Source organism: Strix aluco, chromosome 34 (genome assembly GCF_031877795.1).
Source record: "Strix aluco isolate bStrAlu1 chromosome 34, bStrAlu1.hap1, whole genome shotgun sequence".
NCBI classification, from domain to species: Eukaryota; Metazoa; Chordata; class Aves; order Strigiformes; family Strigidae; genus Strix; species Strix aluco.
Window position 1 is genome coordinate 465,164 of NC_133964.1, and position 70,271 is coordinate 535,434.

At 50.8% G+C, this 70,271-nt stretch overlaps 4 protein-coding genes and 1 pseudogene across 4 annotated transcripts; all 5 read right to left on the reverse strand.

The window, feature by feature from the left end:
- Nucleotides 1–9,756: 9,756 nt before the first annotated feature.
- On the reverse strand, nt 9,757–10,826 carry LOC141917144 (olfactory receptor 14A16-like). Its single transcript, XM_074810234.1, has one exon. It carries the CDS (start codon nt 10,809–10,811, stop codon nt 9,891–9,893), a length of 921 nt encoding a protein of 306 aa, XP_074666335.1. The 5' UTR covers nt 10,812–10,826; the 3' UTR covers nt 9,757–9,890.
- Nucleotides 10,827–24,443: 13,617 nt separating this feature from the next.
- LOC141917113 (olfactory receptor 14A16-like) lies at nt 24,444–26,498 on the reverse strand. Its single transcript, XM_074810205.1, has 2 exons — nt 25,526–26,498; nt 24,444–24,691 (listed from the first exon to the last, which is right to left on the reverse strand). Exons 1-2 carry the CDS (start codon nt 26,484–26,486, stop codon nt 24,444–24,446), a joined length of 1,209 nt encoding a protein of 402 aa, XP_074666306.1. The 5' UTR covers nt 26,487–26,498.
- Nucleotides 26,499–40,484: 13,986 nt separating this feature from the next.
- On the reverse strand, nt 40,485–41,462 carry LOC141917114 (olfactory receptor 14C36-like). Its single transcript, XM_074810206.1, has one exon. The coding sequence runs from the start codon at nt 41,448–41,450 to the stop codon at nt 40,485–40,487; it is 966 nt and encodes a 321-aa protein (XP_074666307.1). The 5' UTR covers nt 41,451–41,462.
- Nucleotides 41,463–51,075: 9,613 nt separating this feature from the next.
- LOC141917141 (olfactory receptor 14A16-like) lies at nt 51,076–57,993 on the reverse strand (annotated as a pseudogene).
- A 6,900-nt stretch (nt 57,994–64,893) lies between these two features.
- On the reverse strand, nt 64,894–65,918 carry LOC141917115 (olfactory receptor 6E1-like). Its single transcript, XM_074810207.1, is given in 4 exon segments — nt 64,894–65,206; nt 65,208–65,394; nt 65,397–65,571; nt 65,847–65,918. Coding segments are annotated over 4 exon segments (747 nt in total).
- Nucleotides 65,919–70,271: the final 4,353 nt, after the last annotated feature.

Genomic DNA, 70,271 nt, shown 5'->3' on the forward strand with positions numbered 1-70,271 from the left:
TTGTCAATAATATCATAATATCATAATGTCATAACTTGGAGAATGATGCAACGGGTAACATATCTGATGTCTGTCACCCGTCCAATACTCATTAAAGCCAAAACCGACTAATTAGATGACGACTTTAAATTGAAAAAAAACAAAACAAAACAAAACAACAAAAAAACAACTCTCCTGTTAAGTCAACAAGAATTGCAACGATTTGATGAACAAAATGATAAAAAGAAAAAGGGGGGATTGTGATAGACAGTAAACTGTTTGTTCATCAAATTCCATTAAAGATACTGGGAGCTCGTGACATGTTATTCCATAAACTATGTAGGCCTAAGCTTAATCTTAACTATTACACTGTGTAACGACTAACTGACTGCAAGTGCTTATCTAAGTTGAAATGCTGAAGCAAGGACTCCTACTATGCAAAAGACTGAAAAGAGGGAGAAAGGGAAGAAGGACAAAGGGGAGAAAGACGAAGGGGAGAAGAAGAAGAAAAAAGGGGGTAGTGTCTATATTCTGTAAGATATAAACAAAAGCTTTGTGAGCCACTCTCAGGAAAGCAGGAAATACAAGGAGTTGGTGACGCGAGGAAGACCCGGATGGAGCGACCCCCTAACTGCAAAGTGCGCAGATGCAGAGTACGCCCCTCAGAGAGACCCGATACCGGAAGGCGGAGGATATAAAAAAGACGGACCCTCGGGAAGTGAGCGCGCGCCGTTGGTGGAGCAAGGACTCCCCGGCCGCCCAGCGCTGTTTTGCTTGTTGCCGCTTGCTAAATAAACAATTGAAATTTTGATTGGCTCTAACTCACATCAATTTGAGAAAACTACTTATAACATACGGGACCCTCCTGGGCAGCAGAGCTTGTGTCCACATGGCAGCAGCTGCCTGGGGTACTGGGTTTCTCTGGGCTGTGCTGCACACGGCCAACACATTTTCACTACCACTCTGTCAAGACAATGCCCTGGACCAGTTCTTCTGTGAAATCCCCCAGATACTCAAGCTCTCCTGCTCACGCTCCTACCTCAGGGAAGTTGGGCTTATTATTTTTGGAGTCTCTTTAGCATTTGGGAGTTTTGTTTTCATTGTGGTGTCGTATGTGCAGATCTTCAGGGCCGTGCTGAGGATCCCCTCTGAGCAGGGACAGCACAAAGCCTTTTCTACATGCCTCCCTTACCTGGCTGTGGTCTCCCTCTTTATCAGCGCTGTCATGTTTGCTTACCTGAAGCCCCCCTCCATCTCCTCCCCACCTCTGAACTTAGTGGTTTCATTTCTGTACTCAGTGGTGTCTCCAACTGCGAACCCCCTCATCTACAGCATGAGGAACCAGGAACTCAAGGATGCCCTGAAGAAACTGATTGGACATTTTTCAGCAGCCAGAGATTGTCAAACTTTCTCTGCAAATAACTCCCAGTGTATGTCACGACAACCTAAGCATTTTTTTCCTTTGTTATATGGTTATTTTTTCCTTTATACATTCTTGATGATGATCTATAAAGAAATTAGATTATTTATTCCCTCCTACATCAGTATCCACCCATCTTGTGTGCACCAGGGCCATTGTCTAAAGGAGAAGACAGGTTCTCTGTGTATTTAAACAAAATAAATGAACCCACGACTTCTTTGTCTTACATCCATCCTCACCACAGCAGGAGTGTATGTGAAATGAAAATAACTTTCTGGCTGCAGCAGCTCTGGGCTCTTGTGCTGGTCTGGGGAGAGGGGATGGAATGGAGGAGTGCCAAACCACTCAGGATTTGTTGGAGAGGAGAGCAGGGCATGCAGGGTGCCCCTGACTTCCTTCTCCTTGTGCCATGGGTATCTCCCATCTCTGGGGCTGACCCTCCCTGCCCCCGAGGAGCTGCTGTGCCCTTCAGAGGGGCTGAGGTTGTGGGGTGAGTGCCCAGAGCACCCTGCAGCGGGCATTGCCTTGGGACCAGCCCAGACTGGGCTTTGCTGGGGAGAGAGGTGGACAGGGGCAGGGGAGATGGGAGAGCTTGAAGGGAGCTGGACTGGGATGGAAAGCACCGATGAGAGAACACCGTCAGCATGTAACTCGCACTGTGTGACCACGCGGGGTGAGGACTCACACCAGGACATTTGGGGTGCAAAGCCAGTGCTTGTGAAAGAGATTGAAGACATTCAAGTGCAGGAGAGAAGAGGCTGGTCTGTGTCCTTAGTAGCATGGACAGACCAGGAAGGTGGCCCAGGGCCTTCATCACCACCCTACATCTCTCATTGGGCATTTCCTGCACTGGCTGCTCACTCCAGGGTTATGTTTGAGTCTTTCTTTCTCCATCCTCCTGTTGGTCTCAGTTCCTGGATGGGGAAATTGCCAGTCCTGCCCAGCGTCTCTCCTGGCCCAAACCCTGGCAGACCCTGGAGCAAGGCTGTCTGCAAAGACCAGCATGGGACACAGCTGGGTCTGGGCATGCTGTTATATGGTGTATCAAATTTCTTTATTCTTTCATGTATTTTCACCTGTCCCAATAGAATGACCATTTCTGAAGTCATCTTTTCAGATGCAAACTCTCTAGAAAAAGGGTCTTTCCATTATTCTTTAGTTTTCTCCTCCCCTTACTTTTGTTCATTCAGATTCCTCTCAGCTGTGCCCGTGTGCAGCCAGTTCTCTAAGGACAACAGGTGGGAGATTGTGCAAAGGAGCTGTAACCTCCAGCTGCAGAGATCAGTGGAGAATCTGATGTAAGGAGAAATGATGCAAGTCCCAGGTGGCTGATGAGAGAAATGCTGAGATGGGGGTGGTGAGGACAAAGGTTGTCCATACTGTGTTGGACCCTAAGGGACTCTCCAGGAGACCTCCTGAGGAGATGCTCTGCATCAATATCAATCAGAGAATGCTGCTATCACCTCTGCTCTATACTGTAAAGTAAAATAATGTGCTCTTTAAAATAAAGATTGATTTTTATTAGGTGCACTTTGAAATCTTCCTTCTCAACTACACTCTGAAATTAATTCGATTAGCTGTACAAGTCCTGAAGACTTGAAGAAAACTAAAGGAAGAGAAATAGCTCGTTAGGGTTTTCTTTATTTTAATGAGCCCCATGGTGTATTTGGCCCTGGGGCCATGAACCTCAGATACTGAGAGGAGACTGAGCAAAGTACTCAAGAAGTCAAAGTCAGCAGCAAAGCTCAAAGTACCTTGAAGCACTGATTGGCCCCACTGAGGGCCACTACTGACAAAGCCTCCCCAGGGACTCGTTAGAGCAGATAATTGAGGCTGGGATTGCAGGTAGGCAAAGGCACCCTGCAGGTGGCTGTAATGCTGAGAAACCCCTTGGTTTGTTTTATGAAGCAGAAAGGCCAAGCCCTGACCCTCAGGCCCTGGGAAGGAGATGCTGCCCCTCATGTGTGGCTCAGGGCTCTTCCTGAGGGCAGTGGGGTGTGAGGGTGAGCAATGCCAAGTGTAGGAAAACTGCACAACACATCCTGGCCTCTCCAAGAAGGGGCAAGGAAGAAAACATAGTCCAGAGCCTCAAAATAAAGTTTATACTGGTAGGATCCCATGGCAGAGGCAGCTGCCATGACCAAGGGGGCAAAGAGCTTTGTCTTGTGTGGCCTTTCAGCCTTTCCAGAGCCCTCAGCCATCTCTGCTGCAGGTTTGCTTCTACTGTCCCCTTCATGCACCTTTTCCCTTTCAGGCTGTTGACATCCATCTTTCTTTCCTACCTAGCTCTCACCCCGGCATTTCCACACTCACTGGCTGTTCCTTGAAACACAAAGCCACAGGCTGATCCAGACTCCCTCTGGGTGACCTCTTACACCGCAATGCCACCCTTTGATTGAGATTCCTTTTTCCTCAACTCCAATCTGAACCTTCCAAGCTGCACTTTGTTGAGGTTTCCTTCTCTTCCCACTATCAAGAAAAGGTCCATTATCTCGGAAACTCTCCTTCAAGCAGGTGCAAGCAACTGCTGTAGTGCCCTGAGCCTCCACTTCACCAGGCTAAAGCAGACCAGGTCCTTCAGCCTCTCCACAAAGGCCCCAAACCCCATCCTGACAGATCTCCTTTGGAGCTTCTCCGTTTCCTCTCCATTCCTCCAGAACAGGGAGCCTCTCCCCCAGTCACACCAGTCTAGAGGTGGCCTCACCAGTGCTGAGTCAAGGGGGATGATAACGCCCTGGTTAGGTTTGCCATGCTCCTCCTAATGCAGCCTTGTAGGCAGTTGTCCTTGTTCATGGTGACCGTACACCACTGACTCATATGGAATCCCTCTTAATGCCCAGTCCCTTCATCTCCTGAGGGTCAGTCCCAAGCTGTTCAGGTCCCAGCCTGCCCTCATATATGGGGTTATTCTGTCCCCAGTGAAGGGCTGGCATCTTCTCCTTGTAAAACTTCATGAGGCTTTTATTGCCAAATCCCAGAGTTTCTCAAGGTCCCCCGGGGGTGAAGCTCTCTTTTACCAGCGGCTAATGTGTGTGCACAGGTGTGGTGCCTCTGATGAGATAATAGTATCAGGAATTACAGTCACTGCAGATAACAGAAGGAGGTTCTGGTGTAATGGAACTGCTGACCAAGCTAGGAATCCCCATGGAGAAAACCTCAGAAACACCAAATGCAGGTACAAAGGAAGCCAAATTAGGGCCAGGGAGGATTTCTTGCTGATATCCAGGAAGGTATGGGAAGGCTGTTGTTATGTCTCCCCAAAGCCTTGTCCTCTCCTGGCTTCACACCTTTGAAGCAAAGGTGGACAACGGCATCCTGGGCTGCCTTAGGAGGAGTGTAGCCAACCAGACAAGGGAGTTCTCATCCCCCTTGACTCAGCACTGCCAGCAGGTTGGTGGAGGTGATCCTTCCTCTCTGCTCAGCACTGCTACAATTTGTCTTACGTCCTTCAGGGTTTTCTACCCCAGCACCACACTCGCACTGCTGTCAAAGCCGCCCTCCACATCTTCCACCAGTTCAGCCCTGTCTTCTTGTGAAAAACTTATCCAGGAGAGCATTCCCCCATGTTGGGTCAGGGATTACCTTCTACCTTCCCTTCAACCAAGGCCTTGTAGCAGAGGTCCATGGGCTTCAAAGTCCCCAGGGATTACCAGGGCCTAAAATTGTGGTGCTTCCTCTTGCTATCTAGAGCAGATCTCATCCTTTTCCTAACCTTCATCACAGGGTTCAGTGATTCTGACCAGAAGACCATTGTACATCGAGGAGTTAGAAATCCACATAACAGGAAATCTGAGTAGACCCAGGGCTGTGCTCTGCTGTGCTCCATGTACAGTTAGGCCTTCAGGCTGTCTTGTGCTGAGCAGATCCCTGGGTTGCAGAATAAACTGGATTGCAAGAGAGAAGTTTACAAGAAGCTCCCACAGGCACCAGAGCCAACTACAGGTCCTTACCTTTATCTAAAACTGCCACAAGAAATTCCTGTGTGAACAGCCTCTGCTGGTGGCAGTAGAAATGATGATTTGGGTTTTTTTTCTTTGTGAGAAAATACTGAAAGTGATCACAGGAGCAAAGTGGGATAACTCTTCTACAGACGGGATCTGCAAGACTCGCTGCACCAGCTGACCAGTTAAAAGTAACCCCACTGTGACCTTCCAAGCCACATGCCTGCTGCTGGCCTATAAGAGGTCCTGGCGAATGTGAGCCTAAAAGCACAGAATCACAGAATCATCTGAGTTGGAAAAGACCTTGAAGATCCTCCAGTCCAATCATTAACCTCACACTGACTCTTCCCAACTCCACCAGATCCCTCAGCGCTGGGTCAACCCGACTCTTCAACCCCTCCAGGGATGGGGACTCCCCCCCTGCCCTGGGCAGCCCATTCCAACGCCCAACAACCCCTTCTGCAAAGAAATCCTTCCTAAGAGCCAGTCTGACCCTGCCCTGGCACAGCTTGAGGCCATTCCCTCTTGTCCTGGCGCTGGTTCCTTGGCTCAAGAGACTCCTCCCCCCTCTCTGCACCCTCCTTTCAGGGAGTTGTAGAGGGCCAGGAGGTCTCCCCTCAGCCTCCTCTTCTCCAGACTAAACCTCCCCAGTTCCCTCAGCCGCTCCCCATCAGACCTGTACTCCAGACCCTGCACCAGCTCCGTTGCCCTTCTCTGGACACGCTCGAGTCATTCAATATCTTTTTTGTAGTGAGGGGCCCAAAACTAAACCCAGTCATCAAGGGGCGGCCTCACCAATGCCGAGTACATACCCCAGCCATGACTCCAGGGTCTGACCTATCAGCTACTTCACAAAGAAGGTGATCTCACAGGCCCATGTTCCTGCTGTTGTCCAATCAGCTCCAGAGACAGCAGTGACCTCACAGCCACCTTCACAGCCTTGTGCTTCTGTCTGCCCCATGAGATCCTGAGGCACAGGTGACCTCAGCAGAGCGTCCCCACCCATCTCCTCCTTGTTGCCTGTGAGCTCATTATCTGCATGTAACCTCCCACTCCTCCTCCAACACCAAGTGATGCGTCTGACACCTCATGATCCCTGCCCCACCCCCAATGGCCAAACAGCCTAAGTTAGGGTTAGGAAAGATGTTGAAGGTGAGGGGATTAAAACACAAGAAAGAAGAGCTTTGGAGGTTAGGCCTTCAGGTTAAAGTTTAAGGAATAAATCTCACCTTTCAGGGTTAAGTATTAGGCAAAGACTTATGGGGAGGGTTTCGTGCTCTGTCAAGGGTGTCTGTTTAGTGTTTAGGTATGGGCTGGCTTTGTGGGTTAGGGCTTTGTTGACGGCTGGGCTAAGGGCTAGGTTTAAGGCTGGCATTTTGATGCTAGGGGTATGGGCTAGGGATTAGGGTGAGTGATAGGGTAAGGGTAAGAGTAAGGAGGTGTGAGTTTGCACTTTAGAGGTAAAGATTCAGGTTAGGGCATAGAGTAGTGGACTCTTGTCAGGGTGAAGGGTGTCATTTAGGGGTAGGATTAGAATTTAAGGTTAGTGGTTGGGAAAAGGGTAAGGTCCTAACATGGAAGTTTTCACAGTAAGGGTTGCAGTGGCATCAAAATTACCGGAGCACGTTTTTCCTCTTCAAAATCTTTCATCTCTGTTGGACAAACGCCTCTTCCCTCCCCCAAATCTCCCATCTCTCTTGTCCCAGATTTCCCTGACCTCCCCAAATCTTTCACCTTGATGAGAGCAGCTTTGTAATGGCTTTGAAGACCTCCAAGTGCCTGTCTCCCCACTGCTGGCCAGGCAGAAGTGACCTCACAGCCAGCATCCAATGGGACACAACGTGCTGCTATGCTGGAGACGCCCCTGCTCAGCCACCCCAGCAGTGCTGGAGGCAGATGATGCCCTCCACCACCCCTCAGGTACTCTGCCCAAGTTGGCCCAAGTGCTGGTCACTGAGGGATGTCGCTAGTGACTGGTTGCCGGGAAGACTCCTTACCACTGATGACATCTGGGTCTGATCACCCAGCTAAACTCCCACCCACCTCATCGTCCACTTCTTCAGTCCAGGTATCACAAATATGGGTATAAGGAGACCATGGGAGGCCATGTCTAAAGCCTTGTTAAAGTCCAGGTGCACAACATTGCCTACTTTCCCCTCCCATACACATTCAGCAATCTTCTTTTCCTTCAAATGCCTGGAGTTGGCTGCAGGAGGACTTTCCCCAGCACCTTCCCAGGGACTGAGGTGAAGGTGGCCAGACTGTAATTCTCACAAAGTCTTTTCTTGCCCTTCTTAGGTGAGGTTTGGTATTTGCCTTTTCTGAGTACCATGGAACTTCCCTGATTGCTCTGGCTTTTCTGAGATGTTTGAGAGAGGAGGTCTCACAGTAATACCAGCCAGCTCCCCCCCACCTTCTGCCTTTTCCCACTCCCAAAGCCTTCTAAATATTGCACACTTCCAGAGGAATGCCCACAAAACAGCACACACTTGCCCTGGTCCTCTGGGCCTGTTCACAAGATAACCAGAAAAGATTGCTTCTACAGGCCCACAACTCTGATGGAGTTTCTGTGCAGCTCATAGCTTTCCTGAGAATTTTTGTCAGTGCCCTGCTTTGCCCCCACAAAATTTCTGGTCCACAGGCAGTAGATGAGGGTATTGAGCCGTGGCCTGAGGATGGTGTAGAAAAAGGGTTTGTCAGACTATCTCTGGAGGGCTATTCTGGGCATCACACAGACAAGGATGAGGGTGTCATAGAAACAGTGACACTAGTGAGGTGAGAGGAGCAGCTGGAGAAGACCTTCTGTCTGCCCACGTTGGATGGCAGAGCTGCCCCAGGCTGGCAACTCTGACGCACAGACAGGATGCCCATGTGAACAGGAAGGGCAGACTGGATCTAAGAAGAAGGTGACGGAAGCAAACACCACAAATGTCACGGTTTCACTTTAGGAGAGCTCCACTGAAATCACAGAAGAGGTGGCCCACTCCACTGGGGCCACAGAACTCGATCTGTGACAAGAATGAAGTGATTGCTGTAGATGACATAAATACCCCTAGCTAAGGTACAGCTGCCTTCTCAGGACAGACCTTCCAGTTTGGGAATCTTGCAGAGAGAAGCGGGTGGCACACAGCCCAGTACTGATCTTTGTACATGGTCACCAGTGGGAAACACTCACACATGCAAAACGTGCCCCAAATAGCACTAACACTGCTGTGAGCAGAGGTGATTCCAGTGAGGAAGGACATTTGTTTCTTTGTTAGTTGCTTATATAAATCGGAAAGAAGTTGAGAGAGGTGAAAGACAAAGGTATGTGCAGTGCAGGAGTCATAGTGCCTCTCTGATCTCCTGCTGCCACCCCCAGAGGCTGGGACACACCTCAGCCCTGCAGTGGTCTCCCTGCTCTGTACCTGTCTGAGATGCCTCAAGGCACGAAGAATGGACACAGGGACATTGGTTCAAGGAAGTACATCCCAGTGCTGCGTTCAGGTGTTCTCCCAGGGGACGTTGCTCTCAATGAAAATTGATCTCATGACACTGTCAGTCCCACAGGCCTTCATGTCAGCCCCAGGAATAACTGATGGCATTTGTGCTCACTCGGGTTCATCTCACCATGCTGACACCTGCTCCCTACAATGCAAACATGGGCTTCTGACCTAGCCCTTCGGTGTCCCTCTGTGGAGGCACAAAGAACCTCTCCAAGTGGGGGTGAGAGGCCAGTGGGGGTTGTGAGGGGCTAGTCCAGCCAACACGGGCATAGCCCACCCCTGCTCTGCTGGTCCTTCAGGGCTCTCGGAGGAGGCCTGGCTGTGCAAGGACACTGCAGTGTGCCCCCACCCTGCACACTCACACTGTTCAGCTGCTCACTGGTGTTTTCATCTGCAGGCCACTTCCTTGGGCATCTTCTTGAGAGCAGTTTTGGAACAAGACCTACGCCTTCAGGCAGTGCCCTGAGAAGATCACCTTGCTTTAGGGAAATGCTGTTGTGGAGGCCGTCTCTGTCACAGAAGTGCCCATTGCCTGTCCCTGCCTGTGGTAACAGAACTCCCATGCAGCAGGACTGTGACCAAGATGCCAGAGCCCTCAGACCTTACACCAATGCAAGGGTGGTAGAAGAAGAGAGTGGAAACGGAGAGCAAGCAGCTCGGGAAAAACCAAGCACTGGTTCTCACTGGCAGTGCTGCTGTAGCTGACACTTTTCCTCTCCACTTTTGCACACAGGCACTGCCACTGTAGCTCCAGAGAAGGTCTCAAAGGAAGGATCTCAGGCAAGTCACTGAAACATTCTTTGTTTTGTTTAAACATACAAAAGGCACAGGTCCTTATTTACACAGACTCTGGGTAACATAAAATTTGGATAGACAGATAATTAAAAATGGCACAAACAATGAAATTTCATTATGGACAACATTATGTAAAATAAAACAAAGTAAATAAACCCCAAACCCACAATCAAAACCAACAAAACCAGAAAAAAATATGGGTTTGGCCTCTAAGGAGTTACATTATGAGTGATTCCCAGAACATGCCAAGCAGTTTATTGCTTTTGAAAATCATCCAGACATCAGTTTCCCCAAGGCATATTTGAGCTGCTGGTTCCTCATGCTGTAGATGAGGGGGTTCACTGCTGGAGGCACCACCGAGTACAGAAATGACACCACCAGGTTCAGGGATGGGGAGGAGATGGAGGGGGGCTTCAGGTAGGCAAACATGGCAGTGCTGATAAACAGGGAGACCACGGCCAGGTGAGGGAGGCACATGGAAAAGGCTTTGTGCCGTCCCTGCTCAGAGGGGATCCTCAGCACAGCCCTGAAGATCTGCACATAGGACACCACAATGAAAACAAAACAAAGAAAAGAAAAAAAGACAGCAAATACAAGAAGGCCAGTTTCCCTGAGGTAGTCTAAATCAAAGCAGGAGAGCTTGAGTATCTGGGGGATTTCACAGAAGAACTGGTCCACGGTGTTACCTTGGCAGAGTGGTAGTGAAAATGTGTTGGCCGTGTGTAGCACAGCCCAGAGGAACCCAGTGCCCCAGGCAGCTGCTGCCATGTGGACACAAGCTCTGCTGCCCAGGAGGGTCCCGTAGTGCAGGGGTTTGCAGATGGCAACGTAGCGGTCATAAGACATGACAGTGAGGAGATAAAGCTCTGCTGTAGCAAAGAAAAAGAAAAAAAAGACCTGGGCAGCACAGCCTGAGTAGTAGATGTGCCTTGTGTCCCAGAGGGAATTGGCCATGGCTTTGGGGAGAGTGGTGGAGATGGAGCCCAGGTCGAGGAGGGAGAGGTTGAGGAGGAAGAAGTACATGGGGGTGTGCAGGTGGTGGTCACAGGCAATGGTGGTGATGATGAGGCCGTTGCCCAGGAGGGCAGCCAGGTAGATGCCCAGGAAGAGCCAGAAGTGCAAGAGCTGCAGCTCCCGTGTGTCTGCAAATGCCAGGAGGAGGAACTCAGTGATGGAGCTGCTGTTGGACATTTGCTGCCTCTGGACATGGGGGACTGTACATGGAGGAAAAGCAGTGAGCAGTTAGAGTAGACTTCTCTGAACAAAACTTGCTCCACTTCTCACAGAACCCCACTAAACTCCTTTGCCTCTTTCAGGAGACCATTGGCAGGTTGTCGCAGATGAAAGTATTAACACTGTAATGATTTCACAGCTAAGTGAGCTGTATTCGTGACTAGCAGCACTTAATCATTAACCAATTTAAGGATTTACAAAGTCATTCAGTAAAATATGTTATAATTAAAATAAAGACTTAACTACAGATTCAAAGATGACAAGATTCACACTAACTTACCATACGGTACCTTAAATCAATACATATATACATGCTCATGCACAAAGACAAGACATACAGACACTCAGACAGACAAAAATATTTGGATCCAGTGAAATAACTATGTACCCACACTCATGGAAATAACTGTGTATACCTAAACACATCGGTAGGAAGAGAGAATGAGTGGGTGAAATAGAAGCCAGCTTCCAATTAAAATTTCCCTCTTGTCGAGTTTGGAGTAAATACTCACAGTGCATCGACATTCCTCAATGGGCGATAATTGAGATTCGAGAGGGTTAACTTCGACCTGGTCTCCCGTCAGTTCTAACGGCAGACCATACCTCAAGGATTCTGGTACCTGAGAGGCATCCCAGCTCAGGGAAGATGCTGGTCACAGGCTCACTGCGATCCAGGAGAGCTCAGAGGGTCTCACTTGGGGTCCCTATTTATAGGGCCCAAGGTAACTGACTTTTCTCAGGTACTTTTTAGCTCCAGCCCAGCTCAAATAATGGCGCATTCTGGTATCTTCCACCACTTTGCACAAGAACATGATGGGTGTGCAATTCTGTTATTGTTTTCCCTGGACCATGTCCCAGGTACAGGTGTACCAGGCTGTCAGGAGGTGATGGACTGTTCCCAAGCGATAGGGAGAGCAGGAGCCAGGCTTGGCGAAGGGGCACTGAGTGGCCGAGCAAGGAGGGGAGTTGGAGTCACTACACGTGCCGAGAGAAGGCGGGGAGGAATTGCACGACCACACATGTCCACATCATGAGCTCTGGTTGGTGCTGGCGGAGGGTACCCAAGGGAGCAGGGGTCTGTGCTGTGGGCTCTGGATGAATCAGTCCTATCCTACAACAGCAGGCAAATAGGAACACGGGTGATCTCAAATTAAACCCACTATTGATAGAAATGAGATTTCAGCATTGTTTCTCCCATTTCACCTGACATTAGAGCAGAGCTGTGGGGAATTGATTTTGTTTATTTTGTTCTAGTTGTCTCACCACTCCTGAGGAGCATTTCCTAAGGCAGAAACACTTGGCATTCCTGTTCCACTCCATATGAAACTTTGTTGGTGCTGGCAGGCAAAGGGACTGTCCCTTCGTGCAGTGTGGAGAGCTGCTCTGTCCATCAGCCCTGCTCTCAGCTGCCCTTTCCTTGCCTCTCTTTGAGCTGGAGGATGATCAAAGCCTGATGTTCACCTGAAATGAAACTGGAAACTTCTGACAGCGGAGGAATCCAGTTTCAAAGTGCAGATCCCCAAACCCCTCCCCAACATCTCACCGTACCTGAGGAGGGACACACAGGGCTCATTGCAGCTGCCCACACACAGACGATGAGCCGCATTGTCATGGCCTTAGCACCGAGTTGTCTTCACCATGGGGCGCAGAGAGACCACAGGAGAAGCGGGACCCCAGGGAAAGAGTCAAAGCCCTGAAGATGGGGTGTCCTTAAGTGAGGGTCAGCTCATTGCCAGTCCCACACACCGCTGTGCCCAGAGCCCCCAGGTAAGGTGGGGACAAGGGCAACCAGGTCAGGAGGGGAAACACAGAGAAATGCCCCAAAACTCCTGTCAAGGGAGTAAGGAGTAAGGATAGGGACAGACAGAGAGGAACTCAGGGGTTTCTCCTCAGTGCAGGTCAGGATGCCAAGAAGAAGACTCAGCTGGAAATTCCACAACCCTGGGGGCAAAGGCTGTCTGGGTGGGAGAGGAGACCAGGGGGGTGCTCCCTGAAGGTCTTTGTGCTGCAGGGATAACAGGGAGGTGCCCAAATCACCTTCCTATGGCATTTGTTTGAGAAGCTCCCTCTCCCTCCCTGCAAATGTCTCTGCTGCCTAGAGTTGCCACAGGCAGGACCTGTGCCTCTGTCAACACGTCTCCATCCTGTCAGTGCTCGCCACCCCCATCCCACCCGCTGTGTGCTCAGCTCTGCCCTGCAGAAATTTCTGGCAGCAGGGCCCTGCCCAAGGGCATATCTGTGTGTGCAGCAGTTCAGGAAAAATTCTGGTAAGTGTTAACAAGAACTGGGGTCTTAGTACCTGCTCCAGAAAGAAGAAATAAATTCCACTCTCCCAGTGCCCACCAAGACAAGCAAGAGAAGAAAACTCAAAGCAAACACTCCTCTCCTTTTAGGTAGTCCAATCTTGACCCTCCTCTTGAAAAGTCCCCCAGAAATTCCCTAGGGGTGATGTGGAGCTGTGAGCAGCCCTGACCCACACAGCACCCTCTCCACAGCAGAAGGACCCTGCCCTGCCGGGGGTCTCTCCTTCCCCACACAGCTTCTCCCCACAGCGCCGTGGGCAGCTCCCCGGGCAGGCTGAGTGCTGACCCTGGCAGGCAGCAGAGTCCCTGCCCCAGCACACAGCCCCTGGGCTGTAGGGACCCTGCTCTCAAGGACAGCCCTGGGCACCCCTGGCTGCACCCGCGCCTGCACACCCCTGCAGCCGTCCCCGGGAGAAGGCAGCCGCCATGGCCTGTCCCTCTGACAGTGCAGCAGGGAAGCCCTGCTCTGGAGCACGGCCTCCTCCTCCAGACACCAGGGACATTCCTGGGGCTGTGCCGGCTTCACCACATCCCTCCACCACCTGCAGCTGCATTGCCCTGCACCCACAGACTTACTGTGTCAAGGGCTGCGAAGATTTCTCCTTCAGTGAGCTCTCAGCATCCTGCCACTGCCGTCTGCCTTTCCCCTCTCTGTGCCCGGCTCCTCTGCCCTCGGTGCCTGCAGGCAGTGCCCTCAGCCCTGCTGCGCTTTGCAGAGGAGCTGCTCCTGGGCAGAGTTGTCTCTCTGCAGCGCTGACCACTTGCCCTGAGCTCCCTCCGTCCCAGGAGCCCGGCCCAGCTCCGCAGCAGAGGAGCAGCCCAAGGCATTTTAATGACCCCTCAGGTGGGTTTGATGATGTGTCTCTGAACATCAGACACTCAGAAGCTGCTGAAGAAACCTCTGAAGATGTCAAAGTTAGATTCAAACTCCAAAGTTTCTTGTGGCTTTAATGGGTCCCACTGAGGGACACTGTTGACAAAGCCTCCCCAGGCTCCTCTTAGAGCAGAAATGTGGAGGCAGTGATGGCAGGTAGGGAAAAGGAAAGGAAAGGTGGCTCTGATGCTGAGGAAACCTGCATGTGTTTGATGAAGCCAAAGGGCCAAGCCCTGACCCCATTAACCAAAGGGCCAAGCCGTGACCCCCAGCCCCTGGGAAGGGAGATCCTGTCCCTCACCCATTGCTCAGGGCTCTTCCTGGGGCAGTGGGCGATGGAGATGTGCACCTGCCAGGCTCCTGAGTAGGGACAAGGGGGCAATGAGGCCCCAGTGCTGCAGGGGACTGTGCTTCCTCACAGGCATCGGTGGCAGAAAGAACAGTCATAGACACATGAAGAGATTGCGTTTGTTGGGTGCTTTCACCTTTTCCACAACCCTCTGTCTTCTCCACCACAGGCTGTCCTATGGTACTGCATCACCTGTGCCTCTTTCCCTGCAGGTTGTACTCACCCACCTAGCTGTCCCACCTTTCTCTCACTCAAGCATCTTCCTTCCTTTACTGATATCTCACCATCTTCCCTGGCTCTTCCTTGAAATGTTGGGTTTTGGTTTTTGAAATCTTCCAAAAGCCTTGCACTGATCCAGACTCCTTCTGGGTGATCTGTTACACTGCAGCACTGCTCTTGGAGTGAATACTTTTTGTCCCTCTGTACAGCCTGGACTTCCCCAGATGCCCTTACTGGAGTTATTTCATTCTCATGCTGTTTTCCACTATGAAGAAAAACTCCACCATCTCTGAAACCTCTCTTCAACCACTCTCAGGTTACTCCTATTCTGTCTGGAGTCTCCACACCAGTAAGCCCAGAGCATTCAGCCTCTCTATACTGGTCATGTGCTTGAGGCCTCCAAACACCATCTTGGGAGATGTCTGGGAACCCTCCAAGGTGTTTGCAGATGAAAACGTGGTGGTCATAGGCCAGGAAAGACAGAGTGAGACTTTCTACCACCACCTGTAATGGCAGGACAAGGGGCAACAGTTTTAAACTGAAAGAGGGTAGATTTAGATTTGTTATAAGGAAGAAATGTTTTACAATGAGGGTGCTGAGAGACTGGAACAGTTTGCTTGGAGAACTTCCAGGGAGGCGGCATCCACAATTTTACTGGGCAATGTGTTCCTGTGTCTTTCCACCCCCACAGAAAAGAATATCTTCCTTATAACTCATCTAAATTTCCCCCTTTCAGTTAAAAGCTTTTACCCCTCATCCCATCCCTACACTCCCTGATAAAGAGTCCCTCCACATCTTTTCTGTACGCCTCCTTTAAGTACTTGAAGGCCTCTAGAAGGTCTTCCTGGAGCTTTCTCTCCTCTGGGATGAACAATCCCAACTCCCTCAGCCTGTCCTCATAAGGGAGGTGCTCCAGCCCCCTGATTATCCTTGTGGCCTCTTCTGGACCTCTTTGAGAAGGTCCATGTCATTCTGACGCTGGGGGCCTCAGAGCTGGACACAGTTTAGAAGGTGGGGTCTCATGAGAATGGAGTAGAGGGACAGGATCTCCTCCCTCAACCTCCTGGCCACATTTCTCTTGATGCAGCCCAGGAAATGGTTGGCTTCTTGGGCTGCAAGTGCATGTTGCTGGCTCACAGTCAGTTTTCCATCTGCCAACACCTCCAAGTCATTCTCCACAGGGCTCTCAAACCACTCTTTGCCCAGTCTCTGTTTGTGCTTAAGATTACACTGATCCTTTTGCAGGACCTTGCACTTGGCCCTGTTGAACTTCATGAGGTTTGCATAAGTCCAGCTCTCCATCCTGTCCAGATCCCTCTGGATGGAACATCCCGTCCCTCAAGCGTGTCAACTGCACCACACAGCTCGGTGTCGTTGACAAACTTGCTGAGTGTGCACTCAATCCCACTGTCCACGTTACCAACAAAGACATTAAACAATGCCGGTCCCAAAACTGACCCCTGAGGATGCCACTTGTCACTTGGACATTGAGCCACTGACCACAAGCCTTGGACTGTGAGTGTCCAGCCAATTCCTTATCTCTGAGTGGTCCATCAATCAAATCCATGTCTCTCCAATCTGGGGGTCTGGTACTGACAAGGCCATGGGGCTGGACCCAGAGGGGAAGTTGCCCTTTATGGGAGAGAGCAGCAGGAATGTGTGGAGCTCTGCCAGGGGATGGACGATGAGTCAGCTGAGAGCTGAAGGGTCATGGGGAACATTGTGGTGGGTGGATGTCTGCTATGGACCCCTGATGAGGAAGAGGAAATAGATGGACATTCTTGATTCACCTGGAAGAAGCCCTGGTCCTCATAGCAGACCTAAACTATCCCAATATTTTGTGAAGGGGCAACATACCCAAGTGAAAGCCATCCAGAAGATTTTTGGATTTAATTGCCAACATCATACCAACAAGGGTGACTGAAGAGGCAGTGAGGGGAGGTGTCCTGCAGGAAATCAGACTTAGAAACAAGGAAGAGCTGGTCGGGGATGTAACAGTCAGAGGTGGAAAAGTAGAGTTGAGGCTCCTGAGAGAAGGGAACAAGGCCAAGAGAAGAACTTCAGTGAGCAGGCTTTGGCCTGATGAGGAACCTGCCTGGAAGAATTCCATGTTACACAACGCTGAAGAATTTCCCAAATTAAGACAACAACTTAATCAAAAGAGAGGAAGATAGCAGGGCCCACAGATATAGACTCTGCTTACAAAATAAAAAGCTGGAGTTAGATGCCAGACAAGTACAAGATTTAGAAATGGAATTACAGACTTTAGAAAATTACCTTGAGAAAGCAGGAAGAGCAGATCACTTTCTAGCAGAGCAGCATATAGTCACTAACACCAGTGACAATAAACGCAATGCATTCCCTGCAGTCTGGGAACTCAAGAGTAAGTCTTGGTCAAGATCCATAGGTTCTAATGGGAAGGCCCAGGTTCCTCTGGGCCAGCACTATGGATCCTGGTACCCTTGCCAGCAGATTCTTGGGGGTGACCCACAGCTGAAGAGGCCATTGGGAACCTGAGAAACTTGGCCCTGTTATTAGCAGGCACAGGAGCATCCATGAACACTCTTGGGTCATCTGGGGCAAACCCAGACTGAATAACTCTAGAAAAAGCGACTCCAAGTGGCTGCGACAGAGCCCATCATATTCACCAAATTTGTGAAAATTTCACCTTCCAACCAGGGAAATTCAAGGGAGTCAGGTGAAAAGACCAAGCAGGTCAATGCACATATTAAGGGAAAGGAATATTTGTTATGCTGTAGATGCAGAAAGCAATAAGCATTGGATTGTGCCTCAGAATATTCAAGGAGAATCTCATCAAGCTCCTCCATGAGCTGAGGCAAACACTCTGAGCAGAGTGAAGGACAGTGAGTGCTGGCCTAACACGAAGAAGGATGTAGATCTCTGGGGTAGGAGCTGTCTGTCTTGTGCCGTGACCAGTGCAGATTACACTGGAGTAAAAGCCCCAGGCCAGCACCAACAGAGTGGAGGCCCACGGCCACAACGGCAGATTGATTTGGTGGGAGCTCTGCCAGTGACAGCTTGAAACACCAAGTGCATCTTGGTAGTAGCAGATCCTTTTACTGAATGGACAGAAGCCCCCTTGCAAAACCAACATGGTTGCCACCACTGCAGATCTCCTGTTGAACGCTGTTTTTTCTTGCTGGGGTCTGCTCCACAGCACTGAGTCTGATCTCAGCACCGACTTTGTGGCAATAATTCTGCATGAGCACTGCAAAGCCTGAACGCGACACGTCCCCCCCTGGCTCTGCCAACCTGTGGGGTGGGGGAGAGGGAAAGGGCAGTGAGGGGGTTGGGTTTGGCTGTTGAACGTGGGGTGCAGCAGCGATGAGGAGTCAAGGGAGTGGATGGGGAGACACAGGGAAAGGCACCACAAATTGTGATGTTGACTGTGAGGCCACTCCTGTTACAGGATCCTGATTGGCCAGGAGATGTCCCCAGTAATTTGGGGACAAGATGTTCATCATAAAATGACTCATCCCAGCTGAGACAGGAGAGGGACAGAGAGGAAGGAGAGAGGCAAGTCAAGGGGAGATGGCTGGAATGGGGATGATTTTGAGGTCACTTCAACATGCTTGGGGATGGGAGGGGGTGAGGCAGGTGGAAGAGGCCCACCTGGGGTCTGATTCTGGGGATACCTCTGTTATTCTGACCTGAACAACCACAAGAGACACAAGGGCCAGCAGGGTTCATGGCCACCATGCTAAAGGACTAGCCCTGAGATGGGTGAAAAATCTTTTCCTTATCTCCAGGTTGAACATCCCCTCTTTCACCCAACACTCACCTTCCATCCTCTGAACATGCACCATGGTGCAGAGCCTAGTTCTCTATTCTTTATGGCCTCCTCGGAGGTGTTGCCAGGCTGCACTGAGGTGCCCCTCAGCCCTCCCTTCTCCAGGCTGAACAAGCCCAGCTCCCTCAGTCTCTCCTCACAGGCAAAGTGTTCCAGGCCCGGCCTCTCTTGGGGGCCATTCACCAAACCCCCTCCAGCTTGCCAACATCATTCTTGTCCTGGGGGTCTGAAATCCAGATGCAGTAACCTGGACAATGCCCTCTCTTGATCTCCTGGCCACACTCCTGGCCATCAAGCCCTGGGGGCAGCTGGCCTCCCTTGCTGCCAGGGCACACGGCTGCCTCCTGCCCAACCCACCAAGACCTTTCCCATGGGGCTTCTCCCAGCCAGGCAACTCCCAGCCTGTGCCATTGCCAGGGTGAAATTGTCTTAAGGCCTCATCTACTTACTCTTCATGGTCAGGAGGTCTGGACTAGACATCTGCTCACCACAATTTTACCTATGATTTTCTTTCCTCTCATGTTAACTCCTCAGCTCTCCGCTGACTCTCAAGACCTCACAGTTTCTCCAGGAGGTGGTTTTGGTCACCTTACTGCTACAATAGCTACTTGCAAACCCTCTGGGCTCTCTAGTGTCCAGTCTAGACTTAAGCTATCAAAAATACCAGGCTTCCTGGCTTCTTGTCCTTGCTGGTTGCTCCGGTTTGATGTTCACTACTGGTTACACCCACTGACATACACACCAATGTGACATGCACACACACCGGTTTTGCCAGTTGCTGCCCCCCACAGAACAGTTGGAAGAGCAACTGACGTCATTTACCTGGAGTTGTGCAAAACATCTGACACTTGTCTCTAAATTAGAGAGAAATGGATCTGACAGATAAACCCCTTGGTGGAGAAGGAATTGGCTGCACGGTCTCACTCAAAGAGTTGAGATCAGTGGCTCAATTTTCAAAAGGAAAGTGGTGATGAGTGGCGTCCTCAGGGGTCGGTGTTTGTACCAGTTCTGTTTAACATCTTTGTTGGTGACACAAACAGTAGTGCACCTTCAGCAAATTCTCCAGCAACACCAAGATGTGTGGTGCGGTCACACGCTGAAGGCAAGGGATGTGCCATCCAGAGGGATCTGGACAGGCTTCAGAGGTGGGCCCATGCAATCCTCATTAAATTCAACATGGCCAAGTGCAAGTTCCTGCTCATGGTTCGGGCGAATCCCAAGCACAAATACAGGCTGGATGATAAGTGGATTGAGAGCAGCCCTGCGGAGAAGGACTTCGATGGAAAACTGACTGTGAGTCAGCAATGTGCAATCACAGCCCAGAAAGCCAACCATGTCCTGGTCTGCATCAAGAGAAGTGTAGCCGCAGGTCAAGGGAGGGGATTCTGTCCAGAGGAGGCCACGAAGATGATCAGGGTGATGGAACACATCCCCTGTGATGACAGGCTGAGAGAGTTGGGGGTCTTCAGCATGGAGAAGAGAAGGCTCTGGGGAGGCCTTATAACAGCCTTCCAGTACTTCAAGGGGGCCTACAGGAAAGCTGGGGAGGGACTCTTTATCAGGGAGTGGAGGGATAGGACAAGGGGTAAAGGTTTTCAACTGAAAGAGGGGAGATTAAGATTAGGTATTAGGAAGAAATCTTTTAATTTGTGTGTGGTCAGAAACTGGAACAGGTTGTCCAGTGAAGTGGTGGCTGCCCCCTCCTGGGAAGGGTTCAAGGCCAGGTTGGATGGGGCTTTTAGCAACCTGGTCTAGTGGAAGGTGTCGCTGACCAATAATCTTTAAGGTCCCTTCCAACCCAAACCATTCCATGATTGTATGATGTTATGATTATTCTCGACTTCCCATGAGCAGACAATGTCCAGCCACCTCCTGGGAGGTAAGAATTCAGTACATGTAGTGGGTGCTTTGGAAGAATAATATCTTAATAATGAAGGTCACGCCCTCCTCTCAGCACTCCTTTCTCTCAGCTGTTATTGCTGAGCATGATGCCATATGCTGTGGAATATGCCTTTGGTCAATTCAGGTCAGCTGTCCCATTTATGTCCCCTCACAGCCACTTGCCCACCCGGAGGGTACCAGCTTCTGGGGGGTTTGGAGAGACAGCCTTCCTGTAGTACGAACACTGCTGAGTAACAGCCAAACCACTGGAGTGTGATCAACACCATTGCAGCCATGAGTACGAAGCAGCGGAGGATAGGGCCTGCTATGGGGGAAGTTCACCGCATCCCAGCCAGAGCCAGTAGCATGGGGTTGAGGGGTCTCTTCCGACCTGTGTTACTCTGAGATTCAATGAATCTTTCCCTTGGAGAGCTCTTTGAAGACAGGATAGACAGAGGAAGAAGAAAAAAGAGAGAAGCAGAAATAGAGATATGAAATACACCAGTATAAATACAGCAGTTCCTCAGAGGAATGTTTCTCTACTCCAAACCTTGGCAGCAAATCCATCAGATAAATCTGATGAAACAAGCTGACTTCTATCTGCTCAGGGACTGGGTGATGTTTGGGTACAGCATCATGTGGTCAGTTGTGTCTCAGAACTCCTAATCCAGCAGGAAGCCAATGGCTGTGAAGGGGGCTGTGAGGTCACTTCTGCCTGTGGAGGTGATAGGCCACAACAGGACCACGGCTGAGAAAGGGACTGTGAGGTCACAGCTGGTAGGTCAGCCCCGGACTCAGGGCTGGGAGAGGTGCTTTTAAGCTCCCCTCTACCAGCGCCTCTGCCAGGCCAGCAGAATGCACCCAGCTGGCACATCGATTGTGTCATCCCCTCTGCCCAAGGGCCCAGGCTCACTCCAGGAAGGGGGCTTAGATTTGGGTTGTTGTGTCTGTTCTGCCTGAGAACATGACAGGAGAGCAGCAGGCACAGGGTTTGGCTGTTTTTACCCAAGAAGCTGTACAGCCAGCAGCCCTGGGAGATCATGGTGAGGTGACTTCTGTTGGTCAGGTGAAAGGCCACAAGAAGGTGGAGGGGTTGGGTTCCCTGCTTGAAGGGTTGTTTCTAGAAGGTTGTGGGAAATGGCAGGAGGGAGAAACATTGTCACACAGTGCAGTTTGGAAGGTGGAGACTGAGCACGAGAGGAAGAAATGTCACCCCAAGGGTCGTGCTGTGGCACAAGAAGTCATCCAGAAGGCAGATGAGATCAGTCCATGTCTCTGTGATTCAAGGAACAGAGTGTGAGTGTGGCCAGACATCAGTGAAGGTGTGGAAATGCCAGGGGCAGAGCAAGGTGAGGAAGCGAGGTGGGTGTCTATGGCCTGCAGGGAAACAGGAGCAGCTGTGGGACAGTGTAGGACAACCTGTGGTGGAGATGGCAAAGGGCGCTGGCAAGGCTGGGAGTCAGCAAGAGAACCCAAGTCTTTGTGCCCTTGGGTACAGCCATCGTCTCTGCCACCAAGGCCTATGAGGGGACATGTTGTCCTCAGGCACCTGGGGGGCCTCATTGCCCCCTTGCACACCCCTCATAAGGCTGGAGACTGTCAAACCATTGTCCTTCACTCAGCATCACCCACCCCACATCCCACTGGACCCAGAAGAGCCCTGAGCAATGCGTGAAGGACACGATCTGCCTTCCCAGGGGCTGGGGGTCAGGGCTTGGCCTTTCTGCTTCATCAAACAAACCCCAGCTTTTCTCAGCACCTGAGCTGCCTGCACTTCCCTTTGCCTACCTGCAATCATGGCCTCCAATTATCTGTCCTAACGAGACTTTGGGGAGGCTTTGCTGGTCATGGTCCTCATTGGGACTCCATGATGCTTCAAGGTACTTCAGGTTTTGCTTTTTATATCAAGCCTTGAGAGGTTCGAGTAATCTCCTCTCAGTACCTGAGGGTCAAATACACCAGGGGCTCATTAAAATAAAACAAGCACTAAGGAGCCATGTCTCTTCCTGTACTTTTCTTTAAGTCTTCAAGACTTGTACAAATAATCGGAGCAGTTTCCTCATGTAGTTATGGATGAGTATTTCAAAGAGCTTCAAATAAAATGAGGTTTTATTTTCAAGGGTGTATTTTGTTACTTTTCAGTGTAGAGAAGAGGTGATGTCAGCATTCTCCAATAGATACTGATGCAGGGTCTCTCCTAAGGACGTCTGGACGGGTGGAAAATCAGTTCCTTGAGGTCTGACATAGAATGCACAACCTTCCCCTGCACCTCCCCAACTGCAACATTTCTCTTATTGCCCTCCTGGAACTTCTCCTTGTTGGAGGTTACAGTCCCTCTGCACCAGCTCCCAACTGCTTTCCTTAGAGAACTGGCTGCACAGAGGCACAGATTCTTTTTCCTAATTTTGAGCAAAGAAAAGTAAAGCAAGCTAAAGTTTCATGAGGAGTAAACTATTGAATATTGAAAGCCAGGCAAAGTTTTAACTCCCTGGTTTCAAAGCAGCAAGTGAATCTGTGAGAGATATCTGAATGAAAAAGTAAGGGGAGGATAAAAGCAGAGAATAATGGAAAGGGCTTTTGCCTAGACAGTCTGCATCTGGAAAAGTGACTTTAGAAATGGTCACTGTGTCTTGGACAGTTGGAAATAAGTGAAAGATCAGAGCAATTAAGTATGTGGTATAACAGTCCACTTGGGTGACATTTCTGGGCTCCTAAAAGAGAGAAACATGTCCAAATGCAGTCAGCATGGACTTCCCAAGGGTAAATCATGCCTCACCTGCCTGATTGACTTCTGAAGTAACTGATTTTGTGGACGAGGGAAGAACAGTGAGTGTCATGTATCTCCAGGAAGACTTTGGACATGGTCTCCCTCAATATTCTTGTACTCAAGCCATTACAGACTGGATGGGTTGACAAATAGATGGGTAGCATACAAGTTGGATGATGAGGCTTAGAGTGGAGTGGGGAAGGAGTCTTACCCTACCTGGAGGCCAATGGGACATACTGGGGCATGGTGGGGCAGCACAGGGGAGTCTCCTGGGACCTGGTCAGTTTAGCACTTTTAAATGATGGAGATATTCATAGAATCCTAGACTCATAGACCAGCCCAGGTTGGAAGGGACCTCGACAGGTCATCTGGTACAAAGGGAGCCTACTTGAGATTATCTAGAACCCTGGGCAATTGCTTCTTGAAAACCTTCAGTGATGGGGACACCACCACATCCCTTGGGGAGTTTCTTCCAGTGAATGATTGTTCTCACTCCTTTGGACTATCTCCAGTCTGTCCACATCTTTCATTAATCGTGGGGACCAGAACTGGACACAGTACTCCAGGTGGAGCCTGACAAGTGCTGAGCAGAGTGGGATGATCCAGTTCCTGTCTCTGCTAGTAACGCCCCTGCGGATGCAGCCCAGGAGCCTGTTTGCTGTTGTTGCTGCAGCGGTGCACTGCTGGCTCATCTTCAGCTTGGTGTCCCCCAGGAACAGGCCCCTTTCAGCAAGGCTGCTCCCAGCCACACAGATCCTGGCCTGTGCTGGGCTCTTTGGTTATTCCCACCCAAGGGCAGGACTTTGCCAAACTTCAGGCTAAACCTCTTTGTTAAACTTCATCCTGTTCTTGCAGGACCATTCTTCCAGCCTGTCCAGGTCTCTCTGTAAGATGGCTCTGCCTTCCGACGTGTCCACCTCACCATCCAGTGAGGTGTTGTAGCAAACTTTGTGAGGGTGATTTCAACCCCGTCCTCCAGATAAGTTAGGAAGATGTTGAACAGAATGGGGCTCAGTATGATTTCCTGGGGGATCAAGATTTTTAGCAGCCTCCAGCCTGAGTGAAAAACATTGTTCGCCACCCTCTGAGTGCAGCCTGTTAGCCAATTTCCTACCCATCTCGCAGAGCACCCCTCCAATCTGTATCTTTCCTGTTTTTCTAGCAGAAGGCTGTAGGAAGCAGTGTTGAAGGCTTTGCTGAAGTCCAGGGAAATAACATCCACTTCTCTCCCCATGTCAACAGAAGATGTTATGTAGTAGAAGAGGGTGATCAGGTTACACTGGCACGATTTGCCCTTGGTAAATCCGTGCTGGATTTTCCCAATCACCTCCTCCATTTGATATCTGATATTTGAAAGATTCCCAAAAAAAATCCCTAAAACAGTCCTCATGGCTTCTTCTCCCCATGGCCATGCCACTTTGGAAGCTCCCCTAACATCTGACCCCTGCCCAGACCCAGCTGTGTCCCATGCTGATCTTTGCAGACAGCCTTAATCCAGGGTCTGCTGCGGTCTGGGCCAGGAGAGAGGCCGGGCAGGGCTGGACATTGCCCCCATCCAGGCACTGAGCCCAGCAGGAGGATGGAGATGGTCTTGCAGAAAGACTCGTCCATAGCCCTGGGGTGAGTAGCCAGTGCTGGAAATGGCCAATGAGAGAGGCTGGGGGGTGATGAAGGCCCTGGGCCACCTTCCTGGTCTGTCCATGCCACCAAGGGCACAGACCAGCCTCTTCTCTCCTGCACCTGCTTGTCTTCGATCCCTTCCACAAGCCCTGGCTCTGCACCACAAATGCCCTGGTGTGAGTCCTCAACCTGTGTGGTCACACAGGGTGAGTTATATGTTGATGGTGTTCTATCCCCAGTAATTTCCATCCCAGCCCATCTCCCTCCAAGCTCTCCCACCTCCCCTGCCCTCTCTCCACCTCTCTCCCCAGCAAAGCCCAGTCTGGGCTGGTCCCAAGGCAGTGCCCACTGCAGGGTGCTCTGGGCACTCACCCCACAGCCTCAGTGCCTCTGAAGGGCACAGCAGCTCCTTGGAGGCAGGAAGGGGTCAGCCCCAGAGATGGGAGGTGCCCATGGCACAAGGAGAAGGAGGTCAGGGGCACCCTGCATCCCCTGCTCTCCTGTCCAGCACATCCTGAAGAGTCTGCAGACACTCCGTGCCATCCCATCCCCTCAGAATAGTACCAGATGCCTGAGGCAGTAAAGGCAGAAAGTGTTTTCATTCCCGTTTATTCCTGCCCTAGTAAGGATGGATGCCAGAAGAACAGTTTGTGGGTGCATTTATTTTGCTTAAGGACACAGAGTGCCTGGCTCCTCCTTTACACAATGACCATGGGTCTGACAAAACGGGAGAATACTGATGTGGGAGGGAAAGACTAATGGAATTTCTTGTAGAACACATAAGCACAAAAGGAAAAAATAAAAATATAACTATATAAATAAGGAAAGACATGTTTAGGTTGTCATACAGTGGGAGCAACTTGTAGAGAAATGAGAGCCTAAGGCTGCCGTAAAACGTACAATCAGTTTCCTCAGGGCATCCTTGATCTCCTGGTTCCTCATGCTGTAGACGAGAGGGTTCAGTGTTGGAGGTATCACTGAGTACAGAAATGCAACCACCAGGTCCAGGGATGGGGATGAGATGGAGGGGGGCTTCAGGTAAGCAAACATGCCAGTGCTGATAAAGAGGGAGACCACGGCCAGGTGAGGGAGGCACGTGGAAAAGGCTTTGTGCCGTCCCTGCTCAGAGGGGATCCTCAGCACCGCCCTGAAGATCTGCACATAGGACACCACAATGAAAACAAAACAGCCGAATGTTAAACAGGCACTAAAAAGAAGAATCCTAACTTCCCTGAGGTAGGAGTGTGAGCAGGAGAGCTTGAGGATCTGGGGGATTTCACAGAAGAACTGGTCAAGGACATTGCCTTTGCAGAATGTTAGTGAAAATGTGTTGGCCGTGTGCAGGAGAGAATTGAGGAACCCAGTGCCCCAGGCAGCTGCTGCCATGTGGACACAAGCTCTGCTGCCCAGGAGGGTCCCGTAGTGCAGGGGTTTGCAGATGGCAACGTAGCGGTCATAGGCCATGATGGTGAGGAGAGAAAACTCTGCTGTAGCACACAAAAAGAAAAAAAAGAGCTCTGTGGCACATCCCAAGTAGGAGATGTACCTGGTGTCCCAGAGGGAATTGTCCATGGCTTTGGGAAGAGTGGTGGAGATGGAGCCCAGGTCGAGGAGGGAGAGGTTGAGGAGGAAGAAGTACATGGGGGTGTGCAGGTGGTGGTCACAGGCGATGGCGGTGATGATGAGGCCGTTGCCCAGGAGGGCAGCCAGGTAGATGCCCAGGAAGAGCCAGAAGTGCAAGAGCTGCAGCTCCCGTGTGTCTGCGAATGCCAGGAGGAGGAACTCAGTGATGGAGCTGTCGTTGGACATTTGATGCCTCTGTGTATGGATATCTGAGCAAGCAGGTAAAGGCGGGGAGAAGTTAGGGCAGAGTTCTCTGAACGAAACCTATCCCAGTTCTCATGGAAACCCCTCAATTGCCTTGACCCTTTCAGGGAGACCTTTGTCAGGTCCTTTTTATGATCTCTGTCTGGTGCCATCTCACCCTACCTGAGGAAGATCTCAGGTCCCCGCTCCCAGGCAGGGACACGCAGGGCTCATTGCAGCTGCCCACAGACAGATGATGAGCCGCATTGCTATGGCCTTAACACCGAGTTGTATTCTCCATGGGGCGCAGAGACCATGGGAGAGCTGTGCCCTTCTGGAGGGCAGCCTGCAGCCCAGCGGGACCCCAGGGAAAGAGTCAAAGCCCTGAAGATGGGGTGTACTTAAGTGACACACTGCCGTGCCCAGAGCCCCCAGGTAAGGTGGGGACACAGGCAGCAGGGACAGGAGGGGAAACACAGAGAAATGCCCCAACATTCCTGCCAAGGGAGGAAGGACAGGGACAGACAGACAGAAACTCAGGGGTTTCTCCTCCCTGCAGGTCAGGATGCCAAGAAGAAGACTCAGCATGAAATCCCACAAACCTGGGGCGGAGGCTGTGCTGGGTGGGAAAGGAGACCAGAGAGGTGCTCCTTAAAGGTCTTTGTGCTGCAGGGGATGGCAGGGAGGTGCCCAAATCCCCTTCTCATGGCATTTGTGGGAGCAGCTCCCTGTGTCTCCCTGTCCATGTCTCTGCTGCCTGGAGCTGTCACAGCCAGGAGCTGCTTCTCTGTCCCCACGTCTCCTCCCTATCAGTGTTCACAACCCCCATTCCACCCGCTGTGTGCTCAGCTCTGCCCTGCAGACCCCTCCTGGCAGCCGGGCCCTGCCCAGGGGCATCTCTGTGTGTGCAGGGGCTCAGGAAAAACTCTGTCAAGTGCTAATGAGAACTGGGGTCTTAGTGCCTGCTCCAGAAAGGAGAAATAAATTCCACTCTCCCAGTGCCCACCCAGAGAACCAAGAGGACAAAACTCAAAGCAAACACTCCTCCCCTTTTAGGTAGTCTCCATCTTGACCTTTCTCTTGAAAAGTCCCCTTGAAATTCCCTGGGGGTGATCTGGAGCTATGAGCAGCCCTGACCCACCCAGCACCCTCTCCACAGCAGAAGGACCCTTCCCTGTCGGGGGTCTCTCCTTCCCCACCGGGAGTCTCTCCTTCCCCCCACAGCTTCTCCCCACAGCGCCACGATAGGTCCCAGGCCTTAGAGCTTTGCAGCAGGACTCTGGAGAACAACCAGCTGTGGATGGGGATCAAGGCAGGGTGACTTGAGCAAACTGCACCCTTACCAGTCCATGGGGCTGCACCCAAGGGTGCTGAGAGAGTGCTTTTTCCCCAGGAGGTGCTGGTCTGTTGTGATCTCAGTAAGAAAGGCACTCAGACTCTGTGACACACCTTTTAAAATGCTGTCATTAGGTCTGGCACTATAAGGGGAGGTGATCTTATGTCCCCTTAGATGGTTGGAACCCCAGGTGGTGTGAATGGGCCTTCGACCTGAATGCAGAATCATCACACCCATAGAAGAGATTCCCCTGTTTTGGCCATTCAAGCTACAACAGGATTTTCATATGAGGAAACAACTTTTTTTCTCATGTCTATGGTCAAACGGAACTGATGTTCTCATGAGGACTTGTTGCTGCACTGTGAGGTACAGGCAAGGCCACGCTGTACGTGCAGCACCAACTGCTTGATGGAGAATGGTCTTCTGGTCAGGATCTGGGCTCAGGTTTCCCTGGGAGAAGGCTGCGCTCCACTACGGTGCCCCAGCTGAGGCGCTGCGGCCCAAATGTGCACTGGTAGGAGGAGCCCCATGGCTTGTCACAGCACCGGGACATTTTTGGATTAAATGAGATGTTGTGGGACGGCTTGCTGAGTTTCCATTGCTTCCTGCAGTGGAAGTTCTGCTGGAGGGAGTGGCAGGGAGGATGAGGATGGGGGGATGTCCCGTGTGTGAAGGAGCAGCTCAGATATATGGAGCTCCTCTACGAGATGGACAAGAGGTTGAGTTCGATTGTGTGAGTGAGGATGAGAGGAGAAGTCAGTCTTGGCAGGTATAAACTACTTGATCAGGGACAGCGGGCAGAAAAAGTCTTCTATCAGCAACCCGAGGAAGTCTCCAGGTTAATGCGCAGGTTCCTGTGGGGGACTGCAAGTGCCCTGGCATTCACTGGCCAGGCAAATCAACACAGTGGCCACAGCCGGGGGGCTCTTGGGACAACTTCTTAGCAGAGCTGCCAGGTGGGCCAAGAGGGGCAATGCTGGGCCTAGTCCTGACCAACAAGGAAGACCTAGTCAGGACTAGGATAATCTGTGTCACCTTTGGCTGTCGTGACCATGATATAGTGGGGTCCCAGGCACCAAAGGGCAGTGAGGAAGGCCAGCAGCAGAGCACAGGCCAGTGGACTCCAGAGGAGGAGTCTGTGATGTACCTGGGAGATGATCCAAGCGGTGCCATGGGAAGCAGCTCTGAAGGGAGAAGGAGCTCAGGAAATCTGATAGACCTGCCAGGAAAGACTCCTCTGAGGACAAGAAGGATCTCTCCAAATACCCTGGGAAAGAAGCAACCACCTTGTGAGGCTGCTTGTCTGAGCTGACTGAGGACCGACTGAGGACGGACTGAACTGACTGAGGACAGAAAAGCAACACGGAGGAGGTGGAAGCAGGCGAAGCTGCAAAGGAGGAATTTACAAACCTTGCTCCTGGGTGTAGGGAACACATAGAAGCTCCCATAGTCTTGACAGTTGCAGGGAAGGGTAGTGGATGCAAAATGAGCTGATACAGGCTTAGAGGGTCATGCAGAATGAGGCACACTCTGCCTGGAGGACTGTCACAGGTGGGCACTGCAGACATTTGCATCCTGACTGCATGCCTCAGCCTAGGAGATGGGGATGTCCCCTGCTGCGGGTGGCTGTACTGGTCCATCCACATCTGTCTAGATGGTGCAGACCCTACTTGAAGACATTCCTGCAACCCAAATACCTTTGGGTTTATGCAGAACTGGCTATTCAAAATCAAGCATTTTATTTACCTGGTCCCTTGGCTTTGACACTTTTTCACTTTGACCCAACTCCTGAAAGCTCTCTAACAAACCACATAAACCATGTAAGAATTGAAAACTAAAAGAAAATTATGGTCAGGCTTTGCTCCGTACGGTGTTTTGCGTGTTAATGAGGCCTCTGGTGCTGAGTTCCTGAGCTGCAGATCCTCAAAGACAAACAAGAATCTAAAGAAGTGTAAGTCAGAAGCAAACCTCCAGGTTTCTGAGGGTGTTCGCAGGCCCTGCTGAAGTCTGTCACCGAAGAGACCATGGAGGGAATCAGCAGACAAGGTTCCTGTCCCTGGGGACTGGTGAAGCACGAAGTCAGAGACACTTGGTAGAGGAAGACATTTAAATGTGGAGGTCACTGTGAAAGCCCTTGATTTGTTTCACCAAGCAGGATGGCCAAGCCCTGACCCCCGTCCCCATGGGGTGGGGCTCCTCTTCTTCTTGGATGGCTCAAAGCCTTTCCTGGGGACAACGTGATGTGGTCGTGCATGATGACATGTGCTGGTCAGCAGCAGGACACCTCCCAGGCTCTATGGAGGGTGGGTGAGGAGGCAGTGAGGTGCTGGAGCTGTAAGGACCTGGAGTCTCATGGGGCTCAGTGGAAGAGACAGAAGCCAGAGCCCAGAGGACAAGAGTCTCAGTTCTGTTGGGGTATCAAAGCCCCACCAAGGCCCATGGCCATCTCCACCACAGCTACCCTGTCCTATGCCTGGGCCTGCTTCCTCACTGCCAAGACAAAGCGGTGGATTTCTGCACATTTGTTAAGGCCAATGTGTTACCCCCCAACCCATTTAGTGACTTCCAAAGCCTTGCTAATTCTCATTTACCACTCTAGGTTTCCAAGCCCCAGACATGTTACAATCCTCTATTAAGCTCCACATCCCAGCACTGAAGTGCACATCCTCCTTTTTCTGCTGCTTCGGAAAAAAAAATAAACCTATGTCATTTCAGCTATTTCAGGTCTTTCCCTGCCTTAACACACTCACTGCTGTGCACACGCTGCTCTGTCCCTGCAGGCCCATGTCTCTCACAAACCCTTCCTCTTCCCCTGCAGTGATGGGACTTTAATGGGCTTGTGTATCCTCCAGGCTCACGGAGGTTTCCTGAGGTCAGTCCAAGGGTGGGGAGTGAAGGAGGGGAGGAGAGCAAGGTCAGCTCATGTGGATGACTGAGCACAGCCACCCCCAGCAGCGGGCATTCCCCCTCTGCCAGGCTGAGGCATGCACACAAGATGGAAATGTCTGTACCATCCCGGATTTGCACAGGAGGGGCCTTCCTTCCTTCCTTCCTGCCGTATTTCTAAGGCAATCCTCCTCCTCTTCCACCTGCAGACACCACCTGCTTTCCATTCCTGGGCTCTGACATGGCTGTAAGGATTTGCTAAAGCCATCAGACATCTCATCGTTTCTCACTGACATCCCCCAGTGAGAGAACCACTCTCCCACACCTACACATGGCCAATCGCTGCTGCTCAGGGCAACTAACTCTTCAGAAGAGGCCTCAAGCTTCCTGGATCTTCCTGGTGCTTTTTATGATCTTCCTTGCTGCCTCCAGAGCTCATAGTGGGACTTCTTTGCCATAACAGGGCTTTTATGAACGTCTCCTACAACACATGTGACTTCTTACGCTCCTCTGTGTAGAAAAGGGAGTGACAGGAAAGCACCACCTACATCACAATGGATGCTGAGTGAAGAGCCAGTAAGAACCAGGTGAGCCAACCCCGTGCCTGTGGCTTCCTGGCAAGGAGTCTGTCCTGAGAAGGGGATCCAGCCTCTGCCACCCTCTGGAGAGGGAAATCAGCAGTGTCCACGCCACGTAGGGACACAAAGGGTGACTTTTTCAAGACCACCCTTCATCTGAGCTTCTTCAGGTTTGTCCTTGAGGATGGGGTAGCACAGCGTGTATTGCAAATGCTGATTCAGTTGGCATTGCCCAGAGAGGCTACCACAGATGCAGAAGGCTACACGGCAGATGTCTTTGTTTTGGGACATTAATGCTTTTTTGTCACTACTGGTGATCTCAGGGAAACCAAAGAAACACCTGAAGTCTTATTTAAGGATTCTTGACTAAATCCCCACCAAGTCTGCATCTCATGCAATGGGATGGCAGAGGACAAGGGAAGGATGGTTTGGGCACTTTCCAGGGATCTGGGAAACTGAAGCGTGCTCTCCTCTCCCTGACACCCTGCCCTCCTCAGGGAGCTGTGTGAGAAACTCTGCCAACTAGGTCTGGACTCACAGTCGTCTCATGTAACCGGTGTCTGACTGCAGCCAGTGTCATCCTGCCAGCTCAGGCTTTGAGCTTCCATTTGAGCCAGAAGGATTTCAGTTCACACCACCTCCATCTTCCCTCTGACAATGCCCATGGTGTGACACAACTGTCGTGGATGTCCAGGCAGGATGTGCAAAAGAGTTTAATTACTGACCTGGAACATTTTCCCTTGCTAGAAATGTGAACTTGGCTCTCAATATTTCTGTGTTCAATCTGCTTTGCCACTTGGAAGCTCTCTCTCCGAAGGACTAGCCTAGCGTGTATGCTTGTTTTTCTGTTTGTTTTTGTTTGTTTTAACCCCAATGAACATGCAGCACTGAAGTGGGTTCTTGGCCACCTAGACACACAGCTGGCTCATGTTCAGTTGCTTGTCAATTAGAACCCCCAGATCCTTCTCTTCCAGACAGCTCCAGACACACCTCCCCAAGCCTGTAGCCATGCAGGGGGTTTTGTGGCCCAAGTGCAGGACCTGGCACTTGGCCTTGTTGAAGCTCATCCCGCTGACGTTGGCCACCGATCCAACCTATCCAGGTCTCTCTGTAGAGCCTCCCTGTCCTCATGCAGATCGACACTCCCGCTTAACTTGGTGTCATCTGCGAACTTACTGATGATACACTCTGTGTCCTTATCGAGATCATCAATAAAGATGTTGAACAGAAATGGTCCCAACACCGAGCCCTGAGGAACACCACTTGTGACCGGCCGCCAGCTGGATGGAACTCCATTGACCACCACTCTCTGGGATCGTCCATCCAGCCAGTGCTTGACCCAGCAGGCACTTCGCTTATCCAGGCCATGGGCAGCTGGTTTTTCTATGAGAATTCTATGGGGAACTGTGTCAAATGCTTTTTGAAAATCCAGGTAGACAATATCCACAGTTTTCCCTCATCCAATAGTTGGGTCATTTTGTCATAGAAGGTGATGAGGTTTGTCAGGCCGGACCTGCCTTTCATAAACCCATGCTGACTAGGCCTGATCCCCTGGTTGTCCATTATATGACTTTTAATGGCACTCGAGATGACCTGCTCCATGACCTTCCCTGGCACCGAGGTCAGACTGACAGCTCTATAGTTTCCAGGATCCTCCTTTCTGCCTCTCTTGTAGATGGGTGTCACATTTGCCACCCTCCAGTCCAATGGGACCTCTCCAGTTAGCCATGACTTCAGGTAAATCATGGAAAGCGGCTTGGTGAGCACGTCTGCCAACTCTTTCAGCACCCTTGGGTGTAACCCATTCAGTCCCACAGCTTCCTGAGGAGGGGAAATGGAGAGGGACGTGCTGATCTATTCTCCTTGGACCCAGGGACAAGACGTATGTGAATAGTTCAAAGCTGCATCACAGGATGTTCGGTCCTGACATTAGGAAAGATTTGCATACCGAGAAGATTGTCAAACACTGGAAAGGGCTTCCTAGAAGTGGTCAGTGTCCACATGCCATCATTGAGAATGCCCTTAATAACATGTTTTAACTTTTGGTCAGCCTGAAGTGGTCAGGCAGTTGGACTAGGTGGTCACTGTAGGTCCCTTCCAACTGAACTATTCTGTTCTGTTCTGTTCTATCTTAAATCATGCTACGCTATGCTACTCAGTTAATCCAAAAAGATCATGGTCCAGGGACAAGCAATGGACCTACAGCCCTTCCTGGCAGTGCACATTTGGGCCGCAGCACCTCAGCTGGGCCACCAGGGTGGAGCCCAGCCTTCTCCCAGGGAAACCTGAGCAGTCAGTGCTGTGCTGCTCTGTGCTGCTGCATGTACAGCGCGGTCTTCACGCCTGTGCTGTGCTGCACGGGTCCCTTGGCCACAGGACAACCTCAGCAGCTCTTTGTCACAGAGGAGCCTGCAGGCAGCTCCCACTGTCTACTGCTCCTTACGCCACCTGCCTGGCTGTGCCTGTACCCAACAGTGCAGCAAGAAATTCTCATGAGAACGTTGTTCCTGTTTGACTGCAGAAATGATGAATAATGTTGTTTCCTTCTAAGAAAGTCCCAGAGTAGCTTGAATGTCCAAACCAGGAGACTCTCATCGACAGATGGGGTCTGCATAGCATGCTTCTTGTAGGTCAGAAGGCCATTCAACGCTACATGACCTGGGGTTCCCACCATCACGAGGGACATAAGATTAGCTCTATGATTCTCTCCTTATGGTGTTAGCACTAATGAACAGCATTTTAAATGATGCCTCACAGAGTCTGAGTGCCTCTCTTACTGGGATCCTAACAGACCAGCATGTCCTGCTGAAAACCTCTCTCAGCACCCTTGGGTGCAGCCCCACTGCTCCCATGGACTGGTAAGGGTGTAGTTTGCTCCAGTCACCCCTGCCTTGATCCCCATCCACCGCTGGTTTTTCCTGTCCTGAGTCCTGACTGAAAACACAAAGACCTGGGGGACCTCGCTGGTGGTAACTGAGGCAAAGAGGACACAGACCATCTCAGATCTACCTACACCTGCTCTTTCTAAACTCAGCAGTGGTCCCACAGTATCTCTGTTTGTTCTTCAGCTGTTCCTGAAGTACCAAAAGCTCATCTTGGTGCTTTTGAATTCCTGTTCAAGCTTCAACTGAGTTTTGGTATGGACCATTGTTGCCCTTCTAGGATGTCATTGTTGAAGACAAGATGTATCCAGGCACACTGTGAATATGATTGGTCTGTTCCTTGAATATCCTTAAGGGAGTGAATAAAGACCCCAGTGTGATGACCTTTTTTGTTTTTTCTTTCTCCCAATTTAAAAAAACCCTTCTGTGCCTGATTACCTCCAGTGCTCTAAGGAAAGCAGGTAGGAATTGCTGCAAAGAAGCTGTCACAATCAGGTGTGGGCTTCAGTGGAGAAGTCTGATATAAAGAAAAGTGATGCAAGTCCCAGGGGGCCAATGAGAGAAATAACGAGGTTGGCGAGGTGAGGAACAAGGGTGTCCATAGAATTGTAGAATGATTTGGTTTGGAAGCACCCTTGAAGACCATCTTGTTCCAACCCCCCTGCCATTGCCAGGGACACCTTCCACTAGATCAGGTTCCTCAACCTGGCCTTGAACCCTTCCAGGGAGGGGGCATCCACAGCTTCTCTGGGCAACCTGTGCCAGTACCTCACCACCCTCACAGGGAAGAATTTCTAACTTATATCTAATCTAAATCTACCCTCTTCAGTTAAAAGTCATGACCCCTCCTCCTATCCCTACACTCCCTGATAAAGAGTCCCTCCTCATCTTTCCTGTAGCCCCTTTAAGTACTGGAAGGCCACTATAAGGTCTCCCCGGAGCCTTATCTTTTCCAAGCTGAACACCCCCAACTCTCTCGTCCTGTCTTCATAAGGGAGGTTCAATGCCAAGGAAAGGACAACAAGGGCACCACAACTTCCAGCTTCCCCATGGGGCTGTGAGGAATCAACCAGGCCCCAGTGCCATGAGGACATGTCTTCTCATGGGCAACTGCTATAGCCAAGGTGTGGTGGTGCAGATCCCCCGGGCCACCTCAGGACCAGCCAACATTGTGTTCTTGTCTTGGTTCCAAGTGCAGTGGGCTGGGACAATCTGGCACGTTTTTATCTTGGCTACAAGTGCAGCCAGTTGGGACAATCTGGTACTTTCTTGTCCTGGTTATAACTACAGTGCAGTAGGACGATTGGGCGCTTCCTAACTGTACCTGAAACTCCTGCTGCCTGGATCGTAGCCCGCTCGGGGAGGTACCAGAATTACCTGACAAGAATTGTGGCCGATATGAAAAAAATACTGACCAAAGTCAATCATCTCGTGATCCTATAAATAGTGACCCTAAGTGTGACCCTTTGAGCTCTACGGGATCACAACAGGCTGTGCCCCAGTATCACCCTCTGAGCTGGGATGCCTCTTAGGGCAGATTTTGTGAGGATTCCATAGAACAGATTTCATGAAGATTTCCAAGATCGTCTGGTGATAGAAACTGATGAAGAGAAAGGGTTCAAAAATTCTCTGCTGAAAAATGATGACATGAAGTTTCAGTGATTATTTGGTACCAGTAATTTACTATCACACATCAAACTCTATACCTCTCTGTGTATGTATGTTTTTGTATGTGTCTATTTGATTCAGGACACTTTATGATGTTGATTTTAATGAATTTTATTAAATCAGCCTTATAATCAGCCAGTGATTAAGTATTGCCAAAAATCATTCAACCTAATCTTGTGGTTTACCTTCATAGTGTTAATGCATCTTAACTTTCTGCTACCTCAAAATTTTGTGGGATATATAATCACTCATTACCCAACAAATTAGTGTAAAAAGTAAACAAGATATTTTCCTTAATCTTTATATTAATTCCATTAGACATAAACTCTTGACCAGGTCTGGGACTAAGGTTGGATCTAGCTGCACCTAGACTCCTCTCTCAGAAGGAATTTTGAAAGTAAGAGGGCCCCATCTGAACCTCGTGATGCAATGGGACGGTCCCCCTACAGTCCTGCATCTTCGGTCTCTGTGTAAATCATTCTAACTTGATTCTACCTCAGTTTTCCTTTCTCTGTTTCTTCCATGTAGTAAGTAATAGAGTGAAACTTGCCATCAAATTTCATTAAGTCACACTGTTACACATTCACATTAAAATCACTTTTTGCTAATACCTTTCACCATGATACTTTAAGTGATCTAAAACACTCATCCGTGACATGAGGGGACAAAGACCTGGGTTCTCTTGGCGCCTTCCAGCCTTGCCAGCGCCCTTTGCCATCCCCACCGCAGGCTGTTCTACCCTGTCCCACTCCTGCCCCTCTCTCCCTGCAGGCTGGAGCACCCATCTCCCTTCCCCGCCTTGCTCCCACCCCACCATTTCCCGACCTTCACTGATGTTTCCCACTACGAAGGAAAGCTCTACCACCTCAGAAACTGCCCTCCCAGCAGGGAACCCAACCCAAAGGCCTTCCTGTGGCCTTTCACCTGACCAGAGAGCAGGAACCCCACCAGGATCTTCTAAACCACATGACCGCTGCTGGCCTTTCAGCTTCTTGGATGGACGTGACCAAGCCATGTGCCTGCTGCTGTCCCACATGTGCTCAGGTGGAATGGACATGACAACCCATGTCCAAGCCCTTCTCCTGGGTAAGGCCTATGGGTACTTTGGCAGAGGCACTTTCCCAGCCGTGTACCTGCTGCTGGCCTGTCACCTCCAGAGACAGAACTGACCTCGTGGTCCCCTTCACAGCCACATGCTTCACAGAATCACAGAATCATCTAGGTTGGAAAGGACCTTGAAGATCATCTAGTCCAACCGTTAACCTGGCACTAACAGATCCCAAATACACCATGTCCCTAAGTGCTATGTCAACCCGCCTCTTGAACACCTCCAGGGATGTGGACTCCACCACCTCCCTGGGCAACCCATTCCAATGCCTGACTACCCGTTCTGTGAAGAAATACTTCCTAATATCTAGTCTAAACCTTCCCTGGCACAACTTGAGGCCATTCCCTCTTGTCCTATCACTTATTACTTGGTTAAAGAGACTCATCCCCCCTCTCTGCACCCTCCTTTTAGGGAGTTGTAGAGGGCCATGAGGTCTCCCCTCAGCCTCCTCTTCTCCAGACTAAACCCCCCCAGTTCCTTCAGCCGCTCCCCATCAGACCTGTGCTCCAGACCCTGCACCAGCTCCGTTGCCCTTCTCTGGACTCGCTCGAGTCATTCAATGTCTTTTTGTAGTGAGGGGCCCAAAACTGAACACAGTAATCGAGGTGCGGCCTCACCAGTGCCAAATACAGGGGCAAGATCGCCTCCCTGTCCCTGCTGGAGGTGTCCCTGCTTCCTACTGAATTCTGAGATTCTGAGACACAACTGACCTCATAAGACCATACGCATCCATCACCCTCCTTATGGCCCTGGACCTGACCAGATCAAAGTCTGCTTGTTTATTAATATCTATCAAATAAAGTTCCTACTACCCGTCTGAGTGGAGAAACATTCTTCACAGGAACTGCTGTAGTTATGTTGACACACCTATATCTTGTCTTCTGCCTCTTTTTTATTTTCAAAAAACCTCATCAAGGGAAAGATTCATGGAATCATAGAGTAACTCAAGTGTGAAGAGAGCCCTGAACAACCTCTTGTCCGACTTTCAAGTTGAAGGCAGGGTGAACCAGGTGAGTTTGTTCAAGGCCTCTGTCCAGCTTTGCATCACCCACAAAGGAGCTGAAAGTGCACTCCGACATATCATACAGGGGGATGGTAAAGATGTTCAATGTGTTGGCCCAGGTGCTGGTCACTGAGGGATGCCACTAGTGACCAGCTGCACTCAGGACTTTGTACCACTGATGACATTTGGGTTTGATCACCCAGCCAACATCCCACCCACCCTAACATCCACTTCTTCAGCCCAGGTAGCACCAACCTGGCTATAAGGACTCCATGGAAGACCATTGCAAAGTCCGTACAAAATTCCATGTGCACAACATGCCCTTCTTTGCCCTGCCCCTTTTGGTTCAGCAATCCCTTTCTTGTCCTTCAACTAGCTGGTGATGGTTGCAGGAGGATGTGTCCCACCACCTTCTCAGGGATGGAGCTAGCTGATCAGCCTGTAGTTTTCCCAATTCTCGTTCCTGCTTTACTTGAAGATGGGTTTGACATCTGCCTTTTCCATGGACCCAAGAACCTCTCTGATTACTCTGGCACTTTTGAGGGCTCAGTCCAGAATCACAGGCGAGGCTGATTTCGCGAACAAGAGCACTTGCAACGAGCCTGTCCAAGACAGCTCAGATAAGTCTAACTGGGAGAGTGGGTGTTGTTCCTGGAGTCACACACAGAAGTGTCAGGGCTCTGTCAGGTGTCCACATCTCAGCTGGCCTCATGCGCTCATCTTACACACAGGGGTGTTCAGAGACAAGCATCCTTCCCTTGCACACACAGAGACAGTGCATTGCAGGAGTCATAGTGTCTCTCTGGCCTCCTGCTGCCACTGCCAGATGTTGGGAGGCCCCTCAGCCCTGTGGTGATCACCCTGCTCTGCACTCATGTGAGATGCCCCAAGCATGAGGAATGGACTCAGGGACTCTGAGACCTCAGTTCAAGGAAACACCTCCCCGTGCTGCATTCAGGTGGTTTCCCAGGTAATGTTACTGTCAATGTGAAGTGACCTCATGACACTGTTTGTCCCACACAACTTCATGGCACCCACAAGAATAGCTGCTGGCATTTGTGCTCTCTCACCTCGCATACATGATGTGCGTTCTTACATCTCCTACCTAAAACGCAAATATGGACTTCTGAGCTATTCATTTGGTGTCCCTCATGGAGGGACAAAAACCACTCCGATTTGGGGTGAGAGTCCAGTGCTACAAATGGTAGTTGGAGGTACTAGTCTGTGATGATTGCCCTGGGGCAGTGTCATGGTTTAACCCCAGCCAGCATCTGGGCCAGACACAGCCACTCACTCACTCCCCTGGGTGCAATGGGGGACAGAATCACAAGAGTAAAAGTGAGAAAACTCGTGGGTTGAGATAAAGACAGTTTAACGGGTAAAGAAAAGCCACAAATATAAACAAATGAAAACATGGAATTCATTCAGTTCTTTCCATTTGCAGGCAGGGCTTCAGTCATCTCCAGAACGTCAGGGCTCCATGACACGTAACAGTGACTTGGGAAGACAAATATTGTAACTCTGAATGCCCCCACATTTGTCCTTCTTCCCCCAGTATTATTAGTGAGCATGATGTCATAAGGTATGGAATATCACTTTGGTCAGTCAGGGTCAGCTGTCCCAGCTGTCTTCCTTCCCAGCTCCTTGCACACCCCCAGCCTGCTCACTGGTGGGGTGGGGTGAGGAGCAGAAAAGGCCTTGACCCTGTGTAAGCCCTGCTCAGCAATAACGAAAACAGCCCTGCGTTATCAACACTGTTTTCAGCACAAAAACAAACCACAGCCCCATACCAGCTACTAGGAAGAAAATTAACTGTATCCCAGCCAAACCAGCACAGGCAGCTTCCCCAGTGTGTCCAGTGAACATGGGCACAGACCAGACCCTGGTCCTTCAAGTCTCTCCCAGGAGGCCTGGCTGTGCGAGGACACTGCTGCGTGCTCCCACCCTGCAAATCACACTGTCCAGCTGTTCACTGGTGTTTTCATCTGCGGGCCACTTCCTTGGGCATGTTCTTGAGATCAGGTTTGGAAGAAGACCTCAGCCTTCAGGCACTGCCCTCTTTCATGATGGAACTGCATTTATGAAGGCCAGATCTGTCACAGAAGTGCCCATTGCCGGTCCCTGCCTGTGGTCACAGAACTGTCATGCAACAGGAGTGTGACCAAGCTGCCAGAGCACTCAGGCCTTACACCGAACTGAAGGGGTGAGAAAGAGAATTGGAAGTGAAAAGAGAACATCTCTGGAAGACAAAGTGCTCCCTGGCAGCATGCTGGGACTTCCTTCCCCTCAACCTCTGCACACAGGAATTTTTCTTGCAGGTCCATAAAATTTTACAGGAAAGATCCCAGAAGAAGAAAAATCACTGCCTGCCCTTTATTTTGTTAAAACACACAGAGATCATGGCTCCTCATTTATCCAGCCACGTCAGAAAAGAAAAGTACACAGTGAATTAGAAAGAGGATGACAACATCATTACAAGTAAAATACCACCACCAACAAGAGAAAATGCACATGTCAGGATGGGCCTATACAGAGTTATATTATAACTGCTGCGCAGCAGAAGATGAGCAGTTTATTGCTTCAAAATAACAGCTAGTTATCAGTTTTCTCAGGGCATCCTTGATCTCCTGGTTCCTCATGCTGTAAATGAGGGGGTTCACTGCTGGAGGCACCACAGAGTACAGAAATGACACCACCAGGTCCAGGATTGGGGAGGAGATGGAAGGGGGCTTCAGGTGAGCAAACGTGGCTGTGGTGATGAAGAGGGAGACCACAGCCAGGTGAGGGAGGCACGTGGAAAAGGCTTTGTGCCGTCCCTGCTCAGAGGGGATCCTCAGCACAGCCCTCAAGATCTGCACATAGGACACCACCATGAAAAGAAAACATCCAGAAACTAAACAAACACCAGCAAGAAGAAGCCCAACTTCCCTGAGATAAGAGTGTGAGCAGGAGAGCTTGAGGATCTGGGGGATTTCACAGAAAAACTGGTCCAAGGTGTTGCCTTGGCAGAGAGGTAGCAAAAATGTGTTGGCTGTGTGTAGCACAGCCCAGAGCAATCCAGTGCCCCAGGCAGCTGCTGCCATGTGGACACAAGCTCTGCTGCCCAGGAGGGTCCCATAGTGCAGGGGTTTGCAGATGGCAACGTAGCGGTCATAGGACATGACAGTGAGAAGAAAATACTCTGCTGAGATAAAGAAGAAAAAGAAAAAGACTTGGGCAGCACATCCTGTGTAGGAGATGTGCGTGTTGTCCCAGAGGGAATTGTCCATGGCTTTGGGGAGAGTGGTGGAGATGGAGCCCAGGTCGAGGAGGGAGAGGTTGAGGAGGAAGAAGTACATGGGGGTGTGCAGGTGGTGGTCACAGGCGATGGCGGTAATGATGAGGCCGTTGCCCAGAAGGGCAGCCAGGTAGATGCCCAGGAAGAGCCAGAAGTGCAAGAGCTGCAGCTCCCGTGTGTCTGCGAATGCCAGGAGGAGGAACTCAGTGATGGAGCTGCTGTTGTACATCTGCTTCCTCTGTGCATGGGCCCTGTCCAAGAAAAATATGCAGTTCTGGGTGAAGACTGCTTCTTTGAGAAAAACTTCCTTCCATTTCTGACAGAACCCCCACCCCTCCTAGCTTCTGTCCTTCCATAAGGACCTTCATGCAGCTCCCAGGCTGGTGCTCTGGTGTTTGCTGGCTGAGGGGGCAGTGGGGAGCAAGGGATTCTGCTGGGGGCTCTGCAGGAGTCAGTCCTGCTGTGCCCCAACAGGCAGAGAGGAACCCACAGTCATCGCTGCTTAACTCCACTTGGGAAATCCAAGAGATTTCAGCCTTGTCCCTCCCAGGGCCCCCGGCTGCAGAGCAGAGCTGTGGGGCTTTGCTCTTGTGGCTTTGGCTCCTGTTGCCCTGTCCTACCTGAGGAGTGCGTTCTGAAGGCAGACAGCCTGGACATTGCTGCTGCGCTACAAGTGCTCCATGGAGAGTGCGGGGGTGCAAACGGGCAGAGCCTTAGTGCAGAGTGAGGAGAGCCAGGCTGTCCATCAGACTTGCTCTCAGCTGCCCTGGGCTTGCACCTCTGGAATCTGCAGGAGGCTCACACCCAGCTGTTCCCTTGACAGGAAATTGGATGCTGCTGAGAGCAGAGGAATCCAGTTGAAAACTCCCCTCGCCAGAAGAGATCTCTGTGCTTTTTGACTCCTTGAAGATAGGGTATCTGGCAAAAACAAGCCAGGTTTATCCCCATCCCATGGTCAGCATTGCCCAGAGACCCAGAGGCTCGAAGGGGGCTTGGGCACCTTGCTGCCATGGACACATCTGCATGGCAGGACCTGCAGGGCCAGTTGCTGAGCTGCAGCTGAAAGCCCCATCCCCAGAGAGCCTGAAAACAGGAGCAGCAGCAGCAGGGTCAGGTGGAGAACCAAGGAGCAATGCCCCAATGCTTCTGCCAAGGGAGGCCAGGCCAGGGAGGGGCAGATGGGCACTGGGGAGAGTCTCCTCTGCTGCAGCTCTGGCTGCACAGGAAGCAGCTCCTGCCCTGGAGCCTGTGGCCTGGAAGGCAGAGGGTCTGCTGGGTGGGGGAGGAGAAGAGCAGGGCTTATTTTGTAAACAGCACTTTCAGTGAAGTTCTAATAGGGAGTACAAATAGGACCCCCCACCCTGAACCTTTGCTGTCAGCCTATTTCTTTCACTCCCTCTCAATACCTCTGGTGCCTGTATCTGTACTTGCCCGGAGCTGTTTCTCTTTCCCCTTATCTCATCCCTGTCAGTGCTCACAACCCCCATCCCACCCACTGTGTGCTCAGCTCTGCCCAAGAGACCCCTCCTGGCACCAGGGCCCTGCCCAGGGGCATCTCCCTGTCAGCAGGTCCTAAGGACTAGGTCAGATAAGCACTGATGCTGCAAGCAAAGGTGGTGCTGGTGCTGTCTGTAGGTAGAGGTGTGGGTGAAGGCACTTTATGTGGCTTCTAGCAGATCCGTTGATCCCCCAGTGTAACAGATCAGGAGTCACTGATTTATTCACTTTTGGCAGCATCTTTCCATTTCACTTAGAAGAAAACTGAAATCACAGACCCTGGAAAGGTCTTAATCTTCAAGAAATCCCCTGCCTTTTCCTTCCTCTTGAAAAGCTTCTTGTGCCAGTGTTCTGCAACAGCCTCACAAGACCTCTCCAAAGCAGAAGGACCCTGCCCTGCCGGGGGTCTCTCCTTCCCCAAACAGCTTTTCCCCACAGCGCCGTGGGCAGCTCCCCGGGCAGGCTGAGTGCTGACCCTGGCAGGCGGCAGAGTCCCTGCCCCAGCACACAACCCCTGGGCTGCAGGGACCCTGCTCTCAAGGACAGCCCTGGGCACCCCTGGCTGCACCCGCGGCTGCACACCCCTGCAGCCATCCCCGGGAGAAGGCAGCCGCCGTGGCCTGTCCCTCTGACAGTGCAGCAGGGAAGCCCTGCTCTGGAGCACGTCCTCCTCCTCCTCCAGACACCAGGGACATTCCTGGGGCTGTGCCGGCTTCACCACATCCCTCCACCACCTGCAGCTGCATTGCCCTGCACCCACAGACTTACTGTGTCAAGGGCTGCGAAGATTTCTCCTCCAGTGAGCTCTCAGCATCCTGCCACTGCCGTCTGCCTTTCCCCTCTCTGTGCCCGGCTCCTCTGCCCTCGGTGCCTGCAGGCAGTGCCCTCAGCCCTGCTGCGCTTTGCAGAGGAGCTGCTCCTGGGCAGAGCTGTCTCTCTGCAGCGCTGACCACTTGCCCTCAGCTCCCTCTGTCCCAGGAGCCCGGCCCAGCATTGCAGCAGAGGACCAGCCCAAGGCATTTTAATGACCCCTCAGGTGGGTTTGGTGATGAGTCTCTGAACATCAGACACTGAGATGCTGCTGAAGAAACCTCTGAAGAAGTCAAATTTAGATTCAAACTGCAAAGTTTCTTGTGGCTTTAATGGGTCCCACTGAGGGACACTGTTGACAAAGCCTCCCCAGGCTCCACTTAGAGCAGAAATGTGGAGGCAGTGATGGCAGGTAGGGAACAGCAAAGCAAAGGTGGCTCTGATGCTGAGGAAACCTGCATGTGTTTGATGAAGCCAAAGGGCCGAGCCCTGACCCCATTAACCAAAGGGCCAAGCCATGAACCCCAGCCCCTGGGAAGGGAGATCCTGTCCCTCACCCAATGCTCAGGGCTCTTCCTGGGGCAGTGGGTGATGGAGATGTGCACCTGCCAGGCTCCTGAGTAGGGACAAGGGGGCAATGAGGCCTCAGTGCTGCAGGGGACTGTGCCTCCTCAGAGGCATCAGTGGCAGAAACACCTGCTATGGCCAAAGTCAGGAAGAGGGTGACTTGATTGGGGACTTTCAGCTTTTCCACAACACTCTGTCACCTCCAACACAGGCTGTCCTGTGGTTTTACATTACCTGTGCATCTTTCCCTGCAGGCTGTACTCACCCACCTGTATGTTTCATGTTGCTGTCACCTCAGCATCTTCCTTCCTTTACTGATATCTCACCATCCTCCATGGCTTTTCTTGAAATGTTGGGTTGTGGTTTTTAAATGTTCCAAAAGCCTTGCACTGATCCAGACTCCTTCTGGGTGATCTGTTACACTGCAGCACTGCTCTTGGAGTGAATACTTTTTCTCCCTATGTACAACCTGGACTTCCCCAGCTTCCCTTTCTGGTGTTATTTCATTCTCACACTGGTTTCCAATATGAAGAAAAGCTCCACCATCTCTGAAACCTCTCTTCAAGCACTCTCATGTTACTCCTATTCTGTCCAGAGTCGCCACACCAGTGAGCCCGGAGTGTTCAGCCTCTCTATACTGGTGATGTGCTTGAGGCCTTCAAATGCCATCTTGGGAGATGTCTGGGCACTCTCTGAGGTGTTTGCAGATAAAAATGTAATGGTCATAGTCCAGGAAAGACAGAGTGAGGCTTTGTATCATGGACTTTTTACCAAGGAGCTGGGACTGTTTAGTTTGAGGAGGGGAAGGCTGAGGGGAGACCTCATCACTCTCTACAACTCCCTGAAAGGACATTGTGGAGAGGTTGGTGCTGGTCTCTTCTCACAGGTAATTAGTGACAGAACAAGAGGGAATGGATTTAAACTGCAACAGGGGAGGTTCAGACTGGACATTAGGAAAAAAATTTTCACAGAAAGAGTGGTCAGACAGTGGAATAGGCTGCCCAGGGAGGTGGTGGAGTCACCATCCCTGGATGTGTTTAAGGGTGGTTTAGATGAGATGTTGGGGGATATGGTGTAGGGGAGAACTTTGTAGAGTAGAGCTGATGGTTGGACTCGATGATCCCAAGGGTCTTTTCCAACCTGAATGATTCTGTGATTCTGTGACTTAGTGACATAACAAGGGGCAAAGGCCTTAAACTGAAAGAGAAAAGATTTAGATTTGATATAAGGAAGAAATATTTTATGATGACTGTGTTGAGACACTGAAACAGTCTGCCTAGGGAAGTTTCAGGGAGGGGGTATCCACAACTTCTCTGGGCAACCTGTGCCCATGTCTCACCACCCTCACAGTAAGAAATTTCTTCCTGATAACTAATCTTAATCTACCCTCTTTCAGTTTAAACTCATAACCACTTGTCCTGTCCCTACACTCCTTGATAAAGAGTCCATCTGCATCTTTCCCGTAGACCCCATTTAGTACTGGGAGGCTGCTCTAAGGTCTCCCTGAAGCCTCTTCTCCAGGCTGAACAACCTCAACTCTCTCAGCCTGTCCTCATAGGGGAGATGCTCCAGTCCCCCCATAACTTTGTGGCTTCCTCTAGACCCACTCAATCAGGTCCATGTCCTTCTTATATGGGGGACCCCAGAGCTGGACACAGCACTGCAAGCGGGTGTCTCAAGAGTGGATTAGCAGGGGAGAATCCCCTCCCTCGACCTGCTGGCCACACTTCTCTTGATGCAGCCCATGATAGAGTTGGCTTTGTGGTGCGAGTGCACATTGTTGGCTCACAGTCAGTCTTCCAACCAATATTAACCCCAAGTCCTTCTCTGCAGGGCTGCGTTCAATTCACTCCTCATCCAGCCTGTATTTGTGCTTGGGATTGCCCTGACCCATGTGCAGGACCTTGCACTTGGCCTTGTTGAACTCCATCAGGTTTGCACGGGCTCACCTCTCCAGCCTGTCCAGGTCCCTCCAGATGGCACATCCCTTCCCTCCAGGGTCTCGACCGCACCACACAGCTTGGTGTCGGTGAACTTTCTGAGGGTGCACTCGATCCCTCTCTCCATGTCACCAACAAAGATCTTAAACAGCACCGGTCTCAACACTGACCCTGAGGAACGCCACTCGCCAGCACTCTCCACTTGGACATCAAGCCGCTGACTGCAGCTCTTGGAGTGAGACTGTCCAGCCAATTCCTTATCACTGAGTGGTTCATCTGTCAAATCCACGTATCTCTAGTTTATAGACAAGGATGTCATGTAGGAGAGTGTCTACTGCTTTGCACAAGTCCACGTAAATGATGTCAGTTCTTCCAACTGTTCTTTGGGGGCCAGCAACTGGTGAGACCGGTGTGTGTGCATGTCACGTTGGTGTGTATGTCGGTGGGTGTAACCAGTAGGGAACATCAAACCGGAGCAACCAGTGAGTAGAAGAGGCCTGGGAGCTCAGTATTTTTGAGAGTGTAAGTCTAGATTGGATAACAGAGAGCCCAGTGGGTCTGCAAGTATCAGCTGGAGGAATAAGGTTGCCCAAACCACCTCCTGGAGAAACTGTTGGGACTTGGCCATCTGGTACTGATAAGGCCATGGGTCTTGACCCAGAGGGGAAATTGTTCTTTATAGAAAAGAGCATCAGCAATGCCTGGAGCTCGGCCTGGGGATGGACAAGGAGTCAGCTGAGAGCTGAGGGATCAACATGAGAGGGAAGAACAACATGGACAATGCTGTGGTGGGTGGATGTCTGCTCCACACCTCTGGGTCAGGAAGGGAAAGTAGATGAGGCCTTCTTCAGACAACAGGCTTTGGCCTGCTGAGGGACTTGATTGGAAGGATCCCATGGGATACCACCCTGTAGAGAAGGGGGGTGCAGAGAGCTGTTTGATGGTCAAGGATCTCTTCCAGCTCCAGAAGACTCCACCCGGACATACAGGAAGTCATGCAAAGGTGGCAGGAGGCTGACAGATCCCAGGAGAAAGGAGCTCCTGACTAATATGAATCATGAAGACGCAGCACAGAGAAGGTGGAAGCTGCCTACCTTCCAGTCTCAATGGTTCTGTGACTGTGGTGGAGAGATCCATTGATGTGAGTGTGTGTGTGTGTGCTTGTCTGTACGTGGGGAAACAGGGGGACAAGGGGATCCCAGCACCAGGTTCTGGACAGACGGATGGTGAAAAAGCAGATCACAGAGCAATCAATTTTGTCTGCATGTCTATATTATCTTTTTCCACTGACCGTGGTTTTGGTTGGCCTAGGAACCTTTCCTTTCACCACGGGTCTTCACTTGACGATAATGCATGTGTGAGGCAGGGAGGCTGGGTCAGTGCAGGAACAGGGCTGGCTCTGACAGTGGCCAGCAAGCAGCTGCCAGGAGGTGACAGCAAGGACAGTTTACAAAGGAGAAATTTATAGAAATTGACTTCATTGATTTTAGGAAGACAAAGCTTCCTGGAGCCGGTGGTGACAAGGAAAGTCAAAAGCAGGAAGATGAGCTTCAGTGGCTCATTAGAGAGCAAGAATGATCAGGGGAAATGCAGGGCTGGTGCTCAATGGGGAGGGTGATTGAAGAGCAGCAGACACAGGTGGGGCTGGGGGACGCAATGTCATCCTTGCCTGAGTCTTTATTGAAAAGGTCTCCAGGCCTTAGTGCTCAGGGAAAGGGCTAAAGGAGCAGGAGAGCACGTACTGGCAGGAAGCTCAGGAAATGCAGCAAGGACAAGTGCCAGTGTGTGACCCTGCAAGACATCCCCCTGGCAATGGCACAGGCTGGGGGCTGCCTGGCTGGGAGAAGTCCCATGGGAAAGTCTTAGCAGGTTGGGCAGGAGGCAGCAGTGTGCCCTGGCAGCAAGGGAGGGCAGCTGCCCCCAGGGCTTGATGGCCAGGAGTGCGGCCAGGAGATCAGGAGATGGCATTGTCCAGGTTACTGCATCCAGATTTCAGACCCCCAGGACAGGAATGATGTTGGCAAGCTGGAGGGCATTTGGTGAATGGCCCCCAAGATAGGCCGGGCCTGGAACACTTTGCCTGTGAGGAGAGGGTGAGGGAGCTGGTCTTGTTCAGCCTGGAGAAGGGAGGGCTGAGGGGGACCTCAGTGCAGCCTGGCAGCACCTCTGAGGAGGCCATAAAGAATAGAGAACTAGGCTCTGCACCATGGTGCATGTTCAGAGGATGGAAGATGAGTGTTGGATGAAACAGGGGTTGTTCAACCCTCGGAAGCGACCTCATAACCATCCCCATTCCAGCCAGTTCCCCTTGACCTGCCTCTCCCCTTCCTCTCTGTCCCTCTCTTGTCTCTGCTGGGATGAGCGGTTTGTGATGAACGTCTTGTGCCCAAATTGCTGGGGCCAGCTGCTGGCAAATCGGGATCTTGTAGCAGGAGTGGCCCCACTATAAACATCACAATTTGTGGTGTCTTTCCCTGTGTCATCCACTTCCTTGACTCCTCATCGCTGCTGCACCCCATGTTCAACAGCCAAACCCAGCCCCTTCACTGCCCTTTCCCTCTCCCCTGCCCCACGGGTTGGCAGAGCCGGAGGGGACGTGTCGCGTTCAGGCTTTGCAGTGCTCATGCAGAATTATTGCCACAAAGTCGGTGCTGAGATCAGACTCAGTGCTGTGGAGCAGACGCCAGCAAGAAATAACAGCGTTCAACAGGAGATCTGCAGTGGTGGCAACCACGTTGGTTTTGCAAGGGGGCTTCTGTCCATTCAGTAAAAGGATCTGCTACTACCAAGATGCACTTGGTGTTTCAAGCTGTCACTGGCAGAGCTCCCACCAAATCAATCTGCCGTTGTGTCTGTGACCTCCACTCTGTTGGTGCTGGCCTGGGGCTTTTACTCCAGTGTAATCTGCACTGGTCACGGCACAAGACAGACAGCTCCTACCCCAGAGATCTACATCCTTCTTCGTGTTAGGCCAGCACTCACTGTCCTTCACTCTGCTCAGAGTGTTTGCCTCAGCTCATGGAGGAGCTTGATGAGATTCTCCTTGAATATTCTGAGGCACAATCCAATGCTTATTGCATTCTGCATCTGCAGCGAAATAAATATTCCTTTTACTTGCTATGTGGATTGACCTGATGGGTCTTTTGACACGAGTCCCTTGAATTTGCTTGTTTGAAGGTGACATTTTCCCAAATTGGGTCAAGACGATGGGCTCTGTCACAGCCACATGAGGTCGCTTCTTCCAGAATTATTCAGTCTAAGTTTACCCCCGATGACCCAAGAGTCTTCATGGATGCTCCTGTGCCTGCTAATAACAGGGCCAAGGTTCTCGGGTTCCCAATGGCCTCTTCAGCTGTGGGTCATCCCCAAGAATCTGCTGGCAAGGGTACCAGGATCCATGGTGCCAGCCCACAGGAACCTGGGCCTTCCCAGTACAACCTATGGGTCTTGACCAAGACTTACCCTTGAGTTCCCAGACTGCAGGGAATGCATTGCATTTATTGTCACTGGTGTTAGTGACTATATGCTGCTCTGCTGTTCCTGTTTTCTTGAGCTCATTTTCTAACCTTTAGTTCTTTTTCTAAACCTTGTACTTGTTCAATGTCCACCTTTACTTGTTGAATATGTAAGCAGAGCCTATGTCTGTTGACCCTAAGATCTTCCTCTCTTTTTATTAAGACGGTTCTTTAATTTGGTAAATTCCTTCTCCTTCAATTTCTGGATGTTCTTTTGCACATTCTTTACCTTCTGATCTGTTTCTCTGAGGAGATCCTGAGAATCATATCAGGCACAACCACAGGGTGCCAGTATCACAAGCTTCCTTTTTTGCTGGCTTTTATGTTTTCTAGTTTGCAATGACTAACATACATACACTTCACAGGCTGGAGAGGTGGGATTGGCTAATTTAAAAGAGAGAAACCTCCAAGGGCATTTCCCTTGTTTAACCACTTCACTTGTGGAGCTTTGTAACACCCTTTTCCTCCTGAACATATTTGTTATCTCAAGCTGCATGGTCTATTTGATTCCAGGCACTTCCCGTACTGCCTTTACACGGGGAAACACTAACAAGAATTTTGTTGCTCCAATTGGCAAAACAAGAAAGAGTTTTAAATGTGTTTTCTGTAATCACCAAGTCCAGATTTACTTTCCTTCAGAGTCAGTTGGTTCTGAACATCGCAAGAGCCAGACCAAAGGATACACTGTGGGTCATTTCAGTTTGCAACCCCACCCACAAATCTCCCACTTGTACTGCAGGGTGTGTGTCACAGTTTACGGACCATGGAAAGAAGCTGGGATGAGGCTGTTCCTTAGGTCAGCTTCCCAGACAAAATGCTCTTTGAGTCCAGCCAAGGGTGTGTCTGGGGACTATCCCCGATTTCTCATTTTGTGGGGCCCTAGTCACTGCCCACCCCAGGGACACATGGTCCCTGAAGATCCCCTGGGATCTCCAGGCAGCTCCAGACTCCCCTCCTTAAAGACATCAACTACATGTCACGTGTGGGACAGCTCTGGATATGGACCTCAGGTATTCACCTGACGTAGAGTCACCCCATGGTGAGTGGTCCATTCAGAATCTGCACTCATTAGAAACCAAGTTAGTCTTAAATCCAACCCTTGGTGCCAAATAGGTCACAGTGTGGCATCACTGACTTCTTTTCTCCTGGATCCATGAGGAAGAGGAGCTTGTGGGGAGCAGTTGCTCATGTGGTTCTTGGCATCAGCTTTGGGAAAGGAACCCAACTCTGGGGCACTGCACTGGGGAGATACCGTATTATTCCAGAGATGGGGTGGGAGAGTCAGACTGGGCCCAGAGTTAGAGGAACATGTATACAGGCAGGAGGTGAGACTGAGGAGGTAAATTCCTCAGTAGTAGTGAGTTGAATCTAAACGTTTGGGTAGAAACAAAATAACCACAGATTACCACAAAATTCTAAGGACACTGATGATAATGATAATTATGAGAAGAAAATACTAATGACTATACAATAATAACAATAGCAACAACAGCAACTACAGGCTTGCAATAAGATGCCCTGACAGTCATTTGCAGAGAGTGATTGGAAGCTTATAGAGGAACAGCCATGAAAACAGTTTCCTCAGGGCATCTTTGAGGTCCTGGTTCCTCATGCTGTAGATGAGGGGGTTCACTGCTGGAGGCACCACAGAGTACAGAAATGACACCACCAGGTCCAGGGATGGGGACGATATGGAGGGGGGCTTCAGGTGGACAAATATTCCAGTGCTGACAAACAGGGAGATAACAGTCAGGTGAGGGAGGCACGTGGAAAAGGCTTTGTGCCGTCCCTGCTCAGAGGGGATCCTCAGCACGGCCCTCAAGATCTGTACATAGGACACCACAATGAAAACAAAACATCCAAAACCTAAACAGGCAGTAACCACAAGAAGCCCAGCTTCCCTGAGGTAGGATTCTGAGCAGGAGAGCTTGAGGATCTGGGGGATTTCACAGAAGAACTGGTCCACAGCATTGCCTTGACACAGTGGTAATGAAAATGTGTTGGCTGTGTTCAGGAGAGAATTGAGGAACCCAGTGCCCCAGGCAGCTGCTGCCATGTGGACACAAGCTCTGCTGCCCAGGAGGGTCCCGTAGTGCAGGGGTTTGCAGATGGCAACGTAGCGGTCGTAGGACATGACGGTGAGGAGATAAAACTCTGCTCCAATCAAGAAGAGAAAGAAAAAGACCTGGATAACACATCCATAGTAGGAAATGTCCCTGTTGTCCCAGAGGGAATTGTCCATGGCTTTGGGGAGAGTGGTGGAGATGGAGCCCAGGTCGAGGAGGGAGAGGTTGAGGAGGAAGAAGTACATGGGGGTGTGCAGGTGGTGGTCACAGGCGATGGCGGTGATGATGAGGCCGTTGCCCAGGAGGGCAGCCAGGTAGATGCCCAGGAAGAGCTAGAAGTGCAAGAGCTGCAGCTCCCGTGTGTCTGCGAATGCCAGGAGGAGGAACTCAGTGATGGAGCTGCTGTTGGACATTTTCTTCCTCTGAACATGGGGACCTATACATGGAGGAAAAAGCAGTGAGAAGTTAGAGTGGACTTGTCTGAACAAAACATACTCCACTTCTCACAGACCCCCCCTAACAGCTTCACCTCTTCCCGGAAACCTTATTTAGGTCCAACTCATGAGCTCTTGTAAGTTTTGGCTGAGGGTACCGAAGGGAGCAGGGGTCTCTGCTGCAGGCTCTGGAGGAGTCAGTGCTATGCTAAAACAGCAGGCAAATATGAACATGGGGTCATCTGATAACAAAGACTTTTTAATATTTATCCTCCCAATTCACCCAATTGCAGAGCAGAGTTGTAGGGATTTTGTTTTGTTTAGTCTGTTCTAGTGGCCCCACCACACCTGAGGAGTGTTTTTAAGGCAGAGATCCTTGGCATTTCTGCTGCACTCCCTGGTGGATTCTTGTGGGTCCTTAAAGACAAAGGCTCTGTCCCTTCGAGCAGAGTGAGGACAGCCGCTGTGTCTTTCACCTTGTACTGGCACCTTTTTGAGCTGGAGAACAATCACACTCAGCTGTTCCCTGCAAAAAGAATCTGGTCCCTCCTGAGATTAGAGGATCTCAGCTCTCTCCTTCCAGCCAGGGACACAGAGAAGGCTGCTCACATGCAGCCTCCCAGCAGCATTTCCATGTCCTTAGCACCATGACATCTTCTCCAGGGGGTTGCTAGAAAACTCAGAATGCCTAGGGGCAGCTGTGCCCTTCTGGAGGGCAGCCTGGAACCAAGCAGGACCCCCAAGGGAAGGAGTCAAAGAGCCAAAATTTGTGATGTTATGAAGAGAGGGTCAGAACATTGCCCACCCCACCCACTGCGGTGGCCAGAGCCCCAGATTAAAGCAGGGGACTGGGATGCTTTTCCTCAGATCCATCAGCATGACAGAACCCGCAGCACCAGTGTCTGAGCTGTGCTTGAGGCCTCCCCCTCCACACCAGTGAGTGCAGCAGTAAGAAGAAAGGTAGCAGGGAGAAGAGGGGAACACGCCAAAGTGCTCATGCCAAGGAAGGCAGGACAGGGAGACAACGCTGGGCACTCGGGCATTTCTCCTCCTCTGTTGTCAGGCTGCTGGAAGGGCAACTCATCACCATGTCCCTGTCACATTAATGGCGGGGGGCTCTGCTGGGTGGGAGAGGAGACCAGGGAGTTGCTCAGTGAAGGTGTCTGCACTGCAGGGGATGGCAAAGAGTCACCATCCTCCCACAGCATTACTGGTAGGAACTCCCTCACAATCCTGCCCATGTTTCTGCTGCCTGGAGCTGTCACACCTGGGAGCTGTTTGTCTGTCCCTAAGTCTCCTCCCTGTCAGTGCTCACAGTCCCCATCCCACACGTTGTGTGCTCAGCTCTGCCCTGCAGACCCCTCCTGGCAGCAGGGCCCTGCCCAGGGACATCTCTGTGTGAGTGCACAGTCTTAGGAGCAGTATAAACAACTGCTAAGGAGAACTGGGGACTCAGTGCCTTCTCCAGAATGGAGAAATAAATTCCCGTCTCCCTGCGTCTACTCAGGCAATGAACAGGGGAAAACACAAAGCACAGACACTTTCCCTTTCAGTTAAATGCTGCCTTGATGTCCTTCTTCAAAAAGGCTCTCACTATATGTCCTGGGGGTGATGTGGAGCTGTGAGCAGCCCGGAACCACGCAGCACCCTCTCCACAGCAGAAGGGCCCTGCCCTGACGGGGGTCTCTCCTTCCCCACACAGCTTCTCCCCACAGCGCCGTGGGCAGCTCCCCGGGCAGGCTGAGTGCTGACCCTGGCAGGCGGCAGAGTCCCTGCCCCAGCACACAGCCCCTGGGCTGCAGGGACCCTGCTCTCAAGGACAGCCCTGGGCACCCCTGGCTGCACCCGCGCCTGCACACCCCTGCAGCCGTCCCCGGGAGAAGGCAGCCGCCATGGCCTGTCCCTCTGACAGTGCAGCAGGGAAGCCCTGCTCTGGAGCACGGCCTCCTCCTCCAGACACCAGGGACATTCCTGGCGGCTGTGCCGGCTTCACCACATCCCTCCACCACCTGTAGCTGCATTGCCCTGCACCCAGAGACTTACTGTGTCAAGGGCTGCGAAGATTTCTCCTCCAGTGAGCTCTCAGCATCCTGCCACTGCCGTCTGCCTTTCCCCTCTCTGTGCCCGGCTCCTCTGCCCTCGGTGCCTGCAGGCAGTGCCCTCAGCCCTGCTGCACTTTGCAGAGGAGCTGCTCCTGGGCAGAGCTGTCTCTCTGCAGCGCTGACCACTTGCCCTCAGCTCCCTCCGTCCCAGAAGCCCGGCCCAGCTCCACAGCAGAGGACCAGCCCAAGGCATTTTAATGACCCCTCAGGTGGGTTTGGTGCCGAGTCCATGAACCTCAGACAGTGACAGGACGATGAAGGTGCCTGTCAAGAAGTCACTCTTAGATGCAGACTACAGAGTCACTTGGCATTTTAGTGGGTCCCTGTGAGGACCATTACTGACAAAGCCTCTCCAGGGCCTTGTTAGATCAGAAAACTCCAGGCAGAGATGACAGGGAAACAAAGGCCATGGAACAAATTCTGAGGGAAACTGGGTGTGTTACATTAAGCAAAAGGGCCAAGGCCTGACCCCAACCTCTACGAAGTCAGATCCTGTCCTTCACACACCACTGAGGGCTCTTCCTGGGGCAGTGTGATGTGGGGATGTGCTATGCCAAGGGCAAAACTATGGTCCAACACCTCCCAGGCTCTCGGATGGGGATGGGGAGGCCATGAGACCCAGTGCTGGAAGGGGAAGGTGCTTCCTCATCAGCATCAGTGGCAGAGACAACAGCCAGAGCCAAGGGCAGAAAGAGCTCATCTCTGCTGGGGGATTTTCAGACTTTCCTCATCCCTCTATCATCTCTACCACAGGCTGTCCCACTGTGTGCCACACCTGCACCTCTTTCTCTGCAGGCTGGAGATGTCCACCCAGCTACCACACCTTGCTCTCACCTGAGCATCTCCCTTCCTTTACTGAGATCTCTCCATCCTCCCTGGCTGCTCATTGAAACACAAAGCCTGGGGCTGTTCCAGTCTCCCTCTGGGTGACTTGTTACACCACAGCACTGCCCTTCAAGTGACATTTCTCTGTGTCCAGTCTGGGCCTCCCCAGATGCACTTTGTGCATTAGTTCTTTCTCATGATGTCTCTCACTACAAAGAAAAGCTCCATCATCTCTGAAATCCCCCCTCAGTCACTCTCAGGCTACTCCTATAGTGCCTGGAGCCTCCACACCACTGGGCCAAAGAACTCCAGGTCCCTCAGCCACCCCACACAGGCCATGGGCATGAGGTCCCGAACCCCACCTTGGCAGAGCTTCACTCAACACTCTCCAGGTCCTCCCTACCTCTCCAAAATGGGGAGCCGCAACCTGGGACTCACCCATGTGAGTGGGGACACAGCAGTGCTGAGTGGAGGGGGATGGTAACTCAGGGTTTCAGGGTGGCCCACGCTCCTCCGAATGCAGCCCCGTAGGCAGCTGCCCTTGTTCATTGTGTCCATCATCTCCTGGCTCGTAGGGCATCCCTCGTAGTGCCCAGGCCCTTCTCGTCAGAGTTGCTGCTCAGCCGGTCACGTCCCAACCTGTCCTGATGTACAAGGCTGTTCGCCCCCTGCTCCCAATTATGTAGGATTAGCCACTTTTCCTTGTAAAACTGCAAGTTTGAGAAATCCCAGGTTTTGTCAAGGTTCCTATGGACTGTAGAAAAGTTTGTTCAGCTTTTAATATTTGTGTGCAGCTGGCTTATCTTGGCTGGGGTGTCTCTCACAAGAGAACAGCATGAGGAGTTGCAGGGCACTACAAATCCCCTCTTGTGGAGAAACTGTGGGGTCCTGGGGGTCTGGTACTGATAAGGCCATGGGGCTGGACCCTGAGGGGAAGATTCCCTTTATGGGAGAGAGCAGCAGGAAAGTGTGGAGCTCTGCCTGGGGATGGAGGATGAGTCAGCTGAGCTGAAGGGTCATGGACAACACTGTGGTGGGTGGATGTCTGCTATGGACCCCCAGATGAGGAAGAGGAAGTAGATGAAGCCTTCTGCATTCAACTGGAAGAGGCCCTGCACCTCATGGCACTCCTAAACTCTCCCAATATTTGCTGAAGGGGCAACACAGCACAGTGAAAGCCATCCAGGAGGGTTTGGGAGTTAATTGACAACATCATCCTGACAAGGGTGACTGAGGAGCCAGTGAGGGGAGGTGTCCTGCAGGCAATCATACTTAGAAACAAGGAAGAGCTGGTCGGGGATGTAACATTCAGGGGTGAGAAAGTAGAGTTGAGGCTCCTGAGAGAACAGAAGGCGGCAAAGATCAGGACTTCAGTGAGCAGGCTTTGGCCTGCTGAGGAACCTGCTTGGCAGAATCCCACGGGATATGACACTGAAGAGAAGAGGCGAGAGGTGTTTGATGGCCAAGGATCTCCTCTTCAAGCTCCAGAACAGCACCACCAGATATGCAGGAATTGAGGCAGCACTGGAGAAGGCGCATATGGATGAGAAAGGAGCTCCTGACAAAAATAAGCATGAAGAGGCGGCACAGAGAATTTCAAATCTGGCTGCCTTCCAGCCTCAGATGTTCCATTACTCTCTGCTGGAGAAATAAATTTTTGTGTTTCCATGCATGTGTCTATGACTTTGTGTGTGTTTGTGTGTGTTAGGGGGTACTGGAGGGATGAGGGGATCCCAGGACCAGCTACTGGACAGATGCAGAGTCTAAGATTGGCTCCTGGAGAGATCTCTACTGGACACGTGTCTATAGAGGCTGACGTTTCCCACTGGCACAGCCCAGCATACAAACAGCCCAAACCTCGTTTCTCCTTTCTCCACAGATGGTGCTTGTGCTTGGCCTACAGACCTGCCGAGGTCCCTTCCAGGATGGGTGACGGTGCATTTCCTTCCACCACAGCTCTTCCCTTGATGATGATTGGGAGAGCGCTCACGTTCCCCATGACCATGGAAGGGAGCAGACATAGTTTTGTAGCAATCAGCTCTTAAATTTTGTCCCACTGAAGTCATTGACTACTCGGCAGGGAACCTCTGATGCAGTCTTCATCATGTCTGAGCTTAACCTTTGCTTTTCTTTTTCCTTCTTTTCCCTCCCAAGTTCTTCTCTTTGATCATCCTCACACATTCCTCTACAAACAGCCCACCTCTGCTCTTTCACCACTGCCTCTGGCTTTGCTGGTTTCCTGCCCTCCTAGAGTGTTTCTAACAGGCTTTTCTTGATTCCTCCCTTGGTCAGTACAAACCAGCAACTCCTTTTATTAGCTGTGGTGTCCTGCAGTTTCTTATCCTGTGATCTTGTGTTGATGGCTCACCACAATCAGGGTGAGCCACCTGCACACAAACATTGACAGCCAGAGAAATGGAGCTATAGACCAGGAGCCTTTGAGAAACTCTGGGATTTTGCCAGCAGAATGTTTAAGTTTTAGAAGGAGAAGTGGCCAGTCCTGCATTGGAGGGAAGAATAACCTCTATCGATCCCCAGGTGTAAGAAATCAGGAAAGGAAGGCAAGAGACCAGCATGGCTGAGTGGAGACCTGCTGGTCAAAGTAAAGGGCAAGAAGGAAATGCACAGGCAGTGGCAGCAGGGACAGGTACCCCAGGACGAGTAGAGGAACGCTGCCCGGTTGTGTAGGGATGGGGTCAGGAAGGCCAAATTGCAGCTGGAGCTGAACTTGGCAAAGGATGCAAAGAATAAGAAAAAGGGCTTCTACAGGTACATCAGCCTGAAAAGGAAGGTCAAAAAACTTGTATCAACTCAATGAACAAGACTGGAAAACTAGAAATAATGGACAGGGAGAAGGCTGAGGTACTTAACAAGACCTTTTCCTCAGTCTTCACTGCAACCTCTCTTCCCAAACCTGTCGAGTGCAAGTGTCCCCACAAGACAGGGACTGGGGGAGCAAAGTCCCTCCCACTGTAAGAGAACATCAGGTTTGTGACCACCTGTGGAAACTGAACATACATAAGTCTGTAGGACCTGACAAGATGCATCCCAGAGTCCTGAGGGAATTGGCTGATACTGTTACCAAGCCACTCTCCAGGATATTTGAAGTCCTGGCAGTCAGGGGAAATCCGCAGTGCCTGAAAAAAGGGAACCATTGCACCCCTTCTAGAAAAGAGTAGAAAGGAGGACCCTGGGAACTACCGACCTGTCAGCCTCAGCTCTGTGCCTGGGAAGATCATGGAAATCATCCTCCTAGAAGCTGTGCTGAGGCACTTAGAGGACAGGGAAGTGATTTGACACAGCATGGCTTCACCTTGGCTAACCTATTTTGTGGCCTTCTAAGATGGAGTGACAACATCAGTGGGCAAGGGAAGAGCTATGGATGTCGTCTAGCTGGGCTTCTGTAAAACCTGTGACACAGTTCCCCACAACATGTCCCGTTGTCAGGGGTGCTCTGTCTACCCCCCATCACCACCCCGAGGTGCCTGGGTCATTCCATGTGCAGCTGCCCCATGCAGGAAGCTGGACTGATGCCGAGGAAGGTGGTTGGATCCATGCCGGATGCGGGGGTGACTCTGCTACCAGGGCTGGTGTCTCTGCCAAGCCTGGCTTTGCTCAGGGGCTCTAGGCGTGGGTGCTGGGGGTGCGCAAGGAGGAGTCCTGGCAGGGATAAATCTGCCCTTCACTTTTTTCGGCTTCACCCAGCACTCACCACACTGCAGAGAAAGATGAAGGTCACAGTGCTCACCATGGCCCTGCTCTTCCCCATCCAGCTGTGCACCGTAGAAAATGCTTGAGTCCCCAGTGCCATTGGTAGGTGCTCAAGGCTGGGGATGGGTCTCGGCTGCAGGACATCAGCTCTCCTGCAGAACGAATTCATAGTGGGGAGCATGAAACCCCTTGCCTTGGCCACTCCCTTTCCCAAGCCAGGGGCTCCTGCAGGCTCCCCTGCACCTCCAGCCCCCAGCAATGCAGCTTTCTCCCCTCCACAATTCCATCTCTTCCCCCCCTTCCCCCACAATTAATGTTCTTGTGCCCACAGCCTCAGTTCCTGTTGGAATGGTTGGACCTGTCTCTTCCATGGGAGTGCCCCCACTGATTTCTTGTCCTGATGCCCCCACCTCCATCCCTTTTGTGCAACCCCATCCCATTGTTTTGGTCCCTTCAGACATCTCATCCCTGGGATCTCTTTCATGTCCTATCTGGGGTCCCCAAATCCCCTCCCTTTGATCCCTCCCGATGCCTTTCTTTCTGTTTTTCCCCTCAGTCTTTTGCTTTTCATCCTGTCCACTGCAGTAGTGTCCCCATATCCCCTTCCTTGAACCCCCACTCCCAAACACTCTCCCAATCTTGTCATTTTTGTCCTCTGTGGTCCTCTTCCTTCTGACCCCACCAACCACTGTGCTTGAAGTCTCCATGTCCCCTCCATTTGAATTCCTTTAATCCTCACTTGCATTCGACACAGTCCTGTCCCTGCAATACCTCCAGCCCAGTACCCTGGTGTCCACTAATTCACCCCAGTGCCCTGTCTTTGGGTCTCCCCCCTCCTCAGCCCCATCCTCTCTGAAGGACATGAATTCCTCACTCTCTCCTTGTCTCCATCCCCACCCCTGGTCCTTGCATGGACAGGTATGCCAGGTGACACTTGGAGGAATGGGGCCAGGCAGAGCAGAAGGGATTTTCCTGCTCAGACCAGGGGAAGCCATGGGCCTGTGGGGACTGGGGACACCTGTGTCTCACTGCCAGCCCCACCAAGATCCAGTCCAGACCACCCCTTTGCTCTTCTTCCCTAGGCATTCTTCGAAGCAAGTGCAGGTTATGGCGTGGTGGTAAGTAGTGGGGTGGACTTGGAGGGCATCCAGTCTGGGGAACTGGCCTGATCACCAGTGGCAGGTGGGAGCTTCCTGTCTTTTACAACCAAATTTAACTTATGACCAAGGGATACACTCAGCCCAACAGGACCTGAAGCCAAACCTGTACATGGAGCAAAGCACAGGCCTGGGTCTCCTCAGTTTTATTGTTATGATGATCACTGACTCCTCAATGCACAGTGATCTTCTGGTCAGGATCAATGAACCTCCTGATGAAGGACAGCAGGAGGATGAAGTCTCCTTTAGACAGCTGGAGAACGGACACAAATTTAGGCCCTGGTAACCAGTGGGGACTTTAAAGACCATGGACCTCTGCTAGGTGGCCTTGGTTGAAGGGAAGGTGGAAAATAATCCCCGATCCAACATGGGGGAATGCCCTCTTGGACTTGTTTTTCACAAGAAGACAGGGCAGGACTGGTGGAAGATGTGGAGGGCAGCTGTGGCTACAGTGCAAATGAAGGTGGCAGGGTTGGAAACCCTGAGGGAAGTCAACAAGAGAAATTGTAACAGTGCTGAGAGGAAGGATCACCTCCACCAACCTGCTGGCAGTGCTCTTCCTAATGCAGCCCAGAAAGCCACTGGCCACTTTTGCTGCAAAGGTGCAAAGCCTGGAGAAGAGACGGCTTTGGGGAGACCTAATAACAGCCTTCCCATACCTTCTTGGGTGTCCTCATGGAAATGCAGCCAGGCTCTTCACTGTTGTGCATGGTGAGAGGATGGGGGCCAATGGGCATCAGCTGAAACAAGGGAGAAAATACTTTCTGCTCATCAAGACGGTGAAGCACTAAAGCAGATTTCCCAGAGAGCTTGTGTCATCTCCATCCTTGGAGCTTTTCAAGCTGAAAATGAATGGAGCCCTGAGCAACCTGCCATGACCCAGAGGTGACGCTACCTTGAGCAGGAAGTTGGACTAGAGATCTCCTCAGGTCCCTTCAGCATGAATGATTCTGCATTTTGATCCACCATGGATCTTTCCTTCATGATGGGAGGGAAATCACTCAGGTTCCTGGTGGCCACAGAAGTCAATGAGAAAGTTTGCTCAGATGATCTGTGAATTTTTTGATGCAGGCATGCTTGGCAGGTACCTCCAAACAGACCTGATCTTTTCCATTGCTTCACCTTTTCCTTTATTTCCTGCTCACAATTTCTTCCCCTTGACCATCCTTGCACCCTCCAATGCAAATAGCCCATCTCTATTTACCTTTTCCTCTTTGGTCCTAGTTTGGCTTCCTTTGCAATTTCATTTGGTGTTTCTGAACTTGTCACCAAGGGAATGTGTACCTTGGTGAACAGCATCATTGAATAGGTGCTCCTGTTATTATCTGTTATGTCCTGCAATTCCTCATGCTCTTATTGTGTCAAAGTCACCCCATGTCAGGGTGAGCCATCTGCAGGCACACATCACCAGCTGGCCCAAAGGAGCTTCATTCCTGGGGAACCCTGAAAATCTCTGGGGTTCAGTCAGTAGAAACCTCATGAAGCTTTACAAGGCCAAGTGGCCAGTCCTGCATTTGGGGACAGAATAACCCCATAGATGGGGGCATGCGGGGACCTGACTGGCAGAGGAGTGACCCCGAGGAGAAGGGCCTGGGCATCACTAGGGATGCCATACAAGGCAGAGGTGCGTGTCACCGTGAGTAAGGCCAGCTGCCTGTGGGGCTGCGTTAGGGGGCATGTGGCCAACTCAGACAAGGGAGTGATCATCAGCACTGTGGTGGCCACATCATGACTAGTGTGTCTGGGTGTGGGGCTCCCTGTTCTGAAGGAATGAGGAGGAACTGGAGAGGCTCCAGAGCAGATCTGCCAGGACGGGGTTTGGGGACTTTGTGGAGAGGCTGAGAAACCTGGGCTGCTTTAGCCTGGTGAGGTGGAGCCTCAGGGCACTGTACAAATAGCTTGAAACTGCTTGAAGGGGGGTTTCAGAGATGATGGAGCATTCTTGGTAGTTGGAAGAGAAGGAAATCTCAACAAAGTGCATCTTGGAAGGTTCAGACTGCATTTGAAGAAGAAGCTATCTCACTCAAATGTGGCATTATGGTGCAAGAGATCACCCTGAGGGAGTCAGGAACAGCCCATGGCTTTGTCTTTCAAGGAACAGGCGGTGAGGGTGGAGAGACATCAGTGAAGGTGTGGAAATGCTGAGGTAGGAGCTAGGTGGGAAAGCATGATGGGTGTCTGCAGCCTGGAGGGAAAGAGGTGCAGGCATGGGACAGTGTAGGACAGCCTGCAGTCGAGATGGCCAAGGGCTCTGGCAAGACTAAAAGGCCCAACAGGACCAAGTTCTTTCTCCCCTTGGCTATGGCAGTTGCCTCTCCCACTGAGGCCTAACAAAAAAAAATTATTTTGAGGCTTTGATCTTCATTTACTCTTCACCATTGCTTGGGGAAGCCGGGAGGTGTTGTGCAGTTTTCCTACACTTGGCATTGCTCACCCTCACACCCCACTGCCCCCAGGAAGAGCCCTGAGCCACACATGAGGGGCAGCATCTCCTTCCCAGGGCCTGAGGGTCAGGGCTTGGCCTTTCTGCTTCATAAAACAAAGCAAGGGGTTTCTCAGCATTACAGCCACCTGCAGGGTGCCTTTGCCTACCTGCAATCACAGCCTCAATTATCTGCTCTAACGAGTCCCTGGAGAGGCTTTGTCAGTAGTGGCCCTCAGTGGGGCCAATCAGTGCTTCAAGGTACTTTGAGCTTTGCTGCTGACTTTGACTTCTTGAGTACTTTGCTCAGTCTCCTCTCAGTATCTGAGGTTCATGGACTCAGGCCCAAATACACCATGGGGCTCATTAAAATAAAGGAAACCCTAACGAGCTATTTCTCTTCCTTTAGTTTTCTTCAAGTCTTCAGGACTTGTACAGCTCATTGGAGTCATTTCACAGTGTAGTTAAGCAGGAAGATTTCAAAGAGGATCTAGTAAAAATTATTTTTTATTTTAACGGTTATTTTTATTGACATTTCAGATTAGAGAAGAGGTGATAGAAGCCTTCTGCAATTGATATTGATCCAGAGGGTCTCCTCAGGAGCTCTGCACAGGTAGCAGAAGCAGCCCCTTGAGGTCTGGCACTGTCTGGACAACCTTGCTCCTCACCTCCCCAGCCTCACCATTTCTGTCATTGGCCAGCTGGGATTTACATCCCTTTTCCTTACATCCGACTTCTCCACTGCAGTCTGCAGCGGGAGGTTACAGCTCCATTGCACCATCTCCCACCTGCTCTCCTTAGAGAACTGTTGCACACAGGCATAGAAGTTTTCCTATTTGCAAGAAAAAAAAAAAAAAAGTGAAGCATGATCAAGTATTATAAACAATAAAGCACACTCCTCAACCTTCTACAGCCTTTTGACAATTGATAATTTAATGAGAAGTGTTTTAGCTACATAGATACAAAAAGGTAGATATAAACATAATGAAAGATTTGGCTAAAGAGACAATTAGACTATTGAGAGACAGGCAAGGTTTGAGTCCCTGAAGCTCAAAGCAGCAGCACAGGTGAGAGGTGTCTGAATGAATAAAGAGTAATGGAAGGAGAAAACTGCAGTTCTGGGCCCCACAATTTCAGAAGGGTGTTAAAGTCCTTGAATGAATCCAGAGGGGGCAACAAAAACGCTGAAAGGGCTGGAAGGAATGTCCTGTGAGGAGCAGCTGAGGACTTGGTGTTTGTCTAGTTTGGAGAAAAGGATGTTTAGGGGTGACCTCATGGCTCTGTGCAGCTTCCTGAGGAGGGGATGTGGAGATGGAGGTGCTGAGCTCTTGTCATGGTATCCAGTGACAGTACGTGTGGGAACGTTCAAAGCTGCATCAGGGAGGTACAAACTTGGCATCAGGAAACATTTCTTTACCAAGAGGGCAGTGGAGCACTGCAACAGGCTTCCTAGAGAGGTGGTCGACACCCCAAGCCTGTCAGTGTATAAGAGGCAATTGGACAATGCCCTTAATAACAGGATTTATCATCAGACCTGAAGTGGTCAGGTATTTGGAGTAGATGGTCATTGCAGGTCCCTTCCAACTATTCTATTCTATTCTATTCTATTCTATTCTATTCTATTCTATTCTATTCTATTCTATTCTATTCTATTCTATTCTATTCTATTCTATTCTATTCTATTCTATTCTATTCTATTCTATTCTATCCTATATTCCTGTACAAGGTGGATCCCTCCAGCAGCTGGTCTCGGACACTCACTCTCCTCAGCAGCTGCCCCTGGATACCAGCCTCCCCAGTTGCAGGCACCTGGACATACAAGCCCTCGAGGCCGCAGCCCCGTTCCAGATGCTGGCACAGACCACCCCAGTCACACACAGACTCTTAAGTTCACTCACTCCAGTCTCTCAGTTGCTGGCACTGATGACATATGGGCTGTCTGACCCCCTGCTCCTGCTCCAGTTGCTGCACTCACACCCCCATGCTCACATGTTCACACAGAAGAGAGATTCCCTCACACAGGAAAGAGTTAGAAATTAAGTTTAATGAAAAGACAGGACAGGCTGCCCTTGTTGGGGTCTTCCCTTAAACATCCCATAATAAGCCCTGTTCAATCCAAAAATGCTCTTCCCCTGCATCCCATCATGTGTCCCACACCCCTAGGCAACAATCCCCTCAGTCCAAATGCTGACCCAGAGCTGCTCTCAGTGGCCCATCCTGACGGGTTTCACCCCTGGACAAGGGGGCTGGTGGCTGTCCCAGGGCAGCCCTGGAAGGAGCTGGGACAAGACGTTCATTCCTCAGGAGCCTGTAAATTGGGATCCCACCTGCCCCTGTGCCTTGGGGCTCTTCTCGGTTTGTGGAGATGGGCTCCTGATGAGCTGGTGGCTCTGCTGTGATGGGCCTGGGAGCAGCTGGGGCAGGGTGTTAACTGAGTTACTCCTCCTGCCATTGTTGGTGCCGCCTTTGTGTGTGCAGATGAGCTGCTTCTCACTTCACCTGACACAGTCCAACAAGACTGAAATCTCCTGAGGCATCTGTATTTGGAGGTGACACACCTGTGCACTGGTGCTATTTAACAGATGAGAGCAGATCACTGGAACTGCTGTCCAGAAATGCACCGTGATTAGGGGAAAAGCTGTAGTGTCGCACGGGCAATGGCTTCGTTCAGGGCCAGGATCACCGTCTTGTTTCTAAGTCTGTAGATGAGCGGATTTAAGAATGGGTACAGGACAGTGTTCAGCAAAGCTACAGGTCTGTTTGTCTCCAAGGAAACATCTTCTGAAGGTCGCACGTAGAGAGCAATGCAGCTCCCATATGCAATGGCCAAGGTGGTGAGATGGGAAGAACACGTAGGAAAAGCTTTTTTCCTCGCAGAGGCTGCTGGAAGGTGTAGAATACAGAAAAGGATGCGCATGTAAAATGCCAGAGTTAAACAAGGAAGCCAGTCGGCCAACTGATATTAAACCAGAGTCTATTTTCCACAGCAGGCTGCTGTCAGAGCAGGACAGTTTGAATAAGGGGCAGTTGTCACAAAGGAAATGGTGGATCTTGTTGGAGCCACAGCAAGTCAGCTGGTAGAGGAGTACCAGACGGTAACTCGAGAGTGTGATGCCCATGACCCAGCAGCAGGAGCCAGGTGGATGCAGAGCTGAGGCTTCATGATGGCGGCGTAACACAAAGGCTGGCAGAGAGCAACACAGCGGTCAAAGGACATGACAGCAAGGAGAACCAACTCTGTACAGTCCAGGGCAAAATAGAAATAGGATTGGGCAAAGCACCTCCTTTGCTGCTGCTGCTGGATCTGTTCCGTGATGTTTCCAGGAATAGAGGGGATGCTGATAGGCTGCTAGTTCCCAGGGTCCTCCTTTCTACCTTTCTAAAAAATGGGTGCAATGGTTCACTTTTTCCAGGCACCAGAGATTTTCCCTGACTGCCAAAACTTTTCAAATATCCTGGAGAGTGGCTTCGCAACTAGATCAGCCATTTCCCTCAGGACTCTGGGATAGAGCTCATCATGTCCCACAAACTTATGTATGTTCAATTCCCCAGGTGGTCCTGAACCTGATCTTCTCTTACAGTGGGAGGGACTTTGCTCCAGTCCTCTGACAGGGAGGGATTTTTCTCCTGAGTTCCTGCCTTGTGGTCCATCCACTCGAGAGGTGTGGGAAGAGATGCTGCCAGAGAAGACTTAGAAAGTAATGTTGTTGAGTACCTCAGACTTCTCCCTGTCCACTGTTACTAGTTTCACAGTTTTGCTAATCAGGTGGATGCAGTTGTTTTGATCTTCCTTTTCAGGCTGATGTACCTGTAGAAGCCCTTTTTCTTATTCTTTGCATCCTTTGCCAAGTTCAGCTCCAGCTGTGTCTTGACCTTCCTGACCCCATCCCTACACAACCCAGCAGCGTCTCTCTACTCATCCCAGGGTACCTGTCCCTGCTGCCACTGCCTGTGCATTTCCTTCTTGCCCTTTACTTTGACCAGCAGGTCTCCACTCAGCCATGCTGGTCTCTTGCCTTCCTTTCCTGATTTCTTACACCTGGGGATCAATAGAGGTTATTCTTCCCCCCAGTGAAGGACTGGCCACTTCTCCTTCTAAAACTTAACCTTTCTCTTGGCCAAAACCCAGAGTTTCTCAAAGGCCTCCTGGACTGAAGCTCCATTTTTCTGGCTGTCAATGTTTGTGTGCAGGTGGCTCACCCTGATTGTGGTGAGCCATCAACACAAGATCACAGGATAAGAAACTGCAGGACACCACAGCTAATAAAAGGAATTGCTGGGTTTGTACTGACCAAGGGAGGAATCAACATGACAACACTCTTAGAAACACTCTAGGAGGGCAGGAAGCCAGCAAAGCCAGGGGCAGTGGGGAAAGAGCAGAGTTGGGCTGTTTGTAGAGGAATGTATGAGGGTGATCAAAGAGAAGAACTTGGGAGGGAAAAGGAAGAAAAAGAAAAGCAAAGGTTAAGCTCAGACATGATGATGCCTGCATCAGAGTTTCCCTGACGAGCAGCCCTGTGTCAGTGACTTCAGGGGGACAGAAAGCCACATCTGATCACTCCAAGCTTATGTCTCCTCCCTTCCATGGTCATGGGGAACGTGAGCGCTCTCTGTGTCATCATCAAGGGAAGAGCTGTGGTGGAAGGAAATGCACCATCACTCATCCTGGACGGGACCTCAGGAGGTCTGTAGGCCAAGCACAACGACTGTCAGTGGAGAAAGGAGAAACGAGGTTTGGGCTGTTTGTATGCTGGGCTGTGGGAGTGGGAAACATCGGCCTCTATAGACACGTGTCCAGTAGTGATCTCTCCAGGAGCTGATCTTAGGCTCTGCACCTGTCCAAGAGCTGGTCCTGGGATCAGCACACACACACCAATGTCTCTCTCCAGCACAGTCACAGAACCACTGAGGCTGGAAGGCAGCCAGCTTCCACCTTCTCTGTGTTGCCTCCTCATGCTTCATTTTTGTCAGGACCTTCATTCTCATCCAAAGCAGACGCCTGCCATGTTGCTTGACTTCCTGCATCTATGGATGGACTTTTCTGCAGCTTGAAGAGGAGACCCTTGACCATCAAAAAGCTCTCCCCTCTTCTCTTCAGTGTCTTATGCCCTGGGATTCTTCCAAGCAGGTTCCTCAGCAGGCCAGAGCCTGCTCTCCTGAAGTCTTGTTCTTGGCCTTGAACCCTTCTCTCAGGAGGATTAACTCTACTTTCTCACCCTTGACTGTTACATCCCTGACCAGCTCTTCCTTTTTTCTAAGTATCATTTCCTGAAGGACACCTTCCCTCAGTGGCTCCTCAGTGACGGTTTTCTGGAAGATGTTGTCAATAACCTCCAAAAACCTCCTGGATGACTTTCAGTTTTCTACATTGCCCCTTCAGCAAATATTGGGATAGTTTAGGTCTGCCATGAGGACCAGGGCTCATTCCCGTTGAATGAAGCTTCTTCATCTGCTTCCTATTCCTCGTCAGGGGGTCTACAGCAGACATCCACCCACCACAGTGTGGTTGCCATAAAGCTGGTATGAGAAAACTCTCTAAGACTCAATGTGAGTTTCAGAAAGCAGCACTCTTTATTTCAGCACAGAGTGCACAGGAGAGAGCTCCTCCTGAAGTGTGGGCGACAATTGTCTCCAAAGCAAAATCGTATATAGTAGCCAATCATCCGTATTTAACATTATTCTGAGAAATTGTCAACATATTCAACACTTTTCCTGGAACTCATTAATATATGTAAATGTCCTTCTTGCATGTGCACTTAAGATCTTAGGTGGTCTTCAGGGGTCCTCTGGTGGTCTCCGATAGTCATCACGGTGCTCGCTGGTTGACCCTTTTCCTTGCACATGCTCTATTTTCACTTGGCTAATTCCCATCTTCTTGCTTAACTTGTACCAGTTCTGTCCAGAACAATTCTTTCTTCTCACAGGTCACCTGAGCCAGTACCTGCCACTAAGATTTATTTTTCTCTTCTCTTTTAAACCTCCGAGTTAATCTGTTACAAGTAGTTCATAATTTAAATTTTCCACTAGCCACTACATATAGAAGATGATTAAATTACAATTTTTACTTTAAAATTTTTTATAAAGACCTTTTATTTACTGTATTGATCACTCTGATTTGATTTTATATATATATATCTCAATATCTATCTTCATTACTGTCATTAGTCATTTTTATTCATTTGATTTCTTGATCCCTAAATCAGGATAATGAAGGTAAGGGGATTTCAAGCAGCACTGTTGGTGCATAACAAGTTTCCTTAGTTACATAAGACCTAAATAAATATTATAACCAACACATATGGTTCCTAAAGCTCATCTAGTTTCTACGATTGAGTTTCACATCACACAACCTTCTAACATTAAATTTCTACTACATTTAAATCTACTGCTTTTTATAACAGTGTTGCCCATGACCCTTCAGCTCTCAGCTGACTCATCCTCCATCCCCAGGCAGAGCTCCACACGTTCCTGCCGCTCTCCTCCAGAAAGGGCAATATCCCCTCTGGGTCCATCCCCATGGCCTTATCAGTACCAGACCCCCAGGACCCCACAGTTTCTCCAGCAGAGGGGATTTAGCACCCTGCAATGCCTTATGATGTTCTCTTGTGAGAAAGACTTCAGGATGTTCTATTAAAAGCTTAGGTAGCGCAAGCAGTTTCTATATACTAAATTCTGTTAACCTCGCAATACACCTGTGTTTAGTCAATTAATCATCCTTTGTTCAATCCGTGTCTATGTTATTAGCTTGACTGGATTTTAAACCAGTTTTGGGTTGGGACTATACAAGAAGCAGGCTAAGAACACTTTTCAGGCCTGTGGAGCAGCATTCTGGTTACATTGGTAATATTACAAGATCGCTAAGTCCTGAACACATTTCACTAGGCCTTAAAATCTATTTCAGATATACCAGAGGTTATATTTAAAATTCTTCCACAATGGTGACACTCAAAGGGTTGTGGTCAGTGGCTCAATGTCCAAGTGGTGATCAGTGATGAGTGGCGTCCTCAGGGGTCGGGGTTGGGACTGGCACTGTTTAAGATCTTTGTTGGCGACATGGACAGCGGGATCGAGTGCACCCTCAGCAAGTCTGACAATGACACCAAGCTGTGTGGTGTCATCGACACACTGGAGGGAAGGGATGTTCCATCCAGAGGGACCTGGACAGGCTGGAGAGGTGGGCCTGTGCAAACCTCATGGAGTTCAACAAGGGCAAGTACAAGGTCCTGCACATGGATCGGGGTAATCTTAAGCACAAACAGAGACTTGGCAAAGAGTGAATTGAGAGCCCTGGGGAGAAGGACTTGGGGGTGTTGGAGGATAGAAAACTGACTGTGAGCCAGCAACATGCGCTTGCAGCCCAGAAAGCCAACTGTGCCCTGGGCTGCATCAAGAGAAATGTGGGCAGCAGGTCGAGGGAGGGGATTCTGCCAATCTGCTCCACTCTGGTGAGACCCCACCTCGTGCACTGTGTCCAGCTCTGGGGCCCCCAATGTCAGAAGGACATGGACCTCCTCGAACAGGTCCAGAAGGGGCCACAAGGATAATCAGGGGGCTGGAGCACCTCCCTTACGAGGACAGGCTGAGAGATTTGGGGTTGTTCATCCCAGAGAAGAGAAGGCTCCAGGGAGACCTTCTAGCGGCCTTCCAGTACTTAAAGGAGGCCTGCAGAAAAGATGTGGAGGGACTCTTTATCAGGCGTTGTAGGGATGGGATGAGGGGTAATGGCTTTAAATGGAAAGATGGTAGATTTAGATTAGATATAAGGAAGAAATTCTGTGAGTGTGGAGAGACACTGGAACACGTTGCCCAGTAAAGTTGTGGATGCCCCCTCCCTGGAAGTTCTCCTGGCAACCAGTTCCAGTGTCTCAGCACCCTCATCGTAAAATATTTCTTCCTTATAACAAACCTAAATCTACCCTCTTTCAGTATAAAAATGTTGCCCCTTGTCCTGCCATTACAGGTGCTGGTAGAAAGTCTCACTCTGTCTTTCCTGGCCTATGACCA

Coding starts and splice junctions, on each gene's coding strand:
- LOC141917144 (XM_074810234.1), bottom strand. CDS start 10,811: ATGTCCAACAGCAGCTCCATCACTGAGTTCCTCCTCCTGGCATTTGCA.
- LOC141917113 (XM_074810205.1), bottom strand. CDS start 26,486: ATGTCCAACGACAGCTCCATCACTGAGTTCCTCCTCCTGGCATTCGCA. Junction 24,692..25,525: donor CTCTACAAGTTGCTCCCACT/GTATGACAACCT, acceptor GGCCATTTCCAG/CACTGGCTACTCACCCCAGG.
- LOC141917114 (XM_074810206.1), bottom strand. CDS start 41,450: ATGTACAACAGCAGCTCCATCACTGAGTTCCTCCTCCTGGCATTCGCA.